This window comes from Homo sapiens, chromosome 10 (assembly GCF_000001405.40).
Source record: "Homo sapiens chromosome 10, GRCh38.p14 Primary Assembly".
Classification (NCBI taxonomy): Eukaryota; Metazoa; Chordata; class Mammalia; order Primates; family Hominidae; genus Homo; species Homo sapiens.
Genome location: NC_000010.11, coordinates 128518346 through 128589859, shown reverse-complemented (window position 1 = coordinate 128589859; position 71514 = coordinate 128518346). Strand labels below are relative to the sequence as shown.

Genomic DNA, 71514 nt, shown 5'->3' with positions numbered 1-71514 from the left:
AAATATATAATATTATTTAGTCAAGACATATATGTATTACCAAGACATATATTTGTTGACTCTGTTTTATATAATACAAAGATTCAAGAAATGTATTATAGAAATGCGATCATATTGTTTGGATGAGGACATATTTGAGAAAAAATCAAGTGGTAAAGAATGTCGTTTGCTCCAGTGAAGCAAAGCTCCAGTTGGCTCACCCACCATCCCTCTGTGGAAGTGGAAATAGTCACTGTGTGAAGATGCTTTCATTCCTGGTGGTTTTCCGAACCATTCTTTCTTTTCAATTCAACTGGTGGCCAACTGGCCAATAGGATGCTGTATTAATAGAAACTGGTGTTTTCAAGTTTTGGTTATGCATTTATGCTGTAGATTCAGAAAGAGCTGACTGGAATTTGCTTTGCTCCCTCGATACTCCGGGAAACGAGACAGGTTTTGTGTTCTGCACACGGTCCTCAAACACCGTGGTGAAGGAACTTTGTAGAATACAATAAAGATGAATTCTGGCCAGGCGTGGTGGCTCATGCCTGTAATTCCAGCACTTTGGGAGGCTGAGGTGGGCAGATCACCTGAAGTCAGGAGTTCGAGACCAGCCCGGCCAACATGACAAAACCCCATCTCTACTAAAAATACAAAAATTAGCCAGGCATGGTGGCTGGTGCCTGTAATCCCTGCTACTCAGGAGGCTGAGATGGAAGAATCACTTGAACCAGGAAGACGGAAGTTGCAGTGAGCCGAGATTGCACCATTGCACTCCAGCCTGGGCAACAAGAGTGAAAAGAAAAAAATTGAACAATAAAGATGAATTCACTAGAAACACTAAAAAGACATAAAATATATAAAATACGCTTTAATTTTTAAATTCCACAGATATAAAATTACTCAGTCAAATATGCATAAAGTTTCCAAAATGCTGCTTTTCAGCCTGCACTCGCCTCTCTGTGAAGCAGAGGCAGGCATTTCACAAGGGGCCCCCATGCCCCCGCCCCTGTTCTTGGACCCTGGTCTGGAGGGCTGTCCCCCCTTCAGCCAAGGTGGCACCCTATCTTTATTCTGTATTTCAGGACAACACAGAAGATGACCTTCATCCTGGCTTTTATTTGTAAGGCTAAAGCCATTAGGGGAATAACCAAAGTCAGGCAACCTTAGAGAGAAAGAAAGGATGAATAAGACAGGCCCCACCCTAAATGTCTTTTTGAGGACTGCAAAGAGGAGAAGTGTCTGGAATATTTCACAGATGTTGGAGATAAGAGATAGTCTCTTTCATCTGCCAGAGAGCCAAAAAGCCCAGAAAGAGGCAAATGAAAAGGATGGGGGATGGGGGTAGGAGAAAGAAGTGCTCTGCATATCAGAAAGACTTCACAAATACCCACTCACAGCCCAGGAGATGGGAAAAGCCCCAATTTCAAGAGTATGTGGGCACCCAAAAGGACAAGCAATGGTGAGGACATAAGACTGACCGGCTGCATGGAGGCTTCTCTTGGTGGAAGGGATGACCAAAATGTGACCAGGTGATCCGTCATAGTCCATGGGTGAGATTTAGACAGGATTGACTATTTAGATTTAGAAAATCATTAACATGATAATATTTGCCCTGCAAGTTTTAGAACATTTCTTACTCACACGTTCATATTGAACCACCAGAGAGAATCCATTTCCATTTGCTATACCCTCTCCAAGAATTTAGAGAATCCAAATGAAGATGGCTATCTACATCTCTCTTACATTCTACTGTTTAAAGAATATCTGCCTGGTGACTGAACCGATTCCATGCATTTAATGTTCAGATGTTCAAAGGAATAGAAAAATGAGAGAAAGTCTGCCCAAGATAGAAAATAGGAAGGGGTGTCATTTAAACACTACCGACTTTGATGTGGAATGTATGTGAGGTGTGGTTCAGGCACTTGGGGAGTGGGTAGAGGGTGCCACTCATCCATCCAGCCTGAGCTTCCCACTATGGTCTGGGCTAGCTCGGGGCCCAGGGCCCAGGAAACTTGAGATAAAAGAGCAGCCAGGCTGCCACACAGTTCCTGGAGGTGACCGCAGGATGGTGCAGTCCACAGAAGCAGGATCTTAGAGGCCCTAACCCCAGTGTGGAACAGGGCCTCCATGCCCCTAATCAGAGAAGCTGTGCCTGTTAACTGAATGCATTGTCATTTTCTTTATTTCTTTATTTTTTTATTTTTTCATCTTTAAAAATTTATTTCAAAGTATTTCAGGGCATCTCTGAAGAAACTTTCCTGAATAATTCTTTTTTTTTTTTATTTTTTTATTATTATACTTTAAGTTTTAAGGTACATGTGCACATTGTGCAGATTAGTTACATACATATACATGTGCCATGCTGGTGTGCTGCACCCACTAACTCGTCATCTAGCATTAGGTATATCTCCCAATGCTATCCCTCCCCCCTCCCCCCACCCCACAACAGTCCCCAGAGTGTGATGTTCCCCTTCCTGTGTCCATGTGATCTCGTTGTTCAATTCCCACCTATGAGTGAGAATATACGGTGTTTGGTTTTTTGTTCTTGCGATAGTTTACTGAGAATGATGACTTCCAATTTCATCCATGTCCCTACAAAGGACATGAACTCATCATTTTTTATGGCTGCATAGTATTCCATGGTGTATATGTGCCACATTTTCTTAATCCAGTCTATCATTGTTGGACATTTGGGTTGGTTCCAAGTCTTTGCTATTGTGAATAATGCCGCAATAAACATACGTGTGCATGTGTCTTTATAGCAGCATGATTTATAGTCCTTTGGGTACATACCCAGTAATGGGATGGCTGGGTCAAATGGTATTTCCAGTTCTAGATCCCTGAGGAATCGCCACACTGACTTCCACAATGGTTGAACTAGTTTACAGTCCCACAAACAGTGTAAAAGTGTTCCAATTTCTCCACATCCTCTCCAGCACCTGTTGTTTCCTGACTTTTTAATGATTGCCATTCTAACTGGTGTGAGACGGTATCTCATTGTGGTTTGGATTTGCATTTCTCTGATGGCCAGTGATGGTGAGCATTTTTTCATGTGTTTTTTGGCTGCATAAATGTCTTCTTTTGGGAAGTGTCTGTTCATGTCCTTCGCCCACTTTTTGATGGGGTTGTTTTTTTCTTGTAAATTTGTTTGAGTTCATTGTAGATTCTGCATATTAGCCCTTTGTCAGATGAGTAGGTTGCGAAAATTTTCTCCCATTTTGTAGGTTGCCTGTTCACTCTGATGGTAGTTTCTTTTGCTGTGCTTTCTGATAAAACAAAAGGGGGTCTTGGGAATGGAAGAGGGGAGGGGAATAATTCTGAAATGAGAGCTTTCAGTTGCTCAACGATTTGGTTCTTCAATCTGGCAAGGCTGAACCACAATAAATCAAAGAAATTCTTATTATTTATTGGAACCTAGAATATTTTCATAGGGTCCATTACTTCCAGAATAGTCCATGTCACTGGGTATATGAAAAGATTTCTTATTTCAAAAAAATAGACTAACCTGAAAAATCAGAGTAAGTGTTCACCTAGGAAACTCAAGGGATAGCAGAGAAGTTTAGGGAGTATGTTAGTTTTCTGTTGCTGTGTAACAGTACCATGAACTCAAGAGCTTCAAACAACACACGCTTCATCACTTACCTTTTCTGTGGGTCATGGTCTGAGCGTGGCTTTCCTAGGTCCTCTGCTCAGCGTCTCACAAGGCAGCAGGCAGAGCACTGTCAAGGATGTGTTTTCATCCAGAGACTCAATCAGGGGAGAATCCACTTCCAAGCTCACTCATGTGTGGGCAGAAACAATTTCTTTGTGGTTGAATCGAGGACTTCAGCTCCTTACTGGCTGCTGGTCCAAGGCCACCCTCAGGTCCCAGAGGCCACCCACACTGCCCTAGTGTGTAGCCCTCCCATAGGATGTTCACACATAGCTGTCTGCCTCTGCAGAACCAGCAATGAGAATCTCTCTAGTGCATGCTAACAAAGCCAGGATGCACACATGCATGTGTGTGCACAAACACACACACACATGCAGGATTGGAGAAATGCTGTCTCCTTACCTTTACCAAATAGTGTAACTGAATCACGGACATGACACCCCAACACCTTTGCCATACTCTATGGGATAAAAGCAAGATAGGGTTCCTGTCCTCACACAAGGGGAGGGGATTATACAGGCAGGGACAGGGGACCACTCTAGGGTCTGTCCACCACAGAGGGTGTCTGCGTTCCCCTCTCAATGCTACAAAAGACATTCATCTATGCAAAGGGAATTTAAAGGATGGCAACAGAATGTGTGTGTTGTCTTTCAATAAACAAACTAGCAAAGAGTATATTGGAAAATCCATAGACTGGAAATAGTCTATGATTTTTTTCCCCAGATTTTAAAGCTAAAGAGTAAAAAGATAAATGTGATAAAAGGAAGTGAACATGTATGGAAGTAGTTTCAGGAAATTCAACATGTGCACCACAGGAATCCCACAAGCACGCAGAGAAAGAGTATTGGCAAAAGAAGTTTTCTAAGCTAAAGAATTTGTCTTCCCCTTAAAGGTAAGTTTATATGGGGAATGAACTCCCCAGCTGCCAAATTATAATAATTATAATAATAATACATATTTCACATAGACATACTAGTGTGAAAATGTTAAATATTCCTGTCATCTAGACTGGGAGAACAAAAGTAAATTACTTATACTACTATTACTAATAATAGTAAATCAATTTGCCCTCAAATATACTAAATGCTGAGACATAATGGAGCATCATCTACAAAGTTTTGAGGGAAATTATATTGGCACCAAGCTAACATTTTTGTTATTTAAAATTATACCAACCTATATTCATTCTAAAGGAAAATCACTCAAAGATGACCTTGAATAAGCTGAAAAGGGGATTAATCATGTAAAATACGGATGGTAGGGAACTACAAAAATTCAAGAGTTAATCTCTAAGTAGTTTTAACATGATAATGGAACTGATTACAACTTCCAAAAAACCTTAAAAGTTAAAAAACAAGGCAAGACAATCTAATAATACAATAATAGAAATAATTATCTGAATGCAAAAGTTCAATACTGAAAAGTGGGTAGAAAAAAGGAAAAAAGGAAAGTGTGGTAATTTGTTTTTATTTTATGAGTTAAAAGAGAAGTATCATTATCACTGTTAACAAAGTTGTAAAATAACTGAGAGTCAATAATACATTCGTAAAACCCGTGCTAACTATGAACTTGCATGAAAGACCCAGAATACTAAAGAAGCCAGTTCTCTTCCTCCAAATTCATCTTCAAATTCAAGATAATTACAACAAAATTTCCAACATAAATTTTTATATGTGATAAAATAATCCTAGAGTTTATTTTTAAAAATAATCAAATTAGAATAAAAAGCAGGAATGATGGAGGGCTTGCCTAAACAAAATCGGGACAAATTAAACAACAGCGTTTTACTGCTACAGGGATAGGCAGATTCATAAAACAGAGTAGGACATCTTGAAACAGATCCAAGAATATCATAGTGGTTTTAATCCAGATGAAACAAATGTATTGAGGCAAATAACTACTTATTTTGAAAAAAAAAAAAGTTAGGTCCATGCCTTTAATAAGTTCCAGAGGGATCCAAATTTATCATAAAAGCATGAAATAGAAGGAAATACATTATAAAAATATCTGCAAAAATCTGAGGATGGGAGACCTATCTGAAGATGACAACAAAAGCAAAACTATAAAGGCAAAGACAGACACATTTAACTGCATAAAGACATTACACTCCTGGAGGTCAAAAATAATATAGAAAAACAAAAATGCAAATGATAAATAAGAAAATTTAGATGTTAAAATGTAAAAGCAGAGAGCTTTACAAATTGGTAAGAAACAGAAGCCTCAATGGAGACATGGGGAAGGAATACAAACAGGGCATTCACCAAGATGAACCACAGATCGTTAATACACCCGTAATATTCAAACATGCAAATTTAAACAGATTACAACACTCATCACTGTCATCTATTAGACTGACAAATGTTCAAGATTGTTGGTTGGGTGGTTGGACGGATGGTTAGTTGTTAGGTAGATAGGCAGACAATAGAGTAGTAGATAGGTAGATTGAGAGATATATAGAAGATAAGTAGATAGATGATGGATACATAGATGAGTGAATTGTAAATAGGTAGGTAGGTAGAAGATAGATAGATAGATAGATAGATAGAAGATACATGCATAAACAGATTGTGGATTGTAGATAGGTAGATAGAAGGTAGACAGATGATAGATAGATAGATAGACAGACAGACAGACAGAGACAGACAGACAGACAGACAGACAGACAGATAGATAGATAGATAGATAGATAGATAGATAGATAGATATAGATAGGTAATAGATGGATAGATAGATAGTGGAGGTAGATGTTAGATAGATAGATAGATAGATAGATAGATAGATAGATAGATAGATAGATAATACACAGATGAATGGTCTGTAGACAAGTATATAGAAGACAGACCGATAGACAGATAGATAGATAGATGATAGATAGATAGATAGATAGATAGATAGATAGATAGATAGATAGATATAGATAGATAGATAGATAGATAGATAAATGATAGACAGACATGTAGTTCCTGGTAAGGCTAAGAGCACAGGGAAGGAACATTCTTACGTACTGCATTGGCAGGGTAAGTTGACATGACTATCTAGAAGGCATTTTGGCAAGAAAGATCAAATGCAATTTCACTTCTGGCAATGTACCTCAAGCAAATAATCACAGTCATACACACAGGTTCATTTAAAGTGATGTTCCTCAAAGGAATGTGTAAGAACAAAGTGCACTGGTTAAGAAAAAGCCTAGATGATCAACAACATAGGTATTGCTTAAATAATCTTGGCATTTAAAGAGATTCACAATATATTATGAGACAAATGTTACAAGGCAGCTATGGAATAGATCTCATATTTGTAAAATCAAAAAGTATTTTTCATAGAAAAATGCAGTATAAGTTTATTTTGTTTCAGTGAGCACCAAATATTTTCTTCTTAAAATGGTTACAAGTGTCCAAGCCTTACAATATGTTAAAGAAAATAGCTTTGGGATGTAAAGAAAACATCACTCGGTTTTTCTTTATAACTCAGAGGTGGATTTAAGAAGTTCTTGTCTTCTGTGAATATTGCCTACTTTTGGACTCAACATTCTGAACATTTGGGTGAATTTGCAACTAGCAGGAAGATGGATGTGCTTGGAGAATCCTACCAGAGTGACCTATCCCTGTAATTTATGGGAGCGCTACCTGGACAGGAGTCCAACTCCACTCTGACTTTTCAGCATAAGGCCCAACTATTACAAAGACATTGTGACCAAGAAAATGTACAGTTTGTGAATGTTGCACGAAGGGGTCATGCTTGGCTGATAACACCAACTGGCAGAATGAGTGCAATTTTTAAAATATGAAATACAAATTTTTACCAAAGGAGAAGTAAAACATTATAGCTTGAGGTTCATTAAACCCGGCTCACATTCAGGGATTCCAAAAATACAGCACTGGCTATTTAATATTGCAGCTTGACGAAATTGCTCTGGTTCCAGCCCTGGAGACTGGGGGAGCTGTGCCTGCAGGGTTGTTCCCTTCCCTCCGCTGTGCTTGGGTGGGCTGGGAATGGCTCCTTCCTTCTCTCCCACCTTCAGGAAACAGATGTCAGCAGCCAAGCCTGCACAGGTCCATCCCAGGGAGCACGGGCCGGCTTCCCCTACCTTCTCAGGGAGCTCCAAGCCCACCCACAGGATGGTGCCTGGTGTCCCATCGATGAATGAGTAATTGGGGTGTCCTTGGGCACAGCCTTTGTGACCTTCGGTGTTGGTGTGCCACTTGCTATAGCCCACACTCCCTCTTGGAGACAGGCAGTTAGGGCTGCTCGGCCTAAGGAGTGGGCCTGAACACCGGTCAGGGGCCTGCAGGGGCCTGTGGTACTGTCCGAGCCTTCCCATCCTCAGTAGTAAGCAGCCATCCAGACAGTCCACACCTCACAGGGCGGCTCTGAGGATTCTGTCACAGGGCACACGCACTTGGCCAGGGACAAGGGAATCACAAATGTGGGCCATGATTGTTACAAGCTTCTTTAGGTCCTGAAAGTGGAAGGCTGTGGGGCATAAACGCCCAGTATTCAGGGAGATATCCCTATTTCATTCTTTCTCCCTCAATGTCTTAGAATTTTTTTTTTTGTTGTTTTTTCTTTTTTTTTTTTTTTTGGACAGAGTCTCGCTCTGTCGCCCAGGCTGGGGTGTATGGAGTGTAGTGGTGTGATCTCAGCTCACTGCAACCTCTGCCTCCTAGGTTCAAGTGATTCTCCTGCCTTAACCCCCCGGGCAGTTGGGATTATAGGTATGCACCACCACACCTAGCTAATTTTTGTATTTTTAATAGAGATGGGGGTTTTGCCATGTTGGCCAGGCTGGTCTTGAACTCCTGACCTCAGGTGATCCACCTGCCTCAGCCTCCCAAAGTGCTGGGATTACAGGCGTGAGCCACTGCCCCCGGCCATGTCTTAGAATCTTTTTTGAAGAGGCATGTCTTCCCTTGCTCCATCAGCTGCCAGTTTCTTCTCCTTTCTCTTCCTATAAACCCTTCAGGTCTCTTCCAGCCTCTTTCCCATGGGCCACTTTTCCATGGCCCAAGTGAACCTTAGGCTATTATCCTGGCTCCTGACTTTCCTTCACCTCCACTCTCCTTGACCAGGGCCTCTTGCCCCCAGCTTTCTACAACCCCTCCTCTAGATGCCCCCAAATTACCCATGGGCACTGCTCTCTGAAGTCTCCACCAAGTGCTTTTTGAATGTTTGTCTTTTCTGCTGAATGAATACAGGAAAATAAAGTCCATTTTCAGATTCACTTTTTAAAAAAGACATGTTTTTTCCTCAAGTATGGAGTTTAGCTATAGATATCAATCAAATGCATTGGTCAAATGAACATTATAGTTTTCCTACTCACAACAACATATTCATTATTTTTTATTGATCAACAGAATTCAGGTTTCTATGAGATAGAAAATTATATCACCAATAAAATCAGAATAGCAGCACTTAAAATTAGCCTTGTGAAAAAATAGAAACATGCTGCCAAATAATGAAAATGATTATTACTATTCGGCTCTCCTTTGGGGTGGACGCTGGTAGCCATGAATGGCATCAGCCTTCTTTTCCACTTGCCAGGCTGCAAATGCTTGTATCTCGCTTTGTTTAAAATCAGGCAACTGGCTATGTTTATACCAAGTTTCTTCTATTTTTGAGGGGGGAGTGGAGGAGGTGATGGCAGTTATAATGAAATAAAATTAGCTGTGATGGTACAAGGCAAGGTTTGCAATGAAAGCTTTCTCCACTGATAACAAGTTCCTATTCACCAGAACTGATCTTATAATTCAAACACAGCCTGCTTGTGAAATTTCTACAACGAAGTCCTTAGGAGCTATATCATGTTAAATGCAGGCAGTGAAAACTGGGGAGATGTTGCTAATAACAGTGCCACATTAATTAATTGCTATAAAATTTGCAAAATAAGAAGAACATTGGGAACAAAGCAATATAATATTTACCAGTGCTGAAAATTAGAAATAAATATTCAACATGCCCTTTTTGAGTCATACAAGCAAGCAGTTTTGAATAATAAGGCAGGACAAAGTCTTTTACACAGGAAGAGCTAATGATTTCTGCATTTTGCTGCTGGTGAGGAATTGAAGGATGGCTGATTTGAATCTTCCTTCAATCTCCCATCAATAAAACAGAGACAAGGCAGAGGCGAAAGCTGATCTGGGAGAGTCATGTTTTTATAATTGCTTTTTACCCGCAGGCATTTGAAATCCAGAGGGTCAGAAGTACTTGTGAGAAAGGAGGGAGCCGAGAGGCCCAGTCAAAACCCTGAGACATAAATTAATTTGTTTGTGGGGCTCAGGTCTAATTTGTGGGAAGGGAGTGCTGCTTGGCACTTTCTAATATTATAACCTAATTAAAGATGGATCCATGTAAAATATTTATGCAAACTTTACCAAACCCAAAGATTTTAATCTCATTTGAGAGGTTAGCTGACTTATGGGACTAAAAACAATTCCTAAAACAAGCTTCTGCACCAGGAATCCGGAAGGCAAACTATTTTTAAAAAAATTTTTTTAAGGTGTCACAAAATTTTAAGTGATTTTGGTACCTATTAATCATTTTAATTAGGGAGATCTAATCTCAGGCCAGTGGTTACTGGTTAAGTCCAAATTTCTTTGTTCAAATATACTGTAACTTCCTCTTTTTTTCTTTCCTACTTTACTCTAAGATGGGAAATAGAAGTAAAAATTTGCATTTCTTAGGATTTTGCAATCTGCCACTGATAAGCCTACCTGGGACAGACTCAGCCCCGAGCCTGACTGTGACAGCCTTTAATAAGTTCACAGCAGGGTACGCTGGAAGGAAGCCACACGGCCCGAAGAAAGGAATGAACAAAGCGTAGACGGCCAGAGCCCTCTTGATGTGGGACTGCTCCTAACCTCTGTGTTGCCCGTCATATTGCAAAGGAACATTTCCCTCCAACTCCAGATCAGGCTATTCAGATAAAGCCTTTCCAGGGCCACATTAATTCTCATTATTTTGTCTATTAGGAATAATGAGATCAAACTTAAAGTAAACATCATGACAACACAAATGGGCTTTTCCGTTCCTGTTATTTGCTGAACTCATCCTCACAAAGGCATCATGCTCCTGATTCAGGGCAAGGACTGACTCATCTGATCTTCTTTTTGAGGATGGCACCCACTAACACCTTCATGAGCCAGATCCACAGCAGCCCAGGGCCCACCCTCCCTGCCAGACCAGCTCATAGAGAAGACCCCACGGTGTCTTCCAAAGCTGGCTTCAGAGACCCCTGCGGGACTGCCCTGCCTGCCTGGCCTAGGGGCTGGACAAAGAACTCAGGGTGGGTTGACTGGTTGACAGAGGCCCTGGGATCTTGAGTGGAGTGGCTGGAATCCCAGCAGGTACTTCCCCTAGGACAAAAGGCCCTACAGGCCTGACGCATTTTCACAAAATCAGGGACTTCGTGGGCCAGGACCGCAGCATTCACTCTGGGCACCCTTTTTGTTTTATTTTTAATTTGGTAAAATATACATAATAGATGACATAGATTTTCGTTTTTTAAGTGTACAATCCAGTTTCATTAATTAGAGTCATAATGTTGCGCAGCCATTCCCCTATTTCCAAAAGTTTCTCATTGCCCAAAAGAAAAACTGAAACCTCCTCCGCTCCCCCAGTCCTGAGTGCTCTCCAGTCAAAGATCTGTGTCTGTGAATTCCAGGCACACTCTCCATGCCTCACATTTCTCTTGCAGAATTAGATTGTCAGAGAGAGGGAGGGAGGCAATTGAGAGGGTGCCTTTACCTTGTGAAGGGAGAGGAGGAAAAGAAGGGTGAAGTGTGAGGGATGTCCAAGGCCCAGAAGCTCTTGAGGCTGCTGGACGAAGGGGCTACCCAGGGCCAACATGGGGCAAAGAGATGGAGGAAGCTTTGCAGCCTGAAAACCAAGTTGGGAAGGGTGTGACTAAGAGCCTAAGGCGCTGGAGGAAGAGTCAATGCTAAGATAGTTCCATCTTGCCAGGTCCCTAGAAGTAGAAACTTCCAGGAATGCATGATCCAAGCATCCAGCCTAAGCCAACAAAGCGCAGTCACCTGGCCGGCGAGATGGCAAAGTCTGGACTTGGTGATTTGGTAAGAGGCCATCCCCAACAAGGTCTTTCCGAAGCCAGACTTCCAGCTCGTGGCTGAAGAATGTTTTTGCTGGCTACGTGGCAACAGGTCTGTGCACTGAGTCTTCCCGTCAGTGTCATGGAGATTCAATTTACCTCTGCTTAGGAGACTACAGGTTCTGAAAGCAAATGAGGAACGTCTCCAAATAAAGATGGAATAAATGAATTAATTTCCATTAAGTTCACATTTAGAATCTCTGCAGGCAAGTACCAAAGGCCACTGGGTCTGTGTCCAGCCCAGCACCTGCGTGACCTCTTTCAGTTTTAGAAACACCTGACCCCTTCCTGCTTGGGAAGTGCCACCCACGTAATTAGGTGACAAGTTCCAAGCAAAGTAGACTTCTCTGTTGACCCGGTATCCTAAGGCTGATGTGTGAGAAAACGGCTACAATATGTCTTGTTTTAGAGCTACATCTGACCCATTCTAAGGGTCCCCAATGTTCCATAAAATGCTCGCCTCCTAAGGAAGAACTTAATGAAATTCAGTCGTAAATCACCATATTTAACATTGACATTTGTTTACTCTGCACCTGACTTGAAACTGTTGGTTGACCTTGTCTGACACGTGTTGAGATGGCCTTGGCCCAGGCCACCAGCCAATTGCCCCACCTCTGAAGACCCTACCCCAGGCACCCCAGTCTGATTTGGGAGGCAGGAATGGAGCCTCCTGGTGAACATCTCACCAGATATTATGTCTGACTCTCCCCCAGGACAAATGGGGTGAAACCCAAGGAGCCCGAGCCATATCACTGCTTTCTTGCGCTACTTTATTTTCTCTAAGAGCAACCCAAAGCCAGAAACCTGAGAGAGGCAAATGAGAATACACACTCTAGGCTTTCCCACATATGCTTCTGAAAAGAAAAAAAATGAAACACCCTGTGAGTTTTCACTCTCCTGGGTGGTTTTTCTGAAGACGATCCTTGCATGTAAAAACACAGGGAGATTGCATCAGAAAAGAAGGAATGCTGGAGGCAGTGACGAAGCCATTGGATTTGTTCCTAATTTCGCTCTGGCAGGAGAGCTCCACCTAGCATCTCCTAGGGCTGGATCATGGGGACCGGCAGTCTCCCTGCCAATGGAGGGAAAATCCACCAATCAGCACCCATACATTTCCCTTGTGTCTTGGATAATGCAGTCCTTGAATGACAAAACAAAAACGAACGTCCTGGTTCTAAAAGGAGATATTTTTATTCATCTTTTCAGGCCTACATTTCATTCATATCATAAAGATTATGTTCTGAATCCTGTTGTGAAGGGTTAAAAAAAAAAAAAAAAACAAACAAAAAAAAAAACAGGATGTCCTATAGCCGAGAGGTATTGTGGAAGGAAGAAGGCAGGGTCCGTCTTCCAGAGGAGGGTCCACAGATCACAGTGGCAGATTACAGAGTTGACATCCTCTCAGGTAAAGATGAGGCCATTTGGGGGAGAATTTTTATTTTTCATAATTACAGCAGGCCTTTCATTGAAAATGATCATTGACTCTCTACACTGACAACAGCTGTGTGAATAGACGGAGAAATGTTCGGAGCCTCCCTGAGCTGTAGTTTTCCTCTTTGAGCAGCGGAGATCAACGCCCTCCCCTTTCCAAAACTGCCAAAGTAGCAGCTGATCTGTGAAGGAAAAGGCCCGTTGGCTAATGAATTCGGAAAATGCAGGATTAAAGAAAAGTGTCCAGTCCCTTCCTAGGTCTTTACAGGGCTTTCCCAGGTTCCACGGGCCCCGTGGGTGGCTGAGAGCGAGCAGGGGTAGACGACTGCCACGCAGACTTCCTCAGACCACACCCTGAACTGGATGGAGCCTAGGTGAGAAGACTGCTTCTATGTGTCTAAAATTGGGGTGTCCGCTTGGAAAGATGTCAGAGGGCACTTCTCTGACCAGTGAAGTGGCGCCATTTTTATTGCCAGAAAGTGTTAAACAACCATCTCTCTACTGAGCCCTCTAGTAAATTTGCACTTGGTTTCTATCTGCTCCGAGCCTTCTGCTTCTCACGCTTCCCAGCTATGAAAGATGTGCTTTGGGGCAGAAGCTAAGATGTGATATGGATACTCAAAAATGTAACATCAGCAGCTGATAAAGCTTTCTGTGTTCTTCAGTGTGGCTGGTTAAGAAGAGATTCTGTTGGAAAGGAAGGAGTATTCATGATTCTGGAATAAATTATTCCAAAGCTGTGCTTATACTCAACTTAGTGACTCACCCTTATGCTAACTATGTGAGCAGAGGAGAAGGCATAGTCAAAATGCAGAGAAGAAGCCAAAGGGTGGGGGGAGAAATCAATGGAAAAAATACATAAACAAGAGAGTGGGGTGCCCCAGGAAAAGAACTCTAAGCTGTCTTGAAGAAAAGCTTTTTAAGTTACAAGTCATGTTATTTATACAAACATCATTTCCAAATGAGGAGTCCAATGTAGGTATCAAGGATTTTTTTATTTTTTTTGGTGGCTGTGTCCACTTGGGAGAATATTATCAAGAGCACCATGTCTAAGGTTCTATTTTAAAAATATAAATGTGCAATCCAAATGACACCCTGCTGTTCATTACAAAATAAATCACAGCCAGCTGCTGATTGGTACCCATATCAGGTCTGGCAAAACTTTACTCGAGACCTCGGGAAAAAAAAAAAAAGTTACTTATGCATTGATACAATTCTGTAGATAACGGTCACTTAAAGCCATTTCACGCCAACCTGAAAATTTCACTCTCTAGGAAAGGAGTTAATGAATGCTGGCATGAACATTCGAATTGGATGTAGGATGTATAGATTAATCCTCTAAAAATATAATCAAAACTAAACAGAAACTCCTAGAAGAGAGATGCATATTTCCTGACTATTCTTGACACAAAGAGATTTTGGAAAAATAGAACCTTTCACAAAGCAATTATTAGGCCAGGGCCATAACATTTTACTAACACGAATCCACAAGGTGACCCTGGAGATCGACAATAAAACAAAATTTTATAATGGGCTTAAATAGCCAGAAAGGTTTGGCATCCACGTTGCCTGGCCAAATAGATTGCTTTTTGTTGCTATGTCATCGTTTCAGGGAACTTGCCCTGCAGCATCTCAGCCCAAAACCTCCTTAAAGACCAAGCGGGTCTGAGTCTCCTCATCTAGAATTACATTCTTGATGGAGGAGATAACATGTGTATCTTTTCACGACTTTCTTGGTTTTCTCCTGGCTCCCTCAGGCCCCCTCCCGGTCTGTAAAATGGAGGTAAATTAAATAAATTATGAACTACCCAGGAACTGAAACGCTTTGCCAAATTGCTGTGCCAGCGTTCGGAGCCTGTGCCGTCCCGCCTCCCCGAGGTGGGCTGCCAGCCGCCTCTGTCTCTTACAGTTGCCCTTGCCACTTCAAAATGTGTCTGGAAACGGCTTTGCAGATGGCCTCGTATGTTTTACAGGAAATATTACTTAAACATTGAAAAGGATCATATTTCTCCTGTTAGGAATTACAAATCTGGATTTCATTTTCTTTCTTGCTTTTTTTTTTTCCTCCTCCAAACCCTGGGAAAAAAATGTAACTGTTATATATGACATGCAGGAAGCATTTGGGAATTTTTTTAATACACCCTAGCACTTGCTCATTGGCATGCTTTTCATGTATATTTACACACATGCATGTAAAATATATTTACATTTCATATATAAATACACACATACCCACAATCATGTTATTTCGTTTATAAGTAAACATAATTGCACAGGGGGAAGAAACTCATTTCGAAAATTTAGAGGACTGTTGCTTCTTTTTTTCTTCTTTTTTTTAAATCTTCTATAGCATAAGAAAAAAAATTATCATTCAGCTCACTTGGATAACTAAAACATGAACTGCTTCTCGTTCACTGACTTCCCTTTCTGCGTTTTATGTAGATTCATGAAGACCAGGGGCATTCCTATTGTTGGGAAAATGATTAGCATCAATAAACAAAATAGTAGTGATGATGTAAGTCTGACAGAAGCGGTCCTGCTCCCGGGCTCTTTCCACACTCTTGTGATCTTCAGATGGGAAGATGGTGAAATGAGCATTCCGCACAGAAGATCAGCCCCGCAGTCTTTCTTAAACGCCCACTTCCCAACATTTTAGAAAACACTCCTCCAGAAAGGAGGCCCGCTGAGTTCCAGTTCCGGCAACCGAGCCGCAGGAGCAAGGGAAGGCTGTGTGGCCTCCTGGAGGTGACAGAGGGGCCTCCAGAGGTCCCCAGCACCACCAGCTACTGCGGTAGACTCAGAGGGACCCAGACCAGGCTCCAGTTTGCATTTTAATATTTCTCACATGAACCCAGACTGGAAGAAAATGACCCAGCCAGACAGGGACATTGTCCCCCTTGTCACAGGGTCTGGAGGCTTCTCTAAATGCTGCTACACTCAATACGGCTGGGTCCTCTATGCCCAGCTGTAAATACTGTGCTACAGGAAGCCAGGGTCAATGTCAGATTTTTATTAGACTTGCAGCCATTCCCTGAAACTTCAAGTGCACAGGCTCCAACAATGCAGGCACCACACCGGGCTGAAGTCTGCAGTGTGTTCGCACCGCCTGGCTGCAGGGTTTTTTCCCTCCAGGTGGAAACACAGTAAACACGGCCCCATGCAGCAAGCCAGGGACGTTCTGGGCGTCCTAAGCTCCAGCCTCTTCTCCTGAGGGAGTCGGAAGCTCTTCTCTGGCCATAGCAGAGCCCTGCCTGGCCACTGTCCGCACCGCTGCCAGGCTCCACCGCTGCTCACCTCCAAGGCGCAGACGCCTCTCCAGCCATCTGGAACCGCCTCCCTATGTCTCCACCTCATTAATTCCCCATCTCATTTCATACTTCCTCGGAAAATGTCTCTTTTCTCCTCAGTCTCTCGTGCACCCTGGCCTGAAGTATCTGCTTCCCTTAGCAAGACCACCATCCTGGGAGGCCCCAGGGGATCCAAGGCCCCAGATACATGGGAGGCCAGAGCCTAGGAGCTGGCTTCCTAGGAGGGGAGAGCCTGGGCACCCCCGGTGCTGCTGCCCTGCCTGTCCCCTGCTCCCCTGGGCTTATTCGTGCCGAGAAGGGCAGGTAGTAGGAAGTGCGGGCCCCAGCACAGTATGGGCAGGGGCTGCAGCTCAGACCAGGGACTGTACGGGGAGGTAAGCAGCCCTGGGGCATGGGCTCAGCACTGGGGCAGCCCCTCGGAGCCCCTGACTCCATGCCCTGGTGAGAGACAGATGGCAATCCCAGTGACATTGCAGGGAAAGCTCCCCGAGGGCTGAGGCCACTCCAGTGCCAGCCCAGCTCTTTGTCTAGATGCCCTGACAACCGTCAGAAGGACCTGGGGGGCCAGGAAGGATGGGGTGCTGGGGGCAGGTGCAGTCATGGAGGGCCGGGGAAACTCCAGGAACTCAGCCCACTGGCAGGGTCCTTGCCTTGTCCTCCCCTGGCCAGTGGGCCACCTCTGTGGATGCCCATTTCATACCCCTCCCAGAGGGAAGCAGCACAGACGCTGAACTGGAAAGATGCTGTGGGGCCTGGGATATTCACTAGGGTTCTGCACGGGACAGACCAGCACTGTACTCAAACTGCAACGAGCTTTGCAACATCTAGAAGTGAGTCATTATCAGGGTTGAGATATTTGGGACTTCTTAAAATGAATCTAAAAGTATGGCAATGAACCCAAACCCTCAAGCACTCAATACTTTCAACATGCTGTTCGCACACAATAATGATAGATTTAAGGAAATGAGCCACGTCTGCAAAGTAACATGACCTATGCTAATTCAACCAACTCCTGGATAGGCAGCAATTGCAATTACATATATTTGTATATATCGATACATATATTTGGCACGTGCTGGACCCTAAATAGCTATTTCTTGAATGAATGAATAAAAGGACGGATGAATCCGTACCTGTGGCACTGCCAGGCTGGATTTCATGAGATGGTTTCACTGCTATATGTTACTTTTCTTCTTTGCATGACAAAGGCAAAGAGTCATTTGCTCCTTTTTCTTCTTCTGTTTTCTTGAACTTCTCTTTGAAACTTGCTTAGATGCTTTATTATAAGCTCATGACATTTTCATGAGATGAAAGTGGGGCCAGGCCAGGTTTATCCCAGAGTGATGCTCCGTTGGTTTGGGGGTATGGAGGAGTCTGGAAGTGAGGAAGTGCTCCGCTTGGTGGCCAGTGGCAGCCTGCACTTTATCAGCGGCCTCCTTGCTTGAGTGTGAAATTCCCCTCTAAGTGTTTATCTTGGGAAGAGAGAGCTGCAGCCCAGGGCAAGCTGGCCAGGAATGAGCCTTGCCCCAACTTCAGATCCCCTTGCTTTTTTCTGTACCATGACCTAAACTAATGCTGCTTCTGGAACTTAATTGTAAATCCAGAAAAGGGCAGCTGAGAAGGCAGGATGAGAATTACAGCCCAATCAGCAGTCAGGAGGCAGGGAGGGGTGTGGGCATCCTTTTAGGAAAGAGGCTTCTGATCTCAGAGAACCACACCCCTGTCATTAACTGTCCAGCCCCTAAGGGCCATTGCCATACAAATTTAGCGTCAACGCAGAGGATCTTCATAGCTGGAGTAGAATATTTCTATCCTTACAGCAGAATTTCCCCCAAATGGTGAAAACATCCCTGAGTGTTATTAAAAGTGAATACTTCCCAAGATCAGGAGAAAGAATCACCCGCAGCAACACTGACTCCACTAAACTGAACCCCACAGCATTCTCCCCAGAGAAGAGGAGCTTCCTGAGGCCTCTGAGTCTTTTCCTGGTAGTGCCCAGACTGTCATGTTAGTCTCTCATTATGTGAAGGGCACAAATTTTACACAAACCCGTAAAACTACCTTAGTCCTGTGTGGACATGGCCAGCAGGTGAGGTGGAGACAGAGATCAGAATAAGTGGAAACTCAGAATCAGAACCATCTAGAGGAAATGCAGCATGTGTTGCTGAGTGCCCGTGAAAGACCCGAGCCGAGTGCCAACCTTCAGGACCATTCCATGTGGCTCATTCTAGCAGGCACAACATCCTAGCTCCAAGGCCTGTGTCTGTAAGCACATGCTACCTCTACAGTTTCTAGCTGCAATTCTTCTTCATGGATCATGTCAGTGCATGCTGTGCCTCGTTCCAGGAATGGCAGGTGCCAGATATGGCAGGAGGACTTGTCTTTCCAGCATCCCTGAAATGTGCCCCATCTCCCAACCCCCCATGCCATCTTCACGAAGCATGACATAGCAAGCTCTTTGTTCAGTGGAGGCTCGGAGAGAAACCTGGCTGGGCCCCTCCCATGCTCCCGCATTTGGCAATAGGTGTTCCCCTGAGCAGGACTGCTCTGAGGAAGCTGGCTTTTCTCCCTGGGGCTCTCGTGTGTCCTCCCAATGGCACCGGCTTCGAGATTGCAGCTCTGTTCGGCTTTGGGCCCTTCGCCTCCAGTAGGTCTGAAGCTGTAAGCTATGAAGAAGAAATTCCTCCATCAGGACCGAAAACACATTGAGAGCATGGGCCAGTTCTGGGTCTTTTGCAAGTGACACATTCATGGGGTTTATCTAGACTCCTGGCTAACAGCACCCAAACTGGCAGTAGGGAAACTGTCAGCTGCCTGAAGACATTTCTGGCGGGTGCTGGCATGGGCATGTGCAGCTCTGGCCCAGCCCCCCAAAAGTCCAGGGAAAATGGCCCGTGGCAGCCAAAGCCACAGGATTATTTCCAGGAAAAACTCAGCGGGCTCCCAAGGCAGCATCAGGTTAGAATGTAGATAAAATTGGTCTGGGATGTTCACATTAAATGAAAACAGAACTTAAAAAAAAAATTAAAAATGGTATCATTCCATTTTACAAAAGCTTCCCTCCCCCAAAATGAACACAATTCATGGGCAATTTGGTCAACAACAGTGTTTCTCTGCCGTTGTTTGGATGGGAAAATTCCAAGATATAAGATAATTTATTGAAAAGAATGCAAACACTATCATTCACTGTAGAATGTTTATCTTTTGGAGAAAATCTATTTAAGCTTTATCATTTTTAGATCCTTCCCAAGCTCCCCAAATTCTTTTACATATGAAAAAATGCTCATCTTCCTCATTAATAATAACAGGATACAACTGCAGAATATTCTCTAATAATGATCATTAACTCCTCTGTGGTTTTTATCACTCTGATATTAATGTGACATTGGAATTAGCAGGGTTTTCAATTTTTAAATAAGCCAAACAAATTTGGGGAAATTTTTTTAAATCTAAGCAAGCATATTCAACATTGCAGGGGCAGAGGGGATGGGCAGGAGGGGAGGTGGCAGTCAGGTCAGGCAGGCGTCTTTGTCAGGCTTGTCTTTGTGCCTGCAACATGCTCCTGGCACCGGCTCCAGCAGGCCCGGCTGACTGCCTTGTGCCATGCCTACCTGAGGGACAGCGAGATGGCACAACCGTGGACATCTCACAAAAGGGGCACTGCCCCCCGCTCCTCCCCGACAGCCTGCCTCCTCTGTGCCCTGAAATTTTATTGTTCCTCCACAGAGCCCCCTCCTCCGGGCGTCCTGTGGAAGAATGCAGCCTGCACGGCCCCTCCCGCACTCAGCTATCTGCTTGGCACAGGCCACACTCAGCTGGGACTTCGCTAAGGATCTCGCTTTCCTGGGCAAACACAGCTTCACCTGCCCTCCAAATCCCTCTCTCCTCCTCCTTCCCCAGCCCTCCCAGCTGAGCTATGTTAATCAGGTGGGGGACACAAGGTAACATTGAAGTAATTCAGCCAATTAGGCCCTGAATTGTTTGCATCCAACAGCATTTTGTATTTCTGCAAATGTGTGAAATGCAAAATGTGCCCTCCAGCAAAAACGACAGCAGCCATGTACTGGCGGCGTGTCAACAGATCCTGGGAGCGGGCGGCCCTGACGGCTAATAGCGACGCATGCATATGCTTGGGAAGGCCAGCCTTCTTTATGTGTGCGCCTTTCTGCGAGGGAGGCAGAGCTGGGGGTCTTGGTGGCAGATGGGCAAGGGTAACAGGGATTGGCTAATCCCAGATCTGCATTCTCTTCTTCACGTAGCAACTGGGGAAAGATGGGGCCAGCTGTCAAATGGAAGACTTTCATGGTCCCCTGCACACAACAGCTGCACAGGCCCTGCCTGCTTGGTTCTAAATTATTAAACATCTTTTTAGTTTGTTCCAGCTGCAGGCATCAGTGTGTTTATGCAGCCTTTGTGCATTTTACATATGATTCCTTCTCCCCTCCTCTCATCAAAATGCTGTTTGTAAAAGTCATTATCCCATCTGTGCCCCAGTTTGGCCAAACAGCCTAAGACAAATCCGATGCCACTCTCCTTCCAGGACAATTTGGGAGTTGAAGATGATTGCTGTGACTTGAGACTTCAGGGGTTTGCCGCATTCTCTCTGCCACCTGTAAGAGGTGGTGTCATCTCAGCAGCTTCAGGGGACCGATGCATAATGGGGATCTCTGCAAGTAAGATTTCATTGTTGCGCACTTATGGCTTTAGAGAAAACACACACACAGAGAAAACCAAACACGGCCTCCACATCCGCGGAGATTTTCCAGCGCATTGTCATGGAGGAAGGGCAGCGGGCGAGTCTTCTTTCAATCGTGGCTCCCCGGCAGCTCCTGTCCCCGAACAGTTCAACCACAATCACACTGTTATGATTTGCCATTGACATGAATATTCACGAACAGGTATCAAGTGCGCTGCTCAAAGGGCTACCTTGGCAAGGAAGTCACTGTCGCCGGTCTCCTGGATGGGCCTAAGCTGTCTGGGAAGCGATAATGTCATAAACACGCCCCTGGCAGGACGGAGCCTGACCTGATGTGTTAATTATATTCCCGAACCCAAAAATGATTTGTTGGACCTGGTTGCTTCCTGCAGGATATTGCGGTGGCAGCCAGATTCCAGCACAAAATGAAAGTCACCAGCAACAGTTGCTTTGTTTGTAGCCAACATTAACTCTTTCATCCAAAGCACACGGTGCTCTCAGGGTAGAGGCAGGAAGCTCCGGGCAGACCTGCCCGCTCTGTCCCACCTCTCCCGAGCTGTCCAGGAGCCCAGAGCTACAGACACCAGTGTGCAGGTCTCCTAGCCCCTGGCCAAGGGCCACTCCTCCTTCTCTGGCTGGGTCTGGGTCCTCCCTGGCCCCTACCACGGCCGCCCTGTGGCTCCCTGGCACTGCTAGGTTGCCACTGGTTTATTTTTAATGTAACGGCACACGCTTCGAATGGGTTTTGTAATGGCATCTGAATAGTGTATTTCCCAGGGAGTTTCTATCAGTGATCACCCATCGCCCTTCCTCTCCTGCTAGATCCGGGTACAATTAGACAAGGGCTAAGTGTGGCTCTTCTGCCGGGCCAGTAGGTGGCTGTCCCAGAGCCTCGGAATTGCTGTCAGACACACTTCCAAACTGAGGAGAAGAGAGAGACCAGCCAGGCCCTGGAACCCTCCCAAATCCAGGCGATGCTTGCTTAAAAGGTGCCAGGAATGCTAGAGAAAGGCCAGATCGAAGGCCCTGTCTGCTCAGGGCCTGGAGGCAGCATGGTGGGGGCAAGGCTGACCACCAGCAAGGCAGGTGTTAAAGGCTACGTGATACCCACGGACATCAAACCAGAAGAATCTCAATTGCCAAGAGTCCCTTGCAATGCCATCTCTCCCTGTCTCCAGAAAACAACCAAACGGCCAAGGCCAATCAGACAAGACTGTGCTCATAGTCCCTTGGCAAAATCACTCTTTCCCTGGAAGAGAAGAAATGAATGCTTCATCAGGACACAACCTTTTAAAGTTTTCAGCTTTGTTTTTCTTATCCCAAAAGGCAGGGCTGCCCCTTTGGCCATTTTGAGGGACAGGGCTGTGCTTTCAAAGCAGTACCATGCAACCTTCACCAGTGGCTGTAAAATATCACTTAATGGGAATGAGTTTGCTCACAAATGTCTTAATGAAGTACTAAGCATTTATCGAACTTCGCTTACTTTAACTGCAGCCAGTAAAAGTCTCCAAGGACAATGAGGAAACCAAAATTTCCAGGGAATGTAAATTCCAGCTTCGGCTAATTTTGAGGACAATGATTTCTCTCCTTTATGAGGTGCATAATGAGGTAGCCCATAGCTTCAGCAGAGCAGGCTCTGAGCAGGCAGGGGCAGGGAGGGAGGCAGAGAGCAGGGGTGCTCCATCCCCAGGGCTGAGGAGCGCAGGAAGAGCCAGCTTCCCACCAGACAAATGACTCTTTTGTTTCACTCATTTTTAATTAGCCTCCTTTTTAATGACCTAAGTTAATAAGTGTCAAAAGGTGCAAAACACAGCTTGTCTTTATTTTTAAAGTAGGAATTTGTCTTTAATCTTGAAGGAAAGCCCTGCCCTGGGTGAGTCTCGCCTGCGGAGGAGGCAGTGACCGCTCTGGCCAGCGGTCCCCGGGCACCACACCTGCCGGGCACAGTGGGTCCCGAGGAGCTACTGGGATGGACCCGGGATCCCACCTCTTCCGGAAGCCACAAGGCACCCCAGCACAATCTCAGACAAGCTCCCACTGGGCCCAACCTCCCAGGAGCTCACTCTGCATTCCTCCTACTGCTCTGAATAGCATCCCTTGAAGCTGCCTGTCTTGTAATGGACAGCAGGTGAGGGCCAAGCGGGTGACAGGCTGTTTCACCCCAGGGGTCTGGGGAAGATGACACATGTGATTCACAGGTCACCAGGCAATAGGCAAGGTCCCACCCACAGGGCCAGCATCCAAGGCAGCTTTTCTTCCCTCTGCCGTTACCATCACTGCAGGCTCAGTGCTCGGTGCCTGCCGCTCATCTTCCTCTTCTTCCTCTGCTAGCCCCAACATGCAGGAGGAACCCAGAACCACGCAGAGTGAGGGAAGGGAAGGCAGAGGCTCTTCAGGCTTGGAGACTTTTCCTAGGGTGTGCTCCTGGAGGGAACTGTGGAGTGTGTGTGTGTCCACCTGTGTGTGAGTGCACACACAGGCATGTCCAGCTCTGGTTTCTGGTGGGCTCCTAAAGACACATGCTACTTGGCATACATTTAAACCCCACTCCACTGGGCTTCCGTGGCAGAAAGCTACAGAGAGGATGAGAAACCTCTCCTGTGAGTGACGGAGCCAGGATTCACTTTGCGGTTTCCTGGACTCGGATGCCACAGGTGTGGGAGAGGCAGGAGCTATTTCAGGCCGCCCAGAGCATCTTGGGCCAGATGGCTCACTGGGGAGGCAGCAGTATTACTTTTGTGGCATTTTATGGTGTAGATAAATATTCCCGCCAGGCCAGGCTCCAACCACAGCGCTCACATTTGTTTAGGATCAAACAGGGTGAATGAACAGGAGGTGAAGTGCTGATTCAAGGGTCTGTACCACCAAAGCCTTTGACTGAAAATGTAGCTCCCATCGACAAGCCCATATCCAGCACTGTGTCCCTTAATAAGATGAGCCAAACACTCATGGTGGACATGAGTCTCCGCAGCAGTTGTCCATCCCTCAGAGAGGTTCATGTGGAAACCTCCCGCTCACCAAGGCACCTGTCTGCGGAGCCCGGACAGAGTGGGTGAGCTGGCTCTGGGGATTGTTTGCAAAGACAGAACACAGGAGCAAGATTCTACCTCGCAAGACTCTCATAGAAACTCCCAAATTTTAAGATGTGTTGGACTCCACTCTATTTTACACTTGAAGGGTAAAAATGGGCAGAAGTTTTGAACGGCCCATGGGAACCCATTGTGATGGGTGTGTGGGTAGATATATTACCATACATTTATAAATACATTTACATAAATAAAACCAGGTTTGTGGCTTAGGTTTGTTGGTACAAGTAATTTCCATAAAAATTAATATTCCTAACTTTACTGGAACTAAATAATTAAGGAAGAAAGTATGTTACAATAATAAAATTATCAACAGACTTTTGACAAGCAGTCATGTGCTTGTAAATGAAATTTATTTAGGTGCCACTCAAAACATTGTAATTAAGAGGTACAGAATGCATTACCAGATGGTTCCTGTTTAGTGGCTATTTCCTTTAGAGAACACGGAGATTAGAATGAGCACTAACTAGCACCTAAAATACTCATCACCCCAAGCCCTTAAAACAGCACCCTGATCATGATGCTTCTGTGTATAGCATAACTGTCATGAAAAATTGGTTGCTAAACATGTGTATAATATAAATTTAAGTGACCACTAGTTAAAAATAAAAATGGGGAGCAAGAACCGTTGTGAGACTACCAGGGTTTTAGAGCTAGGATGTAGGAAATACATTAGGAAAATGAATTCTTTTATAGTAGTTGCTAAATTCTTTGACTACACCATGGTGTCACTGGACAGTTCAACTTAGTAAATCAGAGAGCAGGTGGCTAGTCAAGGCACTCTGTCAAGTCTTGGTGCCTTCATCCTAAGGACAGTTACTGTCTTATTTTCCAGGGATTACTCTTATAAAAGTGGTTATGTGCTCTTTGGGGTAGATCCTCAGAGGCATAAGATATTGGAGCTAGAAGGATCCAAACTCCTCATTGTACAGATAATGTCTCCAAGGCTCAGAGATGTTGAGTTAGCCAAGATCACACGGGGGTTGGGTGGTGTATGAGTCCGCTCCAACGTCACAGCAAAGCACCACAATCTGGGAGGCTTAAGCAACAGAATGTAAGTCTGTAGAGTCCTAGAGGCTAGAAAGCCAAGAGCAAGGTATTGGCAGTGTTGTTGGTTTCTTCTGAGGCCTCTCTCTTTGGCTTGTAGACAGCCATCTTGTCCCTGTGTCTTCACCTGGTGTCTCCTGTGTGGGTGTCCTAATCCCTCTTCTTATAAGGACACCAGTCAGATTGGATTAGTGTCCACCCTAATGACCTCCTTCAACCTCCATTACCTCTTTAAAGGCCCTATGTCTCCAAATACAGACAGTCCCCAACTTACAATGGTTTGCCTTTATGCTGGTGCAAAAGCGACATGCGTTCAGTAGCAACTATACCTCCGGTTTTGAATTTTGATCCTTTTCTGGGCTAGGGGTATGCAGTGAGATACTCTATCTCAATGCTGGGCAGCACCAGTGAGTCTCAGCTCCAGGGCAGCCATGCTGTCAGGAGCAGATGCAGCTGAAACTCTACAGTGGACTCTGTTGCCAGACAACCTGGCTCAACTGTAGCTGATGTACGTGTTCTATCACGTTGAAGGTGGCCCAGGCCAAGCTGTGATGCTCCATAGATTGGGTGGATTAATGCATTTTCCATTTATGATGTGTTTACTGGGATATGACCCTATCATAAGTTGAGGGGCATCTGCGCAGTCACATTCTGAGGTATTGAAGGTTTGAGCTTCAATGTATAAATTTTGGGGGAGAAACAGTTCGGCCCGTAATAGGTGACAATATTAGGCTCTTTGGGGCCACCTGATCTTTTGCTTTGTCTCCTACATCCTATAATTTAAGGACATCCAGAAGGCCCCCACCTCGAAAGATCTCTGTCAAACATTAGTTGCTCTTCCCTTGCAGCCAGGTCTTTGTAAACACACGTGTCTTTCGGAACAGAGCCCCAGGAGCCACTCATGACTAAATGAAGGCTTTCCCTGCACTGTGGTGAATGGGGTGGGATTTGGAGGCAGTAATCCAGAGGGAGTTTAGTGCTGCTGGGGGAGGGCACCAGCCTTACTGTCTGAGCAGTTGGAGGGCAGCCTGCTGAGTCCTGGAACAGCAGGTGTTAAGGGCTGGTGGTTGGGAGAGCAGCTCCCCTGGCGAGGCAGGAGGTGGCATCATATGCAGAGGAAGCCAACCTTTCCTACCCGCAACCACACTGCCCTTGAGCCCTTGTCTAGACTAAGCCTGGTTTGCTGTTGACTGGGAGTGATAATTCATGCATCTTCAATATCACCAAGAATAATCACCTAAAGCTAACATGTATTGAGTGCTTACTACATGCTAGATGTTATTCTAAGTCTTCATCTGTAGTAACTAATTTCATATTCACAATAACTTAGTGGGATAGGTAGGATTATTATTCCCATCTGACAGATGAAGAAATGGTGGCACAGAGAGATGAAGTGACTTGCCCAGATTCACGCAGCTTGGAAGCAGCAGTTCAGGAGTTTGAAACTAGATGACTGGCTTTCAAGACACACACTGTCCACCACCATGCTTGCCACTTTTCTGCAGCAGTAAAGATAGGAGGTGAATAAATTTTCAGCCACATGCTCTTAAAGATAGATTTATCTTGGTATCAAATGTCTTTGACACTCCTAATGATATGCTTGCAAAGCACATATGTGAAGACCTTGAAGCAGCTTACAGAGCAAAAAGCAACCTAACATTTGAGTCAAGAGCAGCAATGCAGGCACCTGGTTGGCACATTTAAAACTCACTACATTCTGCCTTCCTCTCTTCCCTCCCTCTTTCTTTCCTTTGCTCTTTCCTTCCTTCCTCTCTTCCTCCTCCTCTCTCTTTCCTCCCTCCCTCCTTCCCTCCCTTCCTTCCTTCCTTCTTTCCTTCCTTTCTTCTTTCCACCCTTCTCTCCTAGTTGTAAGGCAGCCAATACCAGCTGGGACCAATCTAGGAAGGAGTCCAAGTGGGGCAGCAGTCTTGCAAGGTCACGAAATTAACTGCAAAAAACCAGAATGGATCAAATAAGAAAATATACTAAGAATGATGGGAGCTAGGTTTTTTTTTTAAAAGAGACAATTATAAAAAGGAGGAAGTTAGAGTAAACCTTGAAGCTGGTTAAAACTGGAGGTATTTGATCTCGTAGATAGGTACAGCCATAAATACATTACCTGTGTGTGCTCATGTGCACACACTCATGTTTTCTAGTTCTGTTCACTGAGAGGGCTGGGAGCACCAACACTCCAGGAGCACTGAGCACACCTAGAACCAGATCTTGGTTTCTAAACACCATCCTCTGCTAAAAGGAACCTGGCCTTCTTGGGAAAATGGAGGATTGTGTTGAGAAAACAACAGGTTATTCTGGACCATCTATTAATGCCAGAAAATAAAAAACTTGCAGAATGAAGAAGGGTTAGGGGGTTACCAGATGGTTAGGGTTAGGTCAAAGGGGTAACTTTAAGTGCTCCTAAGGGCTAAATTTGAGACAATTTGAGCAGCAAAATAATTGTAATGGATTATAACCTATGGTATAGAATAGATACATAGAATTATAACTTATGGAATAAAAGAAGGACTCACTTACATAAATAAATAACTAAGAAGAAAAAAACTGCTCCTTACAGTTGAATACCAACAGATAAATATAGAAGAGATTATGGAAGTAGAAAATCACCATTTGGCAAACATCATAGTAATAATTCATGTAGGCAAGGGACATCAATGGATGCCAAAGCTAGTGGGTAAGAGGGCTAAGGAATCCTGTCTTACGTAGTGCCAAAATGTCAAAATGTCACCTCTCACCGTGCTCCTCCATGAGAAAGGCAGGGAGCGTAACTTTAGAAAGGAGAAACCAAGCAGGCACAACCTCAATCAAGTCACCCAAGGGGCCACCTTCGGAAACAGCACAAATTAATATCATGCACTACAGTGACAAGAACATAGCACCACTCCTGTGATATTCTGGCAGAATTATAAACTGCGGCTCTGTAAAACACTGATGAAACACACATTGAAGAAGACAGAATGACTGGACTGTAATCTCTGGAACTGTCAAGGTCACAGAGGACAAAGACCAAGCAACTGTTCAAGATTGACGGAGCCTAGGCAGGCATGAGCCTTGATCCTTTGGCACTAAAGAGTTCACTCAAGGAGAAACCTGAATGGGGTCTCTGGAAGGTGAATATGGGGAGTTCTTTGGGCTATTCTTGTAAACTTACTGTGTTTGAATTTATTTTTAACTAAAAGTTAAAAAAAAATCCTCCAAAATGTAGTTCTCTGGCATCTAGATCAGAGGTCCCCAGCCCCTGGGTACCAGTCAGTGGCCTGTTAGGAGCCAGGCCACACCACAGGAGGTGAGTGGCAGGTAAGCCAACAAAGCTTCCTCTGTATTTACCGCTGCTCCCTATTGCTCACATTACCACCTGAGCCCCACCTCCTGTGAGATCAGCAGCATGGTTCAATTCTCATAGGAGCAGGAGCCCTATTGTGAACTGCGCACGCAAGGGAGCTAGGCTGCCCACTCCTTATGAGAATCTAATGCCTGATGATCTGCCACTGTCTCCCATCATCCCCAGATGGGACTGTCTATTTGCAGGAAAACAAGCTCAGGGCTCCCTCTGATTCTACATGATGGTGAGTTGTATAATTATTTCATTGTATATTACAATGTAATAATAATAGAAAGAAAGCGCACAATAAATGCAATGCGCTGGAATCCTCCTGAAACCATCCCCTCCCTCCGCCATCTGGGGAAAAATTTGTCTTCCACGAAACTGGTCCCTGGTTCCAAAAAGGTTGGGGACCACTGATCTAGATGATGGAAATAAAGCATTAGCTAACCTCTCAAGAAGGGGTGGAAATGAGAAAGAAACATGTCTAATCACAAGGACCCAGGGGCTTAGGGAAAATAAACTTTTCAGATACAAAAGGAAGTGAAGTCATATTCTTTCTTACAGGGCTAATGGGAATACATATATCCTTTTTCAAAAGCATTTTGGTTGGATGTATTTTTAGACTTGGATTATTTTTCCCTTTGGCCCTACAGTTCCATTTCTGGGACACAGTCCTATGGAAATAATCTGAAATTTGGAAAACGGTGTATGTCCAAATAGATTCATTGCAAAGTTATTAATAAAAACAAAAGTTTGAAATCAGTCCAACTGTTCAACCTAGGAGAACAGACTCATAAACTTGGTATATCTACCCAGTAGATATACCGCAAACACAATGGCTATCTTTGCACTACCGCCGCAAACACAATGATGTTTCCTAGAATGATGCCTGGCCACTATAAACAATGTTTATAAAGAGTTTATGATGTGACAAAATTCTAGTATTTGTTTAAAAAGAAAAGTAACATAATCTTTTATTTAAATGATTCAATGCATACTGTGTATAAAAACGTGTCTTCTTTTTTAAAAATTCTAACCTTTACAAATTAATAAAAATGTAACGAGGAGCTCACCTATGAGTAAAACTATTAGTGACTTTTTTCTTTTCTGCCTATTTTTTGTACTTAAAAAAATGATAACATACATGTTTTACCTTTATAATGGGAAAACAAGATAAATTTTATTTTTGTAAAGCAATTGAGCTGTTAAATTGTTTAAATGCTATGAAGCACAGAAAACAAAAAGTCAAATTGAGGCAGCTTCAGAGAGGGATGGCAGCCCTCTCTGCCCCACTCCAAAAAAACCCATACATCCCTAAACTGATTTCTGTCCACAGCCCCCCAGGAGGCTTCTACAGCAAACACAGTTCCTTATCACAAGACTGTATGGCTAAAACATGCATATTTGTGAATCATCTATTTCTTTAGTAATGTGTAAAGCAAGAGGTTCACTCTGAAAAGTAGAGTTCACCTTACTTGCCATAAAATGAGAGTTTCAAACTTTTGGGTTAAGCCTGAGAACAACTGGGGAGGACGGGAGCAAGTGTGACGCGGATGAAAGAATAGTGCATTTCACAGAGCCATGGTGGACATTGGGATGGAGGTCTGTCAGTACCGCAAAGAAGGCAGGTTAGGCTGAGGAGAGGACAGAGAAACATCCTTACCCTGCCTTGAGGTCTCCAGCAGTCTGGCCCTTCCCAAAAGTCTTTGCAAAAGCTTGCAGAAGCTCCCACTTGCCTGGCACATGAAATGAAATTAAAGAAATTATTGGGGGTGATTAATCTGACCGTCACTCTGAGAATGGGTGGTAGGGAGAGACAGGGATGTAGGCCTGGGGCACTGATGGACACCGATGGAGAAGGAGCCCAGAGGCTACAGAAGTGAAGAAACCAGCAGGGGATGGGGGAGAGGATACCAGGGAGAGATCCTCGGGGAACCAGCACGCTCAGGCACAGGAGGAGCCAGGCAGGCCAGAGAAAGAGATCCTGGGACAGGAGAACTGAGGACAGCACCCCAAAATTCAGGAGGAACTGAACTCTAAGAACTTAGGAGCAACATCAAACCTGAGAGAGGATAAGGGACCCATGGATTTGACATTTTTCTAAGGTATTGAGTCTTCTTTAAGGGAATTATTTCAGATGTCAAATTTCAGGGTTTATTTTAGCATAAATTAACAAAATTATGTGATGGGAATGTAAGCCTCACCTACTGCAATGAGGAAACAGACATAGCTCTTAATCAAATACTGTACCTTTTATCTCACTCTTAAAAGTGGGTTCTTAAATGACAATCATCTGATGTACTATAGGGTAAAACATCAGTCATGTCTATGAAATGTTCTAGTAGAAACAGGTAACTGAAAATAAAGAACTGGAAACTACTAATCATGCCAGAGCAGTGGACATTCATACGAAATGTGATTTTAATGTTATGCATTCAGCATACCTACAGTGACTTTTTTGCAGATATTTCCTGTCATCAAGCATAGCAACCATTGTTACATAGGAAATAAGGCCAGCACAAAGTGTGGTGTTTATCGTAGAAACTACTTCCTGTATATCTGATTGTCAACTACATTTTCTGTTCTTAAAGAAAGTGCAATGATTTGGGAATCAGGGATGGGAAAATGACAATGAGGCTCTTTGAAGCCATTTTTCTGGGAAAAATCTATGCTGATTGGGCTACATGGTGTTTCAGTAATTCTAGAGATAGGAAGGATGTGGTCTTATTTCATGTCTAGGCAGCTTTTGAAAAACTTCCAAGCTCTTTAAGGTTAATTTACAAATAAGTTGTCTCTCCATTCTTCCAGCTTTAAGTGCAAGAAATTTACTTCTTGTCACACATTTACAAAATGATTCTTAGCGTTCACTGCTAGCGTATTCTAAAGCCTTAAATGACACAGGTGCTTATGTCAAAATGTGATCCCAGGCCGGGCATGGTGGCTCATGTGTGTAATCCCAGGACTTTGGGAGGCAGAGGAGGGCGGATCATGAGGTCAGGAGTTCAAGACCAGCCTGGCCAATGTAGTGAAACTCTGTCTCTACTAAAAACACAAAAAATTAGCTGGGCGTGGTAGCAGGCACCTGTAATCCCAGCTGCTTGGGAGGCTGAGGCAGGAGAATTGCTTGAACCCAGGAGGTGGAGGTTGCAGTGAGCAGAGATCGCACCATTGCACTTCAGCTTGGGCGACAGTGTGAGACTCCGTCTAAAAAAAAAAAAACCATGATCCTAGAACTAGCAAATTAACTTCATGTTCCATTTCCAGATCCTGTGCCATTAACTCTGATGCTCTTTGTGTGTATGTGGTAAGTCCTTGCCTTCATTACTCTGCTCATAGAACGTCTTACATGGGTGCCTTTGTGTTCTGCATTGTAGGTAGCAATGCAGCTGCAATCCCTCAGCATCCACAGCCCAGCCCATGTTTATCCCCAGGCCCATCAAGACCAGCAGCATCTCATCCCCTTTGCCAGCCCGTCCACTGTGCATGTCTGAAGCTCGGCGTGTTTTTAGAACCACTTCTCTGTCCCTGTTTAAGTTTCAGCAAATTCTAATTTGTTGTCCTCATTCCATCAAATTATATCCAGTACAAGCGTGTCAGCAGGATGTCATAACTTTCTCCTCTCCACACTTAACATAATTTACTCACAGCTTCATTTGAGACCAATTATTCACATATTAATTTTTCGCCACAAAGAATGCAGCAGTACCAGGCAGCCAGGGGCCTCCTGCGACGAGTCTTTGCAAATGGTGTCCTGGCGCACACACCCAGGGTGACCACAGGCTGGGATCTGCCTTTCTGAAGACATTGCCTGTGTTGCGGGGGTGGGGTGGGAGGAAGGAGCATCCTGAGGGGTGCATGTTTGAAGCCGTAGCTGCCGCAGGAAAGTAGAGATCCCCTAGAGGGGGCAAAAACCCGAAGGTACCAAGTGATCTGATGGGCAGAAGGCCACTCCCTGAAACTGACTGAGTCCACCGCATTACCGAGGGCCCCCTGTATTTCAAGCACCTGCCATCCCCAACGTGTTTTAATGGCAATTGTTCTGTAATTGTCAATCTACAATCCTATGTGTCCACATCCCCTCCCCAGTCGGCACCTCCAGCTTGTATTAATTAAACAGCCCAGCCCATGCGGCTTCATCTTGGTAAACAAGCGAAGAAAGATTTTTCTAGAAGCTACAGTGTGAACTCCTTTCTGGAGATCGGTTATTAGCTGCAGGCTTCTGTTTCATTTGCCCGCCTTTCACTTTAAAGCCAGCCACCACCACCGCCACAAACACAATGATGAGAGAGGTCATAGAACAGCAGTTGTGCATGAAAGATGTGAAAATTTACTGCAAATGAGACAAGAGCAGTAAATTCATTTTTATTCAAATTACTGTCATCATACATTACCACGTCTCCTGTAAACATTGTGCTTCAGACAGGGTGACAGCATATTATTATTGGTGAGATTATACTATTATTAAGCTGTTAACATGTCACCCCTGCTTGAAACACTGACTCAGCTTGGTTCTGCAAAACAGGACAAGGGAGGAGACACGCAGAGGTGACAGAAAGGTTAGTTTTAAGACGGCAGGTGGGTGGAGAATGACAGCTGGCACTTAGGGACCCGCATCACGAGGGGCCTGTGCATTTTTATTTGGGAACCTTCATCATATCCTTGCACCAAAGACTGTGTTTGGTCTCCTTCACAAAACACTTTGCTCAAACATTACTAAGTAGTAAAAATGCTTCCTTCAAAACCAAAAGCAAAAGGAAGTCGGGCTGAAAGAGGTCCATCCTTGCCTTAGGTCATCCTGTGACTGAGGAGGCTGCCTTCTCCAGGGACGCTTCCCTCACTGTGAGCATCCAATTGTGTGTGCCAAGCAGGTGTGTATAAAGCAGAGGGAGGCACCCGGTGCTGAGCTCTGACAATGCAATTGCACAAAATGCCAGACAGAAGCCTCTCTGACAACCCAATGCTGCCTCTAATTCCTCCTGCAGGACAGCGGTCTTCTAGTTCTGGGCTCCCGGTCTCCAGGGGTTGAGAAGAATGAGCGTGTTCGACTCCACAGGCTTCAGAGACCTCTGGTGTGGTGTTGCTGCCCACCATTACTGAGACGTACAGATCACAATGCATCCAGACATCCCTTTCTATCTGCAGAAGGTCACATTTCCCGTGGCCAGAACCAACATATTAGCATTCTTAAGAATGTTTGTTTTGCTTATGGGACTGTTCCTGTCGCCACTGCAGCCACTTCAGAGTCAGTGGACTCAGAGCAATCCCACCTGATCACCCACAGTCGCTCTGGCTGGATACCTTTTCTTGTGGTTCCAGGATGTCACCATTTTCTCCAGCTGAGGGTCTGTCTACACTGAGGATGAGGACGGGAAGAAGCCCCTAGCAGCCTCACTGGGGGACAGGGCAGCTCCTCCTGACTTAAGACAGCCCCATTCCCATAGCTCCATTGGCCGTTCTAGGGTCTTGGACTCAACCACTACTCCACCAGCCCTGCTCTGGGCGGTAGCTGTTTATCAAGTCTGAAGATATTTGTGTAAATAGAGTTTGTTTCAGTGTTTTGTGGGCTCCTTTGGACAAAAATGACATTTGTGAACCCAAGTACAGAGCAAATGTCGAACAAGTTTTGTTCTAAATTAGTTGGGAAGGAGCCTTGTGAAGTAGAACAAATTTAGGGATACATCAGTGTCTTACTAATGATCACATTTTAGGCTCGACGAAAAAAAAAATTAAAATGACGGCGCAGCTCAGAAGGTGTTCCAGCCTCAAAAGCTGTGTCTGTGTGTGGAACTCGCTGCATGCCCCCATGCTGGCTCAGCCTTCTCAGGCTGTTAGAAGTTCCTTTTTAAAGATGGTATCTTAGGCAGTAAGAATATAACTGATATCTTGAAAGCTCTGAGTTGCACGTAATATTTTGTAAAGTTGTCCTTACACAATCAAGAAGCTGAGAAATTGGCAAATGTAAACCACCCACAGGTTCTGAGCTTGATCTTTTACCACTTGTATAACCATTTTGTTCTCCCTAAACTTCTCTTAGAAATCTGAATAGCAAGGCATCCCTTACTCTTCCATTGATAATGGACATTTCTCTCTCCTCTCTAACATCCTCCCGCTCATCTCTTCTTTAAGAAAGTGGGTCTCACCTCTCATGGCCAAGGATCACCTCGGCTCAGGGTCCCACTCCCCCAAGTGGTCTTCTCTCCTGGTTGATGCAATGCTTCCAAAATAAAAATCCATCAGTCTGGGGTTTCTGGATAGCAGGTGCAGGTGTGTGCCCCCACCCCACCAGCCACACATACAATGGCTTCCCTCTTTTGTCAAAATGAGCAACTTAACCCTTGGTCATGAACCTCCCCCATCTCTCCCAGGCACGAATCCACAATGCCCCAAATTCTTTTCCTCAGGATTAGCTCTCAGCTTTCTCTGGCATCAGTGGAGCTCTGTACAAGGGACTGACCATGACGTTTTTCTTCCATGCCTGTTTTGTGTCACAAGGATAACCATAATTTTGAAAGTGAGGTAGGAGACCACCAGGACTTATTTCCCAGTCCAGACAGGATAAAGTAAAAAAACTAGCAGGAACCAGCAGATGGCCAGGAAAGTGATCCCTGGCTACCCTCATTGCTCATTAGCATAAGACACTCCCACCAGCATCATGACAGTCCACAGGTGCCATGGCAACAACCCAGAAGCTACTGTCCCAATGACCCAAAAGTTACCACCCCTTTCCTAGAAAGTTCTCAATAACCTGCCCCTCAGTTTACATTAACCCACCCCTTAACTTGCATGTAACTGAAAGTAGGTATAAGTACAGTTGCCAATAGCCCAGAAGTGTGGGTCTGGGTGCACCACCTATGAGTTAGCTCTGCTCTGCAAGGAGCAGCTCCCATTTAATAAAAGATTGCTGTCTAACACCGCTGGTTTGCCCTTGAATCTCTTTCTGGGTGAAGCTAAGAACCCTCCAGGGCTAAGCCCTTGTTCTGGGGTTCACCTGCCCTGCAACAAAAGGAGAAAGTTGAAAGAATTCACTAGATGTAATTAAGGGAGGGTCTGGCAAGATGTCATCCATGCATCTTTTTGGAGAATCACATGCCAGAGAAAGTTTTCCAAGGATCTTCTAGTCCAGTTCCTGGCCCTCACACAGTGAGAATTTTCTAGGGCTTGGGAGATATGACCAAGGCCCAGAGAGAGGAAATGTGATAAATTTATTGTTTAGTAATTCACCACGCCCAAGTTTGCTTGGCTGGTTAATGGCAGAGAATAAACGGAACCAGGTCTGATGCAAGCCTCACACCCTCCCCTCTGCCACCTTGAGAAGAGCCAGCTCAGCTCCAGTTCCAAGCACCACCTCAAGCCAACACACTTTTTATTTTCTGTTTTTTTTTTAAGGAAACAAACCACTTTTATTGACCATATTATGCTACAGAAAAAAAACCTAATAATAATAGATGTGTAGACAAGGAACAAATAAATAGTAACCAGGAGCATCACAGAGATCATTTAAATTTAAAAATATTTTCCATGATTAGGAAGAGAACCATTTCAAAGTCTGTATGTCTGGTAGAGGAAGTTCGGAGAAAGTATTATTATTCCTAGCCAAAACCTGTTTTACTTGCTCTTGACAAAAGGCTAAGATCTACAAGAAAAGGAACATAGCCCTCATGCTCCAGAGCTCAACTGTGCTCCACCAATGTGTCCACAAACGTGTTGACTACCGATCTGTCCACAACGAAGCTTTTAGGTGGTTGTTCCAGGTGGGTTCTGCAGTAAAGGAGGGGAGGGGTGGATAAAATGGGTGCCGTGATGCAGCTGCTGGCTCTGGCCACACCACCTGAATCTTTCCCCGGTAATATAACCATGGCCAGTTCTGAATGGAGAACCTCCAATCCACCAACTCTGTACCACTTCTGGCCTGGGTAGAAAGTCAGAGCGCTGGGATCTTTCCAGGGGTGGCTCTCACACTCCTGAGTGTGGAAGTCTGGCCACAGCTCCAAAACACGCTATGCTCAACCTATTGGAAAGACGCTTTTGAGAAAAGTTTTGTCTTCCCATAAGCGAAGGTAGTACTGTGAGCAAAGTCAGTAACATCCCCATGGTGCTCCTGCAAACATTCAGTGCAGCAGTTACGAGGGTAAGTTCTGAAGTAAGGAACTGGGGTCAGCCACATGTGACTTGGGGCAAGGGATGTGACCTTCTTTTGCCTCAGTTCCCATTTCTGAAAACGGGAGATAACACGAGCATCAGCTGCATGAAGTCAGGCCTGGTTGTGAGCCTCAGACAACCACACACACCAAGCAACAATTGACCCATCAAGAGCAATAACTAAGTCCCTGTACCAGGGCCTCTCCATAACAAGGCCTTCAGCAAATGCAGGCTTCTTGTGGTCAGCTTCCCAAGGCAGGCACCTCATTCGTCAGATGCCATGCCAAATGCCCATTTTCTGGCACAAGGGGATGTCCAGTGAATGCTGGCTGAATAGATGGTGTGTTAGTCCGTGTTCATGCTGCTGATAAAGACATACCTGAGACTGGGCAATTTACAAAAGAGAGAAGTTTAATGGACTCACAGTTCCACGTGTCTGGGGAGGCCTCACAATCATGGCAGGAGGTGAAAGGCATGTTTCACATGGTGGCAGACAAGAGAAGAGAGCCTGTGCAAGGGAACTCTCCCTTATAAAACCATCAGATCTCATGAGACTTATTCGCTATCACAAGAACAGCACAGGCAGCACAGGAAACACCTGCCCCCATGATTCAATCACCTCCCACCAGGTCCCTCCCACGACATGTGGGAATTCAAGATGAGATTTGGGTGGGGACACAGCCATGTCTCACCTGCCCTCCTGGGAGTCTGCCAGGCACAGCAGGTGCAAAGATGGAGTTTATCCCAGCAGAGATGGTAAACCCATGACACCTGGGCAGCGGCAAAGCCATCCTCAGCCACAAAGACACTTCCAATGACCTAGGATACTCATGCCAGCAAAAGGGGAATGCAGACCCCCATCCCTCACACATGAGATCCATCAGCCTGAGCCCACACAGGGAAGACACTTTCTATCTTTGACCAAGTGATGCATTGTCACACTCTCTGCAGGAGGAGGGAAGACAGGGTGTTGCCTGGAGCACAGCAGACACTGCATCCTCATTTGCCAAACGAGTGCCCCTTAAGGATATAAAAGCCTTGGCCGAGGGGGAGGAGGGAACTACCAGAATCTCAGGGCAAACCAGAGCCCCGGGCTTCAGTGCCCTTAATTCAGGGTAATGTTGGTCCTTCTGACTGTGGTCTTTCTACAAAGGGAACTGAGAGAAACCAAGTGAATTCCACCAGAGTTCCAGGGCCTTAGGGAGACTGGCTGCATGGGGACAGGCCTGGGCCACACTAGAAAGAAGTGTCGACAGGAGTTGAGGAGAGGGTGCCTGCATTGCGTTTCCCGAGACACCCCTCCAGCATGAAACCTTCAGCAAATGTCTTAATATACTAGGATGGGTAAGAGAAGAAAGGAAGAGGGAGAGGTGGCTAAATTCCAGTGAGGCAGGAGAAACAGGTTCTACTGCGCCACAGCACTGCAGGGTGACCTCAGTTAACATGGCATTGTATATTTTCAAATAGCCACAAGAGAGGACTTCTGAATGTTTCCAACACAAACAAGTGATAAATGTTTGGGTGACGGATATACTCATTACCCTATTTGATTATTACCCATTATATACGTGTACTGAAAAATCACACTGTGCCCCCGAATATGTGCAATTATTCTATGTCAATTAAAAATAATAGTAATAAAGTCTACATACACAAGGGCCTCCTGTGAGGGGCACTTTGGGAAAGTAAAGGACTCTCCAGAGCCCAGAGCAATGGGCTGCAAGCACAGTCAGTGACCAAGGCCAACCCCAGAGCCCAGCATGATGGGCCAGAGTGGAGGCCCCACACTCTGCCAAAACCACAGGGACACGAGCCCCCAGACCCCAGCCCAGAGAGCAGGGGCCTCCCAGCTCTATGAGGGATGGAGGCCTGAGCTGTCTTTAATCAAAGAGTGGAGCCCAGAGTCTGCAGGTGTCAGAACAGGGAGTGCATGGATCCCTGCAGAGGATGGGCCCTTCCACTAGCAGACAAGAGCTGGGAGGGCAGGAATCACACTTGCGATTCACAGCTGGATTCCCAGTGCCCACCAAGCCCCTGGCCCATAATAGGTGCTCCATAAAAATTTGTTGACTAAATAAGTCACCGAACATTTCTTTCCCACTAGACTGTGAACCCCTTGAGGCCAGGGTCCATATTCCAATTCTGTATCTTCCAGGAGGAGCACATGCCCAGCTCATAACAATTGACTTAATAAATGATTATTGAATGATTGAATGAGGGTAGCCCCGTGGAGATCAGAAAGACACGTGCAGGTGTCAGGCGCCATCATGGGAGCATGCTGGTTTCCTAGGCTGCCCTCTAGCTCCCTTCTTCCCAGAGCACTGGCTCGGTCCAGCCACTCAGCTGTGGCCAGGTCCCCTTGCCCTGCCATCCACCATTCTAGCCTGGACAGCCATCACTCCCAATAGAAAGCTCAGTTCCATTGCTGTCACATTTATCTCAGTCTGTCCTGCCCCGCACTGCCCCTGTACATTGCGTCCTCCATACTTGTGATTTTCTGCACACACCATAATGCAACAATTTTCCATTGCTCTGCGGAAGCCATTTCTTCAACCCTGTGCTCATCATCCCTTCTGGAAAGAATCACACCAGGGAAACTGTTTCCCCTTATCCAGACTCTTTCTCTGTGTAAAGACGCTGAAAGGGGCACTGCAGGGGGCAGGACTAGGGCACCCCGGTGTTCCCCAATCTCCATCAGCCCCTCTGTCACCACGGCCACTCCAGAAAACAAGTGGGGCTGAAGAAAGCCGTGCGTGTCTCCTATGCAGATCTCCATCAAGAGTCCACTCCTCTTCCAATCGGATTGCTCCCTCTGGGGTCCCTCCCTAGGACCCTGGAGCTCCCCATATGGCCGCCCTGTCTTACTGCATGGTCCTTCCCTGAGGACATTTGATCCTGTTTCACACTCAGTGCCTCAATGACTTACTGTTGACCTGAACACAGGTATTGACCATCTCACATCCATTCACCATCCGGCGCTAGGGCTGGGACATGTTGTTGTGTTTCCTTAAAAATAAAGCAACCGCAAGTTAGCTCACTGAAAAACTCATGAGAAAATATCTATACAATGACGCTTCAATTTAATTGAAGAACCAAGATTCGCTTAGTGCCTATCAATTCGATTTTTGAAGGAACACAGATTACTACAGTAAGAGTATTTTTAAAAAACAAAATATCTGATAGTTCTGTTAGACAGATCATATTCCTAGAATGACCTGAAAATTGTCTGCTATTTCAATTCTTCCTCCAATCATGACTTTTTCCTTCATTGTGCTCATGACAAGCAAAGGTTCAAAAAGGACTGAAATGAGACACAGGTGAAGAGCCCGGACTAGCTCTGTGAATGGCAGCAACATTACTGTATCACGAACAATATCATGAATAGTGACAAAGCTTTTTCCTTTCACAATGGTGCATGTAAAACTGAATTGAGTTAGATACAAAATGGAATGTCTTCAGATTAATGGGACCTTGATCTCTGCGAACAGTTAAAATGCCCCAGGCAGCAGGATTTATGCTGACCAAGACTAGCCCAGGGCCCCTGGCAAAACAGTTTCCAAACTGGTATCTAGGAGGTGGGGGTGGTACTAGTAGGAATAACGTACTAAATCAGGAGTTAGCAAATGACAGTGTGCACATCGAATCTGGCCCTCTGTCTTTGTAAATAAAGTTTTATTGGCACACAGCCACACCCAGTCATTTGCATATTATTTATGGCTGCTTTCACACCACAATGGCATAGTTGAGTAGTTGCAACAGAGACCATATGGCCTGCAAAGCTGAAGATATTTACCATCTGGTCCTTTTCAGAAAAAGTTTGCCGACCCTGGTGCTAAATGAATAAACTGAGAATTATATTTATAGCGCACTGCCAATGCACAGGATGTGCACTGAGTCCTTTCCATTCCTCAGCTCAACTCATCTTTTCAATAACCCCGATGGTAGGAGCTACTATTGTCCACATCTCACACATGAGGAAACTGAGGTTCTGAGGAAGTGACTGGCCTAGGTTCCAATGGCAAATGGGCAGGAGAGCTGGGATGGGGTCCAAGCTAAGTGCAACTTCAGCCCTGTGCACGCTTTTGGTCCAGGTCCATTGTGGACACAGATCCTCCCTCCTGGAACAGCCTCCATCATCTCAGCTGCATTTGCAGAGTGGCAACTCCTCTGCTATGTTCAGCCCTCCTCCACCAAGCCACCCTTCAGAATTCAACGTGATTCCTCGGCACTACAGTCAAATCACCGCATGGTACCCTCTCAGGGTTTCCGTGAGAGCAAAGCAAGACTGAAAGTATCCTTCCTGATGCCCTGAACATCTAGGAGCTTCTGCTGACTTACGCATCATTCACTTAACACATATTTGCTGAGTGCCTTGGTCCCTGCCCTGAATGTGCTCACAGTGAAATGGGGAAGGTGTTTGTCACGTGTCTAATAGAAGAGTGTGCAGGAAGGGGAGTCAGGAGGAGAGACCAAGTCTAAAAGGCTTCACAAGGTGGTCAAGATGGCAGGGCATGAGCTGGCCTTGGGCTGGCCCTTCTCTCTGAAGGACAGGCATTTCTAGATGTGCAGTCTTCACACCATTGCAGATGCTGTCACAAGCTCAGTGATCTTAATTAGCAAGGGAGATAATAGGAAGGGAGGGAACGTACCAGGGGTAGATAACCTTCTAGTCCTAGCACTCTCAGATTTTTCAAGTCTACATGCAGCTCATAGGATGTTTCTGCCTGAAGAAATATGTTGAGTTCAAATAAGGTATTTCCTGCCTTTGCCTACTAAAAGAAAATGCAGAACTTTTCTTTTTAATTAAACACTTGATTTCTACTCTGTATTGCAAACTCTCGTTAAGAAAATAATAGTCTGGAACAGAGCTGTCATTTCCACAACACAGAAATAATTGCAGACAATCTGCGAAAATAAAACTTCAGTATGGAGTTATGTTGTTGAAACACCTAATGCAATTTAGCTTATATGCTGTTCCTTCCCTCTCCCCTTCCCTCCGTCCCTCCCTCCTCCCTTCTTCCCTTTTTTCCTTCTTTCCTTCTATGGAGAAGTTAGCAGTCAGGAAGTCTACATGCTCTGCATAGGAACAGAGGCAGTCTGTTGGCCTGAGAGCAGCGCGGGCCCCAGGTAAAAGAAGAACAAGGAATAATAAAAGGGTACGTATGGTAGACACGGACATTGAACACGGGATTCATGTCAGCACGGACACCTTCCTAGTTATACCAGGCTCAGACTGTTTCTCAGATCTGCTCTCTCCCCTAGTACAGAGGCCAGGGCTGAATATGAAAGGGGAACCAGAGAGGGAATGAATGCTGTTTCTGTGAATAATCTACAAAGTGTCCAAGTCATGCCTCAGTGGTCCTTATGCTGACCACGGAGAAGATGATCAACACAGCAGACACACAGGCCCGGGAATCATGCCCATTCTCAAAACCCCCTCCAGAACCCCTGGGCTGTGACCTCACAGCCAGGCCAGCAAGGCTGACAGAGGAGCAACACTCCAGCCCCACCGAGGTGGGGCCACACGGGCCGTGAGCTGGCCCTGCCCTGACTGCCTGCTGGTCCCTGTTGGGAGGTGAGAGGGAGAGGCCTCCCTCGGAGAGCTCTTCCGGCCCCCTGAGCCTCTCCTCTGCTTTCCCTACTGGCCTGGTGTCTGCTATTAAGTCTGGAGAGGGGCTGGGAAAGGCTGCCTCTGAGTGTAGCCTGCTGGGGGGCTCCTGCCTCCAGTCCTATCGTAGGCCAGTGTGTCCACACTGAAGCCTGCCCAGGGGACGCCTATCCTGGTGGAGCCTGGCTGTGATTGTTTTCTCCTCTGTAACCACAAAAAAAGTCTCTCTGTTGCAGGCATTGCGCTCCTCAGGCTGGGGGTGGCTGCTGAGGCCTAGGTGCTCTGGGCAGAGCCGGGGGACAAGCCTTGGCCCAGCACAGGTGTGGCCCAGGTGACTACCGCAGCTGAAGAAGGGGAGCTGGGACCAACAGGCTCCAAATGCACTTCTTGGTAAGTGGGTACGTCTCAGGGCCAGACGCCCCCGTGTCAACACTGGGTGGCCCTGTACTTAGGCATGGTGGTGCTTGTCAGCCAGCTTCCATCCAGGTGGGTGGCCAGATGTGGCAACGGACACTGAAGCCCCCAGGCTGACACATTGTCCCTGAGGACAGGCACTGAGCCAGGAGGTAGTAGACGGCATGAGCCGGGGCTCCGCCCGGTGAGGTGCTGAGTGGACAGGTGATGTCGGGCTGCCAGCACTGGGAAGAATTGGCCTGCATCTGCTCCTCTAAATTCTGTCAAGCCCCTCAGGTGGCTTGGGCAGTGCCATCCAGGCCGCCTCAGACACAATTCCATTCCTGTGCAGAGCTAACAGCCGCCGCTTGAAGTCACCATCATCACTGGCGATGGCATAACCTGCACCAGAATGCGACCCACAGCGCCTCGTGTTGTTCAGACTTGCCCAGGAAATGTAACTTCCCACAAACATCCGAATAAGGAAGGAGCCCCTCCCACCATGGCCCGAGAGGGTTTCAGAGCGAGTGGGGCATCCAGTCCCTCATGGGGACCTTGTGTCCTCAGGTCTCGCCTCCTGCCACCCTAGTGCCTGTGTGTTCCCGGGCTTCTGGAACTTGTGAAAATGCTGAACGGCAACTCCACCAAATTCTCTCCAGCCCGTTATGAATGTGGGATCTCAAGTGCTTGCCACTGATTAGGCAACATTATTTCTATTATCCTACTGGGCTTCACATGAGGAGTGGAGGCTCTCGCCTTGATTGGAAACTAGCAGACACCAGGAGAATCTGCTGATTGCTAATGAGAAGCTGAGATTTTGTTGATACCATCTGGGACCCTCTTGCTGTGGGTTGAGATTAGGATGAGGAGCTCTACATAACACACCATATTAAGCAGGCAGTGACTCTGTTACGGGCTCAGTATAACTTTTCATGTCTGCTGTACGCCAAGAGCTTAGCCCGAAACACCTTTTTCCAGAATATGAAACATAATATCTCCGTGCTCATTGCATTATTTAAAAAGGGGCAATGTGGTTCATAACTTTACATTTATTGCATACTTTTAAGCCACTTGACCCATATAAATATTGCTATAGAGTTGCCCTCAGTTATTAAATTCTTATTGCTTATAAAAGGGGCAACAGGAAGTATATCACCTACAGTGTAAGGAGTGGGGAGGGCTGTGGAGGCCTGGGGAGGCCAGGCAGGGGTGTGTCTGCGGTGTGTGGAGAGCAAATGGGCTTCAACTCTGCTCTCTGCTTTCAAGCATGGGTTTTTTTTTTTAATTATTATTATATTTTATTTTTCTTCCTAGTTGTAGGCAGCAGCCTGTTTTACTTTAGCTCAAAGAAAATTATGCGTTGACATGGCAAGGGACATTTTGCCTTTCTACTAATTAAAATGGAACCCCACTCTTAGAAGACATTGGTTGAAAGAATTTTTTTTTTTATTTCAGCAGCACAGCTGAGACCAGATAAAAGCAGGGCATCAACATTTATCAGGGTTCAAAGTCGAGTCTCCTCACTGTGAAAGGGAAGCAAACTGTGTCTTCACTGTCAGTCTTGTATTCTCATTAGCGCTGCCTCCCTTGTTCTCCTGATCCTCCCAGGACACTCGGGGGCTCAGGCCACGCCGGGCACACCTGCCCCAGTCCGGAGGCGTGCACCGCTCACAGGTGCCTTTGGAGCTTCTCTCCTGCTGTGCACTTTTGGGAAATGACAGAATGACCATAAGCACTTTAAGACACCTCAAAGCCTCTCTACAGCACTTTCCAAAAAGCAAGTTCCCTTGAATGCCAGTGTGTGGCCCTTTTGGGCTAGCTCCCCATCTGGAGGACATGGCGTAGCGAGAGTGCATTTGATCATCTCCAGCACACAGAGTAGAGGTGGAGAGACATGGGGTCCGAAGCTGTTATGAAACAGGAATTTTTTTTTATCCGTAGTAAGAATCCCTTCTGCCCTGATCTACAGTAGAACTCCCAGGGGCAGGGGGAGGAGGATGCTTTGCACACTAACGTTAGCCCTTCCCATACACAGGACAGCCCTGGCAATGCATTCACATGGGCAATTTTACTTACCTTGCTTAGGGCAGAGTCTTTAAACCTAGAGGTTACTGCTGTCAACATAGGACCTTTTTCCTCCTGTCACTGTTTTCCAAGATGAAGGGGAAGATTTCCCTTAGCCTACAGCATTCAGCGTGCAAACCCCTCCACCTCCACATTGTGAAACCACAGAAATCATGAAGCCAGTCTGCGACCTTCCAGTTCAGTGACAGGACAGCAATCCCTTGAGCGGTGGACGCCTCCTCTGATATTTGGAAAAGTGTCATGTTTTCTTTACAGAGAAAACTGTCAGGTTGTTGTTGGCATAAAATACAACACTTCCTGGGTTGTGATGTCCTTGTTTGCTACAAAATGTCACCTGGGCACATGACATGTTTTCATTTTGCTCACAGCAACTCTCTACTTAAGATATTCAAATGTTGCAAAGAGAAAGGCTGGCTCTACACTTGGGTCGGCCCTCTTCACAGTTACAGGCATTTGACTTCCTGGACAAGGAGCACTGTTTGCCGGCCAAGAGGGCTCGTGTGATGGTGCAGCCCACTTGTTTTGAGTGGATGAAAAACACTCTGCAAATACATGCTTACCCTATTGATGAGCTCTTTAGAAAGCCCCTAGAACAAAGACACGCAATTACTGGCCACAGCTGGCCGTGCTGTTTTAAAAGAAAAAAGGGATGTAATGTGAATAGCATGAAAAAGGCCACCACCAGCCACACCTAGCATTGGCTGTGGTTCTTGAAAGCGGACAGACTGCTCAAGTTCGCTGGTTACCTGTGCGTGCTACCTACAACACATCCATGTATCCAGCCGCTGCACTGCGGTCAACCTTAAGCTCCCATCCTGGATAACACTTATTTGTAAATTCCTCTCTGTTTTTTTTGTTGTTGTTGTTCCATTTCTGGGTACTCTTCTTGGAAGCACACTGCAGGATTTATACTTAATAAATGGTGAGTGATTTAAGAGACATTAGAAGAAAGCTTGAAGAAATACAGTATCCATGTTATTTTTTTCTTTTTGCTCCTTTGAAGACCTAAAATAGGAAAAATCTGTCCCCCTTTAAGTCTTATGTCCTGACAGAAGTGCAGACATCTAAATAATGTCTTTTTTTCTGTTGTAAATTTGGCACATAAAATAAAAGCAAAATATAAGCAGTCTCAAGAAGGGATCTGCAAAATTCCGTTGAATACCTAAACGTGGTGCTGATCAGTAGAATCCCCTGCGAGGAGATCCTGTCCAGCCCTGCTGTGGCTCTCAAGCGTTTGGTTAAAGGAGCAGGTAGGAATCCTATCCTCAGGATGACAAATGCAAGAAAAATCGAGCTCCAGTGACCCTCTGGTTGCTCTGGTACTTTTGCACTAGGGGTTGGAGTCAAGTGAAAAATAGAAATAAAACAATTGCCCAACCATCAGGGAGTGTTTTCAGTCACGGTGAAAAATACAATCTCATCTTGAGCTGACAATGCCGGTCACCGAGCTCCTAGCGTGCAGACGGACGGATAGAGGCCAGAACCGAACGACAAACGACGCTGGCTCAGAAAGGTGTTCTGCTTCCTTTTTAACAGTTTGGATGCTTTGAAAACTATGTCATGCAAACCAAAGAGCAGATTCCTTAACTGCCTTCAAGTATGCCCCTGTGTGCTGGGAACGCAGCTGGAAGACCGTGGCTCTGTGGTTAGGGCAGAATTTGAGACATTGTCTCCTTTTCTTGAATTCTTTGTGCCAAAGAATGAAAAAATACAGAACCTGTTATCACTGCTTTCCTAGGAATCGGAAATTAATTTCTCGCATTTATATGCATACAGTTGTAACTCTGGACACCAGCCCTTTAAGACCCTGACTCTGGATTCTGATAACTAGACACTTCTGGCATATTTCCATCAAACAGAAATTAGGGAGCACACAGAAATACGGCCTGTTTATCAGGACTTGAGTTAAGTTTTTGTTTGTTGGTTGTTCTTTTTGTTTTGTGTTGCCTTTTCTCCTTTGGTGCCCAAATAAAACTACTTCACCTGCAACCACACAGCCAGTCAGGCCAGATGCTGGCTGCCTCCTTACAAGACCACGCTCCAGAAATGGTACAGAGAATTGTACCTCTGACCTGCAGAGTGGCTGCGGCGACACTGCATATTTCAATGTCATTACAACAGTGATAAGACAGCAGAGAGCACTGCTCAGCTCCGGGCCCAGTCAGAGGTAATTCCGGGCATTTGCTGATGGCCTACACAATTTAAGGAGCGCTTTTTACTGTGATTGCCAGGAAGGTGCCGAGGATTACAAAATCCACTGCAGACACCTGACATAGCACAGGGCATTTGCCACTGCACACAGATACCATTTCCAGAGTGGATTCCACATTTAATCTATTTTTTAAAGTCAGAGGTGATTTGAATAGGAAAACTCAAAAGGAACTGTATGAATACACACCTCTCAAAAAATGGAGAAATTTTTCTGGGGGAAAAAAATCCTCCCCTTTCCATCTCACTTGGAATTGAACTTTGGACAGCCTTTGGCAGCCTTGCATAAAAAGATTCATGTTCTGTCCTGGTGGACATTATCAATGGTCAATAATGCTTATAGCAAAAAATACACCTGGCTCTGAATCTTGCCCAGAAGATATTCTTCAGAAGGACAACAATGCACATTATCCAAAGTAGGTGTTTTCACTTAAAACTATGAGCGATCTTCCCCTATTGCATTACAGCAATCTGACAATTTCTAACGCAGAGCAAGGACAGATGCTTCCCAGCTATGTTGATATTACACTTAGCTGGCTGTTCTACCCATGTAACTCACTCCATACTTAAGAAAAAGATTGCAGGGAAAAATTAACATCTTTTTTCCTTGAACATTTAAGGCAAGCCCTTCTAATGGTAGAACTTTATTTTCTTCCTCATAGTAATATATAGTACTGAAATTCCAAAGGTTTCTGGTGCATTTCAACTGTCACCTCAAGTCAAAACCATACAGTTCAGCTATAAAAGAATATAATAAATTTAACCTGACCTAACTGGGGATTTTTAAGCAGCCAATTTTTGTTTAATTGTGTATCTATGAGCTCCCTATTCCCACATATAAGTGTGTGTGTGTGTGTGTGTGTGTGTGTGTGTTTCTGTGTCTTGCCTGGTTCTTTCTTGTGTTCAAACTTGTGTACATACATGAAATTATCTCTGCCTAAGTACTTTCAAAGATGTTAACGTGACATGCCACTATGGAAGAAAACGCAATTCCAGGGAAACTTTATTTTAACCTAGCCTCTTATCTCCTGAATTTTCGCTGCCATCCTGTCTTGGGTGACTACTGTAGGAGCCGGCCACAGGGAATCTTCCTCTCCAGGAAATGTCTATGGAATGCGCCTGGGCACTCTGGCCCCAGCCCAGCCCTCTCGCTATTTAGCGCTTAAGGGGCTGATATTTTATACCCCCGAAGCAAACTTCCGCACTCCAATTCAGATGTAATCAATGTTTTTGTTTTGCAGCCTTTGTAGATTGAGTCTTTGTTAGGCGAGCACGTCTTGTTTCCCCAACACCCGAGGAAATCCCCGGCATCAGAGTGCCCCCAAAAGGCAGCCCGGGAAATGAGCAGGGGCGCGCTGACCTTTAGCGAGACAGCGAAGGTTATGCACATAACATTTGCTTGTTTACTTTGCAAAATAAGCAACGAGTTGGAAACTCCGAGTTTCGCCTGCGCCTCCGCGCACTTAAAAAACAACAACAGGAACCAGAGGCTGCCGGTCTTTCCAGCTCCCGCGCGCGGAGCCTGTTATCTGCTTTGCTCTGTATCTATCCTGATGCAACTTTAATAACGTTAGCCAAGACTGCTCAGAAAATCACAGCTGTAGCTGGAGGCAAAAGAAAAAAAAAAAAAGGAAAAAATCCGCTAAAACGAGGTCCTTCTCTCCAGCCTCACCTAGGAGCCGGGTCACGCCGGCCTGCACGGGGGCAGGGGCCACCCGATCGATGGCCGCAGCGGGCTGATGGCCACTGGTCGTTTTGATGGATATGACTGTAAAAAAAAGTCCAGATTGGTTCACAGTGGACCTCAAACCATGTCAGCTAAAACCAAAGAGACAAAAAAGTGACAGCTGTGGAGAGCGCACTGCAGGCAGTCAACGGCGCCTGTGATTTATTGTTCCATCTGCCTCGCCGCTGTGAGGACAAGTTCCCCCTGATTTGGTTAAAATGAAAAGGACCTTAGAGAGCGCAACGTGGGTTTTGAAAATGTGCAGAAACTATTTTTTTTTAATTTCCTGATTTATGTCCCTTTCCCCTTTCAGAAAGTCTGTCCCGCTCGGGAGCTCGGCAGGAGTGAGGGTTTCCGCGCCTCCAGCCCTAGGCCTGCCGGATTTGGGGGGGTTCAGGGGTGCAGCGTCCCCATCCCACCAGGGCGCACTGCGCAGCGCTGCGGGGGGAGGCAGCCTTGGGGCGCCCCGGCGCCGGCTCCTAGCGGGCATCGTGAGCTGGGGGCCCAGGGAGCCGACCCCCAAAGTTACGGCAGGGCGCAGGCTCCACGGATGGGGGCCGGCTGGGGGACCGAGCGCCCCGGTCTGGGTCCTGGCTGCGCCCTCCCCAGCCCGCCCAGACCCGTCATTCCCTGGAAGTTCAGCCTCCTGCTCTCGGATTCTAATAAAAGTTTTATGCCGGTCAGCACATTTTCAGCCAATTTCCCATGAAGAGGCCTGTTGGTTGCGGTGGCGCGTGGAAAGTTCTGCGCTCTCCTGCCTTGGCCGGGGCCTCTGGAGCCCTGACCAGGGGCAAGCACTTCCTGGCTGGACGTTTTAGGCCTCGCAGCTCCAACCTGGTGTCAAAAGCTGGCCTGTCTTCTGTCTCAGGATGTTGGTTTTACCTCTCAAGTGTTTCCTGAATTTGTGAAAATTCTTTTTCTAGCCGCTTGTCCATAGTGGCTTAATGCTCAAAAAAAATATTTACTTTTTTTTTTTTTGAGACAGATAAAAGGGGGGAGAATGGAGGTGGGGGGTACTGAGAAAGGCAGAGAGGCGGAGAAAGAGCAGGGCTTGGCGCTACTGTGGAGCTGGGGCGGTCCCTGGGGACCAGTTCTGCTTTTGAGCGTGTTCCTGTCAGGCAGGGGTCAACATCTTTTACCTCTTTTTTCCATTATTCAAAATAAGTATTGATGTTATGTTTTAGCTATTTAAAAGCCAGCTGCCTTGCTCATTTCAGATACTTTTCCTGGTATGATTGTATGTGGTAATAGCTGGTCTGTGTATCGTCTTTCACAAAATCTAGCCTTTCAGAGCCTCAGTCTTCAAATGATATCAATCAAAATTTATGCAATTCAAAATCCATATGTATAGAGTCCCAGTTCACCTCATTTAATGATAATAGTAAACCACATGTTGTGTACATGTCTAAAACACTTTTCTCGCTCTTGACTGTGGTAACCCTAGGGGCACCCTCCTCTGCACAGCTTGCCCAAGTGAACCGCATAATACATTGATTAATACCTGGCAACAGCGGAAATCTCGAATAATAAAATGGTGAACGATGTAAATGCAAACTAATAAAACATGGGGAGCGTCGATAATATTTGAAGATGTGTGTTAATATAAACGACCCAGGAAAACCTGAGAGGTGGTGGAGGCCAGTTAATCTGGATATACGGAATTGGCTCTTATTAACCGTCTTAACGTCTATTTTCGCTCAAAATAGGCATAATGAAGTGGGGAAAAGAAGCGATTTGGCCGAGCCTGGCTGCTCTTTTCAGGAGGAGTTAAGGGGAGGAGACCTCTGCCCCTCACCCCAGCCAGGCCAGCTTCAGAGGCAGGGTTGTTGCATCTGCCCTTGTTCTTGAGCAGAGGGTTGGGGTAGGGGGAGGGGGAAGGAAGAAGAGGACCACCATGGAATCAGTTCATCATTGTAATACCTTAATCCTAGGTGGGAAAAATTAAAGTGGGATTTTAGAGAGTTCATTTGCATTAGCTTTGAGACCTGGTCAACATAATGCTCGGGGTTTTTTCAAGAAATGGCTGATAAGTAGGTGGTTCAATAAGACATGAATGAGTTCACTGGGCTTGGGGTTACCTTCTGATAGGCGTGTTAGACTCATGCGCAGACTTTATCACCAGGCAGATGAGGGTGCTCTTAGAATGATGAAATCCTTCCTATGATCTGTTTTTATCAAAAGCAAAATTGGTAGCCGTTCCTCCTTGCACAATAGCATTTGCCTCTGACAGGATGCATTATTTACTTCGGGTTTAATATACATTACAAGTAAGATTTGCTTTCATAGAAAAGCATTAAACATTTGGCAAAGGGAGAGCTGAACATTTTCCTTAATTTGTTTTGGCAAATCTGAAAAATAGAGGTCATTACACACATTTCTCCATTCCAGAAGCATAACTAGAAACAAAATATTTTAAGAACATCAAGATTATAATTAAAATTACCACAACAGTTTTAGGACCAAGAAGGCATGAGGCAGTGAGTGTCACTCTCTGCTGCAGCTCCCATGGAGTGGCTTCTAGAAGAAGCAGAAAATTAGAGGTGCAGGCTCTGCAAGCATTTTTTTTTTGAAATTCTTAAAAACACAAACTAACACCAATTATTCAACATCAGACTAAATTAGTTTATTTTTTTCCCCCAAAAACAAGCCTTTGTGAAGCACCTATGTGTATGTTCACATTTCTGTCATATGATATTTCGCGTTTACATGAACATTCATACTGAAAAATTAAGCATGCTTTTGTTTTGATTAACTGCAATCGGTTCCTAAAACCACAAGGTGAAAATGCAGCTTGCGCCAGCCACATCTGTGTCTTCCTCTTCTGCCCTCCAAATGAGCCACGCCGAGGCAGGGAAGCTGTTGACAAATTAATACTTTAAGAAAATAAACTATGGTCATGTTCAACATAGAGCAACTTTATCCTGATTAATTTGTGTTGGAGGCTCTCCAGCCCCCATTGACAAAGCCCCGCAGTTTGTACAAATGTAATTTCCTAATATTTACATGAGGAAAGCCTCAGCAGTTAAGCTTTGCCTCCAGTGTGAGTTTGTGGTTTGTAAAAAGACAATAAAAATACAGAGAGGTAATTGTAAGCACATTTGAAAAAGAAAGGAAAAAAGAAAGGATTTTTTTTTTCTATCCTGCTCTTTGCATAGCCCTGTAAAAATGGGCTGTGTGTGCACACTCAGGAAGGGAAGCCAGCGTTCAGCTGGCGAAGTTTTAAGTAATGTAACACCTAATACTTAATAATGTATCCCTGCAACTGAATACAGCTAACGAGCCCGCAGAACACCCACGGTTGCTCCTAACATGTATCTTTTGCATCCTGGCATAATTCATCTTTGTCCATCTACATGGTCTTGTCATTTTATGCCTTTATTTATATCGAATGTGAGGCACTTGTATGACTATCTGATTGAATAAATATGAAAAAAGAAAAATGCAGTTGGAATGTGTTGCTTTGTTCTGAGAATATTAAAAAAAATAACCTTTAGTTTTAATGAGATTTTCTCCATCAGTTTACACAATTTTCCAGATGCAAAATGAGCTTTTGGCTGTAAAATATTTTATCACATTGTCTTACACAATAAAGATTAGATGTTTTCTCTCTCTCAACTGCGCTGCAATTATTTTTTAGTGTTTGCAAATCATAATATCATTTAAAAACCATATTTTATACCTCATCTAAAATACTTTTATAGCAGTATGGTGAAAAAAATAACATCTATTTAACTACTCTTTTTAAGTGGCTGTTATGTGCTTTAGTATAATTTCCCAGGAAAAGGCATAGCTAAAAAGCTTAGCCTTCCTTGAAAACAAATCTCCCAAGCAACATCTTTGCAAAAATCCCCAGAATTTAATTCCCCGGACTAGAAAGCCCAGAGTGCCAGAATGTAAAAATAGTAGCCCTGTCATTTCACATTCATTAAGTGTGAAACTCAGAAATTAATAATGTAAAAATATGCTTTTTAATTAGTCTTACATTCTGCCCAATGTACTTAAATGGGATCAGAGGCTCCCTAATGATTTTTTTCTTAATAAAGTATTAGCCAGTGATGCACTGAGGTTGACAGGTATGATAAACTGGAAAGTACTTTTGGAGGCGTATGAATGATACCAAAATAGTACTCGCCCATTTAAATGTAATTAACATCAGGGAGCAATATTGCAAGAGAAGCCTGCAAGATTTTTATTTCAGGGTTTTTTTTTTCATTTCTTATTTTATGAGTAGTTTGATGATTGCAGCAGTGATTTTATAATTTAATTACCTTTGCTGAAAGCTAAGCTTCGACTAATAGCAGGTCAACAGGATCATAAAGCAGCCTTCAAAAATATTAAAAAGAAAGTAAATCCCTTTCAGTGGGCTCTGCAAGAATTCTGTGTGTGTTTACATATAGAGAGATACAGATCTGCAGAGAGAGGGATACAGTAGTTCCCCTGTATCCAGGGTTTCACTTTGCACAATTTCAGTTACCTAAGGTCAACCGCAGTCTAAAAATGCAAATGGAAAATTCCAGAAATAAACAATTCGTAAGTTTAAATTGTGCCCCATCCTGAGTAGCGTGATAAAGTCTCTTGCCATCCTGCTCCGTCCCTCTCTGGACATGAATCATTCTTTGGTCCAGCGTACTAAGCTTATTTATGCTCCCTGCCCACTTGTCACTTAGTAGCTGTCTGGGTTATCAGATTGAAAAAAAACATAGCATGTATGGAGTTCGGTACTGTCCACAGTTTTAGGCACCCACTGGGGGTCTTGGAAGCAAACCCTCCAGATAAGGGGGAAGACTCCTGTGTGTAGATCTAGATAGACGAGGATGTGTAGATGCATAGACGCAGCCTTCCTGAGCATGTGTTATTTCACGAAAGGTTCCACGTGGGGTGAAGGACCATCGGGAAGGAAGCCTGGTCACTTGTCCTCTGGAAAGACTTGATGGCAGGAAATCTTAAACATTCAAATTTGGGAAAAGGCAAAAGAAGCCCTGAAAAGGGCATTTGATCAGGGCATAAATATGAAAAATCATTGCTGAGTAAGAGACTCGAGTCAACTGTCATCTGATTACCCTCTAATGCAGTCTCCTGAAGACAGCAGCAACTTCAAATGGCTTTACTATTCTAAGTCACCAATAATAAATGGAAAATAGATTTCTTAACACGTTAGCATGCTGACTGTCAGCATTGTTTATTCAAGGACTTCCCCTCGGATCTCTGAGTAGCAGAGTCCCAAATGACGGTCCCTTTCAACTCAGTCAACAAGAAAAGAGTGACAGGACATATAATATATGACAAAACCCTAGGGAGTCTTGAGTTTGTCCCTTACCAAGAGGGTGGGCTACATGGCCAGGTTCTGTAGCCCTTTTGGGAGAACTCCTGGAAGCCAGCAGGAGGCTGGAAGCTCATGAGGCACCTGTCTGATAGACATTCCTGGGTGGCCATAGACTCATCCCAGCAGCTGAAGGACCAGCCTGAAGACCACCCCACTCATGCTCCTGATGCCTGGTCCATCTGCCCATGGAGCTAATACAGCCCCAGGACTTTCTTTTTTAACTAGCCTCAAGAACAAAGAGGTAGCAGAGCCATGACTTATTATTTATTGGGAATGTTAACAGCCTTTGTTGAGATCTCATAATACCTGTGTGTTCATGTGGTCAGGAAGCAACTTGGAACCTGAGGTCCATCAGTTGTCCACCTCTGTGTAGAGTTCAGCTCCTGTCCCTACCTGCTAACAAGGTAGCAAGCCTGATTTATTCTGAATTTGCAACTCCCCTCATTTAACTGTTTCTTCCCGTGCACTGATATATTTTCACCAGTTTGCAACACTGACGGAAATCCCTTAAAGAGAAGATGCACGACCTACGTTAGGAAAATGTTTGATTGCTTGATCATGAGATGTGCTTTCTGTATTTTACACAATGTTTACCTATTATCAATCATTTCTTTATTAGAAAGAAAAAGGGAAAGATTGTATCCAGAATACAAATTTTCATACTTTCTTAAAATTCAGCTGAACAAAATCCCAACTAGAAGCTCCCTAAGAGAAGGGTGGTGTTTTCCTTGCTCGGGGGGGCATCCCCAGCTGCTAGAATCCTGCCCAGGGCACATGCGCAAAATGAATGTGAATGAGTGAAAGAATGTCAGATATGACGTTTCCTCTGCGTGCCAGAGCCTCAGTGTCAGCTCAGATCCAGTCAAAACCTTGAGAGCTGCGTTTTTCTTAGTTCTTTTCTGACATAAAATGGAAATGCATTCTTCAGCTTTTCAGCCTATTGCACAAAATACCTGAAAAGTCATTACCACAATAAAGCTGCAAAAAAGCCAAGCACTGGAGGCATCATGGGAGTGGAACCAGTCTTTATCACCTTTAACCACACAAGACATCTTCTGTTCCTCAACCCATGGGTGGAAACCCAGCCTTCGCCTCTGATGCTGCCAGGCTGGGTGTTTCATTGTTGGCTTGTTTCTGATGATTGGCAATCCATTTACCTAAAAGCATAGCTAATAACCATAGATTTGTCTACTGCAGAACAGATTATTTTTCTGTTACTATGTTACAGAATTTATCCTTGCTGGCGATTCATTCTACTTTTGTTGGAGAGACATACCAAAATGTTAACTAACTTCTTGACCAGTGATAATTTTAATTACATTCATTTTTACGAAGAATTATGCCAAAATAAACATATACACTTGTTTATATGTTCTTAAATAAAATAGATTTAAAAAAACTGATTTTTTTTTTTTGAGACAGAGTCTCACTCTGTCGCCCAGGCTGGGGTGCAGTGGAGCAATCTCAGCTCACTGCAAGCTCCGCTTCCCAGGTTCATGCCATTCTCCCGCCTCAGCCTCCCAAGTAGCTAGGACTACAGGCGCCCACCACCACGCCCGGCTAATTTTTTTGTATTTTTAGTAGAGACGGGGTTTCACCGTGTTAGCCAGGATGGTCTCGATCTCCTGACCTCATGATCCGCCCACCTCAGCCTCCCAAAGTGTTGGGGGATTACAGGCGTGAGCCACCGTGCCTGGCCTAAAAGTGATTTTAATAACCTGGGACTTTAATAAAATCTCACTGAACTCGAACATTTTTTGAGATTTCTAGGGGTGCTACACAATTAAAATAGACTTCTTGTATGAAATTGCATTCTACACAAAAACAAAACCAATTAAAACTAAGTGAAAACCGCTTCTGAACAAGCTAGCATAATATTCAAGAGCCAGTCTTCAAGATATGATCACGCCCAGCCCGATAGATTCTATTTATTGAATGCTGTTCATGACATCATTTGCAAATGAGGAAGATGAGGCCCAGAGAGTCCCAGGTGGGGACTTACCCGAAGCTATGCCCCATCTAAAGAATGCTCAGGGAGGCAACACTTGACACAGACCAGGGAGTTTTCAGAGGTCATGGGGCTTCACTCCACTGCCCTGAATCCTCCCTGAGGATGATGGTGTGGCCTACTGACATCACACCTGTGGTGTTCCTACCTCTCTGGGTCCCGACATGCAGATACCTTTGAATGTTATGGTTTGGGAAACACATGTAGTCACCCCCACCTGTCAAGCATATTTGGGGATCATCACATGTCACATGAGGACTGTATGGGCCATCATTCAGACAATGAAAGTTATAAACTATGTCAAGGTCAACCCAGGTTGTTTCTATTGACTTAATTGCACATTTGATTAAGACATGCTTACAAATAAATAGTAGCTATTACCAAAAAGTTTCACATAAAAATAATATAAGATTGTATCTCAGTTCCAACGAGTCCCCTTAGTTTCTTTGCCCTCCCTCATTTTCTTCCTTCTTTCCTTTACTCATTCCTTTCTCTCTTTACTGTCTTCCTTCCTTTTTTTCTTCCTTTCCTCCTTTCTTCTTGTCCTTTCTTTCTAAGTCCCAAACCCAGATGTGAAATCAAGTTGTCTTTCTGTCTGTCTTACTTCATTCTTCCTCTTGGAAAATATGACTTAGGCCATTCCCTTCAGGGGAGTTTAATTTATTTCCTGAATGAAGGGAACTTACAGGTGGAGTGTCACCTATGGAGAGACAACCAGCGTCTCTCATACCACCAGGAAGATCCTGGCAGCCAGCCTACCGTTTTCTGGAAACTTTAGGTTCAAACTGTGGTCAACCCAGGTCCTTGCAGGGCTGAACAGTCCATGAGTCACAGAGGGCTGTTGACATGCCCATCTCCTCCCATGACAGACCTAGTGGGCTTTGGGGTGCCCTGATCCCAGACCCACCAAGAGAGCAGCTCCAGGCAGACAGGAGGTCCCCACTGCTAGCCTGGCCTCCCCTCCAAGGCCACTCCACTTACCAAGGGGTGACAGTCCCAGAGCACCCCTCCTCTGTTTGTGGATCCACAAAGGGTTCCAGTTTGCTTAAGTGTGAAATGAAATCAGAGACATTAATGGAGAGTTACAGACAAATCACTGAACACTAAAGGAAGCAGCAGTAGCACACACCAGGAAAGTCAAAAGACCTGGTTCTAAGGGACACGCGAGTCCCAACCCTGGGACAAGGGAGCAGAGGACATCATACTGGGGATGTGCTTCCTTCCCGGAAGGACGGGCAACAGCTCCCACAACAGGCTTTCTTAATGGCCAATCCATGCACTGGCATTTGTGCAGGAGCCGGAGGGACTACTTGTTTACCGATTGGATGAAAGAACACGCTGCAGGGTTAGGAACACAGGACCAAGAGAGACCTGGGAAATCCAAGGGACATGAGTGAAATACAAACTGTGGCAAATGGGCCAGGTGCAGGAATTCCAAGGATCCAATTACTCCGAAGTTTTCTGCAGTCCCAAGAAAACTGGAGAGCACAGGACAAAGACACGGCCTGGCGATGGAGGATCCTTGTCCAGAGCCTCCCTTGGCTCCAGCCAAAGTGAGTGCCCGCAGCCCTACTGCCGGCCCTGGAACCTGCCTCGTCCCGTTCCAGTCTACCCTCAACAAGGAAAGGAGAAGCTCTCCCTGGCACCATATTTAGGAACAGATCTGAATTTCCAATGGAAACACAATTTGGATATGCATGATGACATTCAATTGAGGAAAGAACAAACTTGTCCATCATTAGGTTTTGTAAACGTCCAAACAGTGAAGTGATGGGTGGAAGATGTGCAATTGGTTCATTTAGGAATTTAGGAAGCCTTAATGTTTATCATAGATTAATACACAGATCATGTGTGTGTGTGTGTGTTTGTGTGTGTGGTGTGTAGACTATGTTTACTCTCTTTAGTAATCAGCTGAAACTGCTATGAAAAAAATTTCCTCCCACAGCTATGTTTCGGCAGTGAACATTCTTAGTCCTGAATCTCACCCCCTCCACATTGTTTCCAAAGTATATTCCTCCATCTAGCATGAAGAGTATAGTTTCAAGAACCCCTCTTCAAACATGAGACTCAGGGGAGGCAGGGTTTGAGCTAAGGTCTTCTCTGAGCTGTCATTAGGACTGCGATAATGGTATATAGTGAAGAGAAAAATAACAAAATGAGTGCTGGCTATTTCCTTCATTAGGCAGACCAAATATTTATGTATATATTGTAGGATAGATCCACTGTGTTTCAGCTCAGAAATTGCTACTGGGCTGCCAGCTGATTTAAAAAAGGAGTATCACAGCTCTGTAGTAAGAATAAAACATTAGCAAGGTCTATCATGTGCAGGGAACATTGTCTGCTTGGTGGAGCTCAACTCTATCCTGAGAGCAAGATGAGATGTGCTGGGACACGAGGGCCAGGAGGAGGCTGTCCAAGGGATGTCAATCAAAACTGAAGTCCATTTAAATATTGCCAGAGAAAGAGACACTTGGCAATTCAGGATGAATAATCCTGACTCAGTTGTTGGCCAAATTGGGATGCCATATTCTTTGATCAGAGGCATGATGGGCCTGGCAATTCATCACACTCTTGGAAAAACTCCTGAATGACAACAGCAGGTGGTGATGAAGGGTGCCAAAGGATGGGGTTTGGGAAGCTTCGTGGGGTTCACCTCTGGAGAACTCCCCACTCTGGGGAGGGGTCCAAAGACTGAACCTAAAGCCTGATTCCTTCTTGTGGGGGCCACTAAGTCAAGCTTGCCAAAGTCTGTCTTTGCATGGAGGAGGCAAGAATTGATTTCTACCCAAATGACCTCTAAGTTTAACCTGGAATAAGGACATCTTTGTAGGCTCAGAATTCAATCTGCTGTTGTAGCCTCAGAGTTAAAGAACTGTCTGCTACAGAAGCCAGAGCCTGAAACTGAGAAGGGTTCAAATTCTTGTTGAGTGATACCACGTATTTGGCAGACTTGGGTGACCTCTAAGTTCATTCTTTTAAAAAGCCATTCTCCTATCATATTTGATTTTTTAAAACTAGTAGTGTAAATTTGATAGTTTGTACTAGATAGTCTAAATTTGATGGTTTGGTCATCAGAAAGCGTGATGACTCATTTCTCTAGGTGCCTCTTAGCAGTTAAAATCCAAAATGCTACTAGGAGTAAGAAAAAACAAAAAACATTTCAGACCTTTCATAATCCTTAACTAGGCACTTCCACTAATGAACAGCAGATGGGGCTACAAAAATCACCAGATTAAAAACATGGGGTGGAAAAGAACCTTTTAACATAAAAACCAGTTCATTCGGAACCATTTCAAAACATAAACAGGGCTCTTGTTTGTGGTTTAAGATGTTGGTGTGTCTGTTTCCCGCCAGAGCTTTTGCATCATATTCCTGACGTGCTCATGAGTCCAAACTGACTTAATTTCTTAACACGGCAGATTTTTAAATAGTTTTCATCCTGCGTTCCTCTAATAATGTTACAATACAATTTCCTAAAAGACAAAATAATTATCTATGGTTAATTTAATCACAGAGACCCCACCCACCAATGTCTCAGAATCAGGATAAAACATGCTATGTATAGCCCTGTTACTATGTTCATGCACGTCTCATGCACACACACAGGTATTCGTGCACTCAAATTCTTTAAGTAATTATTTTTCGTTAGATTTAATAGCCTGCACCAACCACAGTCAGGAGAAATTCATGTATCAAGCTGCAGGCTTGCTTGTACGCTGCAAGCGTACAAACTTGTGTGAAAATGAGGCACAAATACAAGGGACAGAGCACGTCGGTCAAGAAGTGTCGAGTTGAAAAAGTGCACAAATCAAACCAGGAAATCAATTTCTCCCACTAGACTTTCAAGTCAAGAAAACAGTCCCTGTGATTTCCTTGAGAAAATAGGAGTGAGCCAGCCCAGAGTGGCCACTGCACTGGGCAAGCGCCTTCCGAGGCTCACCTGCTTCCAAGGCGTTTTCTTAGCCGCCAGCGAGGTCCATCTGGGGAGAGAGCTGAGCAAGTGGCAGATGGACAGATGCCACTTCTGGACAAATCCAGTCCACAAATGTATCAGTAACTTGAAAGCCACCAGATCTGGCTGTGCATTTGGGTCCACTGTTAACCAGATAAAGAAGGAGAAAGCTCCTGCCTCTGGCGAGGAGATGGGCTGCCCAAGGAGAGCTGTGATTTTCTGCCTGTGATATAGACTGGAGCAATTAACAAGTATAAATTGTTTCAAAATAAGCTTAAATCTGCATTTTATGTGTGCAGGTTTCCAGCTGTAATGGGATTATGATGTCAGCAAAGGGAGAGAAGTCCGCAGCTGCGGAGGGCCATGAGGGTAGCAGGCAGCTGTTAAAATAGAGAACTAATGGCGATTAATTCTTATTATGTGTTTGAAGATTTCACAAGGAGTTCAAGACCCAACGCTTCCCACGAGGCATGAAGGAGGCAAGTGCCTGGACTGTCACATTCCCCAACCCAGCCTTTTTGTCATTCAGGTTTCAATTGGATTCAGCGTTTTTACCAGCCCAGACACTCTGAGTATCTGCTGGGTCACACTTACGGAAAATAGCCAAGAGTGATGGCTTGCACTGGTGCCCAGCATCATCACGACCAGATGTTCATTGGCTTCCCCCTCCAGGAAACTTTGCTCTCAGGCCAGGGCAGGTGGCACACATTTCCAGGGACTTGGTGTCCCCAGGCAGGGCTCACCGGCAGCCTGGAGCTCCATGGCCCTCTGAGGTGGCCGCGCATCCTGGACGGGTCCTGCTATGTATGCAGAAACCATGAGCTCAGACCAGCCCTCGGAAACGTCACAAACAAATCGTTTTATCTTTTTTCTCCAACCATGTGCATACACGGGGCCAGGTACCAACTTTGGTAAGAAGCTGATTCATTTCTGAGGTTTTACGTCACTTGGATCTCTGTAAAATGTGGGTGTTTCCTTGTATAGATTTGTGTATAAAATTGGGTATTGTGTTCTGGAAAGGGAAAATTAAAGTAAAAACTATCATGTCACACAATATGAAAATTACATAAAATGTAGCTAAAATAATGTATAAATAGGATAATTTTACAATAAAAACAATCAAAATAAGAGGAAAAAAAATCTTGCAAACCTTTATGCAAAATACCTCTGGTAAAAGCATTCCAAGATATAAACTGAAGTTCAGAAGTAAGTAGCCCCAAAGTCAGAACACTTGAACTTCTAGGTCTGCAGTTACCAGCAAGAGAGCACTGGAAAAGTCAGCTTCATTATTTGTAAACTCTCTATCACAGAGGATACATCCAGCATGAAAGTCCAGTGACCTTAAAGGGAGAATAATAATCTGGCAATGATCTCACTAAATACTGGACTCAGAGCTCCAGGATCCAACCAAAAGGCTCTTCATCTTAAACAGCAGGATTTTGTATTCTTGCGTTAGCTTTTCAGGCCCCATTTCCTGCACTTGGGAGAAGTTCGCATTTTTTGAATGTGTATGTTGACCTAATTTAAGAAACTAGGAAGAGACTGAATTAGGAAAAGAAAGAAACACAACAAAGGCAGTGACTCAAATTGCAAGAGACCATGAGCAGAGGCTCAGAATTTGCTTGAATGGAGCCCGAAATCATGACCATTCCATTAAAGGAGTGATCAGGCATCACACATTGCATCTGTTCTCCAATAGCATGTCTTTTTTCTATTTTTCTGCATGTGCATTTTCCACATAAGGATGCATTCCTCTGCACAAGTCAGAAGGCAGGCGGGCTGAAATGTAAATGAGGCAGAATCGGGCCTGCATCGTTTTCAGAGTGGCCTTCTGGCTTTGACATCAGTCCTGGGGCTTCAGGGATGGAAACAAAGAGCCTCGTATTCCTGCTTCCTATCTCTGGGAAGATCATATTGCTCACTCCTCGCTCCCCCTTTTCTTTATTTTAGAAAAAATTGAAGGAGAAGAATTACAGAGTTCAAACCAGGGGGAAAAAAAAAATTTGAAGCGCCGTAAGAACACTTATGGTCTGCAGGGGAGGGAGCGGGAGCTGGGGCCCCGGACTGAATTTCAGGGCAGTTGATGCAGCTGATCCTGAATCCATCAGATGCTACACAGGATTCACAAGGTTCTGTGACCTTGGGTCCACGCCTTCCTAGCTACCCTGTAAAAATGTTTTGAGCTCACCTAATTTTCCATACAGCCCTACCTTGATAACTTGATTCTTATATCGGTCGTGGTTTGCTTTCGGTTCTTTTATTTTTAAATGAAACTGGAGCAACAATTATTGTTCTATGTTTTCCATTTTCCTTCCCTCAATAAGGAGTTTAAAGATGATGAAAAGTGCATCTGAACTGCGTCTGAACGCGTCCATCCCACCGTGAGTCTGTTGGTGTGCCTTGTACTTGAAGGTTACAACTTGGCAAAAGTTGATCAGAGGCAAAAATAACAAACCAAGATACATTTAACCCGCAGCTTAACATGTGCGGGAACTTGGTCTTTGGAGAAGGTTGGGCCTTGGCGGGTGGCACCGAGGCTGCCTCCGAGGATGTCCTCTTCAGGACAGCTTCCCAGGGGCTGCCCGAGGGCCCCGGAGCCCTTGCACAGGCCGGAAAGCTCCTGCAGGCTGCATGTGAAGGCTTTCCCGTGCATTGCAAAGTGGAGTCTAGGAGGGTTCCATTTCGCCCAGTGTCAGGGCCCAGCTGAGCAGCGGTCACAGCTGCTGTGCTCCGCAACTCTAACAGCCAAAGGTAGGGGGTCTTGGAGGTGTGCCAGGAACTGCCTGAGAGGTCAGAGGAAGGGGGAGGCTGTGGAGCTGGAGAGGGGGAGTGCGGAAGAAGGCTGTAATGGGATGGCAGGATGCCCAGGATTCATGGGGCATAAAGACGGGGAGGCGGGGTAGGGGCAGTGAAGGATTGTGGGGAGGCAGCAACCAGGCTGCAGAAACGAGGAGAAAACTGGGATTCGTCACAGAGAGTGGCCCAGAAAGACAGGTCAAATGGAATGGATTCAGCACAGAAATGTACTTTCTAATCTGGGTGTAGAGTGTCAACAAACATCTAGCAACACATCCTAAATAACAAACTGCCAAGCGCTGATCGGATCCCAAGAAAATGGACATTTCTTTGCACAAAGGCAAGTGTTTCCATAATTTTCACACTTAGTCTATGACAATCTACACAGGGAGGCAAGACTCTATTGACTAAAATGAAGATATTCACAACATGATATGCAAGAGGTTTTCACAAAAACTGTTCAAATTAGAACCAGTGATTTCTGATTTTTCCCAATGTTTTATTCCATTCTCCATTCCCCTGCTTCTGTGAAAATAAACTTTCCTCACCCTAAAGGTAAAGCAGTACAGTGCCGTTGGGCTGGTTCAGAAGATGGCTGAAATGCATTCTGCTTGATGGACAAAGGAGAGACTAAAATTCCAGAGTCCACACTAGCAAAGGACAGTCACCGAAGGAAGCTCAGTGGGCATCTGTAGGCCAGAGAACAAAAGAGAACAGAGCCAGGCAGAGCCATGGCAGTAAGGGGAAAGGGGAAAGTGCTCAGAGGGAGAGAAAAAGCAGTGAGCGCAGCCCCGCTGAAGACACAGGAGAGGGTGGCTTAGGACGGGTGTCACACAGAGGGGTGCCCGGGTACTGGTGCTCTTTGCCAAGGCTAAGTGACAGCTCGTGAAGACTTGCAGTCCCACTTCAGAAAACCGGCAAGGCACCCATCCAAAGGCCACTATCTTCTCCTATTCTTGTTTCCACCCATGCTTACCACCTTCCAACAAGCCCTATGCATCACTTATTGGTCATGTGTATCCTGCTTTGTCTGCCCCGTTCCACCAGAGTATGCCCGTGAGAGCAGGAACCGCTGTCTATCTTGTCCATTGATGGAGACCATGTGCCTAGAACAGTGCCTGACCAATGGGAGTACTCCTTGAATACAAACAATGAAAAACCCAAGTAATGCATGAAAGAGGTAAAACACATGGTCCTCTTAACTTTCTAAAGCACCAGTGTTTTTGTTTTACAAGAAAAACAGCACACGTAAACTTGAGGGAGTTCAGAAATGGTTATATCCACCAAGAAACACTGAGTGACAATGCAAGATCACTTATGAAATTTGAGCCCGTCAAGTTTATTGCATGTCACCAGCAAGTACCTTTGGGGAGTGAGGGAATTAGCAAACAAATTCCACAAACCACTGGCAGTTATTTTTAGCGAGGTACTGGGAAATGAGAGCCTAGAGGAGAAATGGCAAGAATGGATGTGAGAGTGATTTTTAACTCGAAAAAAGATTGATCCTGATTTTTACCATCTGGGAGCTAACCTAAATCCCTAGGAAAATAAGGCTCCCTCAAGCCAAGGTAAAATTAAAGAGACATAGCAATCCATACTCATTCATCGTTCCATGAAGCATCAGGAAGGGCTCCCTCTTATCCCGCTTTCTTGGCTGGTTGTGGAGCTTGTCTTGTGAAGAATGTAGTAAATATATTTACATTGTTTATGAACATGTCTTGATTGCAGTTAAACAATTGATGGAAGTTAATCCCATTTGGTTTATATAAAAAATGGTTGTTCAGAGCCTGAAAATGTATCTGAGTGATGACAAATTGGATTTACTAATTTGGGGGAGATAGCCTGTAGGGATGGGGATGGATGGAAAATAACGTGGGTGGTTGGGATATTGAAGCAGGTAAATGATTTAAAGCAGCTTTGGAAGTAGTTTGTTAAAAGTGAGTTGCCACGAAAAGTTCCCACCTCTAGTTTTGGGAGCTTCCCCCCACTTCAGTCCTTAGCCAGGCCACAGCAGGTGCATCACCTCCCTCTTCCCATGGTATCTCCACCTCTATCCCCATCTCTGCCCCTGACAGTCATTTCTGGTCCTAGACCTGGGGATTGTATGCTACCAAGTTGCAAATGACTGTGTCTTTGGCTCTGCCACCAGGTGCCTGGAGGACCACTGTGGCTAAACAGCTGTACCACGAGAGCCTCCCGATTGCTGGCCTTTAAATGCAGGGAAGCTTGGCACTTTGGAGAGAGGAGCGCTCTTGGCATTCAGATCGTGGGCCAACCCTCTCCAATGACAGGCAAGAATAAAGTCCCGCCCTACGTGCCCTGACTCCTGACCCATGGAGCCAAACCCAAAACCTGGTTTCCCTGACAACAGCTGCTTCTCTCTCCACTCAACATGTCTCTTTCCTTCAAAGAGAAGGAAACGTTTTTGACCCAATCCAGTTCTCACCGACATGTGAAGAGAAAGGTCTCACCCATCACTTATTTTTAGCCCCACCTTGGAAAGCGTCCAGTTGTCAAAGGCACAGAGGTGACCTGTTACTTTGTTTCTACTGTTGTAGAACATTCTGGGAAAAGAGCAAAAAAAGCCTTCTTCATACCTGTAGGTGGACCCTAAGAACAATACAGCTTTTCAACCATTTCAAGTATTTAAGAGAGATATATGTATATATATATATATATTTCTAACTCCATGTCATGACCAGAATGGTCTGAAGATATATAGGCCAAGTCCCACTGCTGCTTGTTGATGACAATCCTGGTTGACCAGTTGGACCCTGAAACGCATGGTATGGGGAAGAGGAGGGGGTCCTGGGATCTGTCACTGAGACTCTCTGACTCTCCAGCCTGAGCAAGTGCTCTACCTCCTCAAGTCTCTTTCCCTACTTATAAACCAGGGTTTAATAAGTTTAATAAGGCTGAGCACAGGGGATAATGAAAATAATGATGCTGACCATCATGCTAATGATAGCCACAATGGTCTTTTAAATCACATGTTGAGTCTCCATGATGCCCTCTTCTCAGTTGTACCAAGGATCCCTGTGGGATTTCATCACATCTGTCCTATCGGGGGTGTAAAGCCCGTACTGCACATTAACCACTGGCCATCAGATCAGGGAGCAGGGCTCAGAGTGCTGGGTCCTCAAGAGGCAAACGAATTCCTACACGTCCTCAAATAACTTTAACTTGGGAAGAGGGCCACAATTTGGCCGTGATTGGAGTACCGTTAAGGGCCACCTTCAGCACTGTCCAGACCCATCTGGATTCTCAAATCTACTTAGCCTTTAACATTGAGCTCCAAAAGTCAACCTTTCTTTGAGGTTAGGAATCACGACACGCAATGGAGGACTTCATGCTTGCCTGTCATTGAAGCAAGTGGGCCCACAGTCTGAATGCTTTCTCTAGAATAAGTACTTTTTCAGTTTCTTCCTTTGTGTCCAGTACCAGGCCCTGTGTTTATTTTCATTATCACATTTTATTCTTTCACTGACTCTGCACAACTTTTCCTTTTATCTTTTACTTTGCTTTTTTTTTAAAAAACAGAGCAACAGTGAAGTCTGGGACTCACCAAGTGCCCTACAGCCAATACAGTACTTGACACCGTGTGGATAAGATTTGTGAAATGGTTGAAGGAAAGACCTGGGGTTTGAGCCCAGAGCCCAGTGCAAGTCAATGACAGCAGGGACAAGCTTGAGGAGGAAGGTGAATCTGAAACAGGGTGACATCAGCAATGGCAGGGCCTGGTGACTGGAGTCCCTTTGCCTGGAGGGGATGGAAGAGGCTTCCAGGCTTGCTGGTTGCTACAAATGGAAATGATATGTCGGGGAAGCAGTGCGGTTTCTCAACGTTGTAAGCTCTGCCTGTGTGGGGGCGGGGGTGGCGCTTGAAAACAGTGCACATTTTCCCAGTCTTTATGGTTTTTTTTCACACTTCCCTTTTTGAGCTTTGTCTGCCTTCATTTTGTCTCTCCTCCACTTTCAAAGCTAGTTGTTTCACTGATTGAAAGCCACCTTTCAGTGACCCTCCTCCTCTGGGACTGTAACACAGGAAAGCTCTAGAATCCTAAGACTTGCATCTGGAGAAACATTCCTGCATACTCTGGATTGTGTGGACTTTATGTGATAAATGCTTGTTCTGGGAACCCCCACTTCCCATCCACGGCCTCTCTGGATTCTTCAAGAACCCAAGAGCCATGTCTACCTGGCTGGGCCGTGCTGCAGCTAAGAAGGAGGAGCAGCTGGACTGCGCTCTTAGCCACGGGGAGGATCTGGTGCTCTGGCTGTGGCCCCAGAGAATAAGGAAGACCCAGTTTCCTTGGAGAGGGGTCTAGGGTCAAGGCCTGGGATATTTACTTCTTCCTGCTCAGAGCCCATAATTAAAGGAGTCCTGGGATGAGTAGAAGGTAATTACTTCTTTTTCATACTCTGAGAGCCCTGCCTTGCTTCTTGTTCACCTCCCCGTCCCCCAGAAGTGGCCTTTGCAGCTGCAGACGCAACTTGGCCTTAAAGGAAGACAGTGCCTGTAGAGTAATAGGAGGCAGGGTGGGTGCAGGCACCAAGCTCAGGAAGCCTCGAGCACACAAGAAAAGACCTGGTCTGTGCTCCCTCCACTGAGCCAGGGGCCTCCAGGCAGTTACCTCCAGGCTGCTTCAAGCCAGACTTTTTATAAACTCTTGGTCCCTAAATAACAAAGTCAAACACAAAACTCAAATAGGAGACAAAAATTGCAAACAGCTATATTTTGACATTAGATAAAAAGAGAAAACGTATTGGTTGTGCTGAGAATTTCATGACAAATCCCACTTCACGCCATGGAAACTGTCTCAAGCTGGCATTGCAAATCTCACCCTGAGTTTGCAGGTGACCTGGACAGAGAAGGGTGAACACCTGGATGGAGAGGGTCGAACAAAGCACATCTGAGCACTTGGATCGAGCAGAAAAACAGAAGAACAAATGGACCCAAAGAAAACAAACAAAAACTAGACTCTGCTTGGGGCAGGGGACAATTAAAATAATCATTTAAAATTTTGAGGTAAGATGCAAGTTTCATTTCTATTGTGTAGAAATAAAAAGGAACCTGAGTTGAAGAATTGGCTAGAGTTTGCTTTCTTTGGACAATGAGGAATTCTTTCTAGAACAAGTCACAAATTTCAATGCGTGGCAAAGAGGAGGAAACAAGGAGGCATCTCCTGCACTCACAGGTGCTGTTCTCAGATGGACAAGAAGTTAGGTCATTCACCAGGTGAGGAGGAGGGCGGCTGGGCAACTGGCCCCTTCCTCACTTCACTCTCTTGCCGTCATTCATTCATGCAGCATGTATTCACTTATGATTCCAGAATCTTTCCCTTCCTCAAACTCAGCTCAAGCATCAGGTCTTGGAAGCCCACAGTTGCCTCTCCCTCCCATCCTCATATTTCCTGGCACTCAGCTACAGAATAATTAACAATGCTCCTCCTCAGGCCATAGCCCCTTAAGGGCAGTGATTTGCCTTAGCTTGCAGTGCCGGCTGGGCATGGTGGCTCACACCTGTAATCCTAGCGCTTTGGGAGGCCGAGGTGGGCGGATCACTTGAGGTCAGGAGTTCGAGAACAGCCTGGCCAACATGGTGAAACCCTGTCTCTACTAAAAATACAAAAATTAGCTGGGCATGGTGGCATGTGCTCGTGATTCCAGCTGCTCAGGAGGCTGAGGCAGGAGAATCACTTGAACCCAGGAGGCAGAGGTTGCAGTGAGCTGAGATCACACCACTGCACTCCAGCCTGGGCAACAAGAGTGAAACTCAAAAAAAAAAAAGAAAAAAACGAAAGAAAGAGAAAAGAAAGGAAGGAAGGAAGGAGAAAGAAAAGAAAGAAATGAAAAGAAAAGGAAAGAAAAGAAAGAGAGAGAAAGAAAGTGTGCAGCACCTTGTCTGACCCTGTCCCCAAATCAGTGCCAGGCCCTTGGAGGTTCTCGGTAACGCTTCCTGAAGCTCGTAGAAGAGTGTATAGTAGAATGCTTTGCAAGGCTTGGGTGTTAAATCCATTATTGTGACTATCAGAAGAACATGTCTGTCATTATGCATATGATGGCATCAAGACACCCTTGTGAACAGCCACATGAGGGTACAGATGAAGTAGAATGGGTTCTTGGAGGACCGGGTGAGGATGACTACCTTGGATGAGGGGAAAGGCTCCCTAGGGAAGGTTTCCATCTACCACTTCTTCCTAAAGGGATGTGTGTGGAGCTCTGTCAGCCTGCTAGGTGCCAGTGATGACCCAGCTGTGCAAGGCAGACGTGGCCCCCACCATGTATGTGAAGGTCACCATCCACGTGGGAGTGGCTGACCAGTAAACAGTCAGTGATACTGCAGAATTTTAGGGGATATGACCACAGAGAGAGACATGCCAGGGCATGCGTGTGAGAAACGCCTCAGCCAGGCCTCAGAGGCAGGGCCAGCCTCCAGGATGAACAACATGTCAGTGAGGAGCCAAAGGCTAGGGGTGGCAGACGGGCTATGGAGGGCGGAGCCCACCTATCTAGGGCTGAATGGAAGGAATTTGCAGACAAGGACAGTCCTCAAGACTTAGTGAATACAGCAACGAGGCTGAGACATGGACACGGAATGCAAGGTCAATTAAGGCCAGAGTGAACAGCAACCCATGTTGACCCGTAGACTTGTGTGAGCCGCTGTAAAGGTCTAAGCAGGTAAGCTACATATTCAGGCTGGACACACCTAAAGATGGCATGAAGGCAGGAGGGCCAGCTTCGTGCACCAGGGCCTCTGAAAGATCACATTGCCTTTTGTTGGATGGTGCCAACAGCCCCCTTCTCAGAAGGGGAAACCCCAGGAGATGCCTCAGTGACAGACATCAGGTCACAAACTAGAGACCCAGGCAACAGAGCATGGGCCTGGACTGGCACTGACCTTGGCCATCCCTGGATTCCTGACATGGGGAAAGTTACCCTTTTCTGAGCTTCCATTTCTTTGTCATCAAACTGAAAGGATGAAATGTTCTTGAAGGTCCTTCTCAGCCCCATGCACTGTGATGGAGGTTATTTCTCTGCAGGAAGCAGAGCAACTGGCACACAGAAGAGAAAGTAGAGGCTGCAGCATCTGCAGACGGTCTTGCAGTGTGAGGCACAGGAGCAGTGGGCTTGTCCATGAGAAGGGCCAGCCCCTCGGGGGAAGGCATGACTGCAGGACCTCCCTCTGTGTGGCGTCTGCCAGGGACACATTGCTCATCTCTGCAGCAGGGCTCCACGGCAGGGAGGTGGGGCGGGCTGTGCTGCTGCCATTGCTGCTGCAGAAATGCCTCTGGGTTGCTAATACTAATGATATTGGGAGTGTGCAGTGCAAAATTTAGTTTACGGAGAAAACAACTCTCTGGAGAAGGCTGAAGTCCATAGTGGGTCAGCCAGACCATGATTCCCTGGCAGAGTCTTAGCGACTTCTCAGACGAATGAGGCCCCCCCCGCCCTTAGTGGATGGGGACAACGGCTACTGCATGTGTCGATGGCTTTTCATGTGACTTAACACCATCACTGTACCAGGGATGTCACTTATATTGGCTTAGATGTGGCTCTAAGTTTCTTAGAGTAGGCAGGAAGAGTAGCTCTCCTTGGCCTCCTGAACTGACTCTCTTTGGCTGAGGTGGGTGGGGTGGTGCCCGGGGTGAAGTGGGGGCTGTAGGGGCACGGGGGTGAACTCACCTGCTCCTGTTCTGGTAGTTGACCCTCCGGTTGGCTGACAAGAAAACAAATGGAAGGAGACAGAGGACAGAGGAGAGATGTGTTCAAGTCGGAGAAAGTTCCAGAAAGAACAGTTGCCTGTGTTCTGTAGAGACCAGGGCCTCTCTGGTGTTAGAACCTCTAGACAGAGTGCTGTTCGGTTGCTTTGGTCATTTTCATGAGTATCAAAGGACATGCTTGTGCCATCACTGGGACCTGGAGTCCCTGCGGCAAGCGGCCCTCCTTCCCTGCCTCAGCAGAGGGGAGAGCCCTGCTACGGAGGACCAGCCGCCATTCGGAAAGGTCTGACTCTTCCACACCAGTCCGCAGGTAGGGAAGAAAACAACCGTGACTCACAGCCTCATCTTAAAACACTTTTCCTGATGAAAGAACTATTAACTAAGTAATGAATTTTTTATTTATCACTTAAGTGAAGCCTCACCGAAAGCAATTAGGCAGCGAAATTCCGTGAAAATAAAGCTTGAAATTTGATAGCACGCTTATTTCTTGCATTTTACATAATGGTCAATATTTTGGATTACACCCACACAGACTCTGGATGCCAGACAAAAGCCCACCCTTGCAACTGAGTGTTGCAAGAGCAGCTTGGAACACTCCTTCTCGAATTAAATCTAAACCTGAAACATGCTGGGGGCCCAACAGCAAGACACGGGTGCCCATTTAGTCTGAATCCGTATCGCCAAGGCAAAAGTAGCCTAGGCATAAGCGTTGGGAGCAAACAGCACAGGAGAAGAGTGTTGCAAAGGCTTTGAGAAAAAGACTGAACACAGAGCCTGGAAGGTGGAAATGGAGTCAGAACAGCCCCTCCAACTAGAGGGGTCCTGCCGGCTCACCCCGTCTCCATGCCCTCTGGTTTGTGTCATCTCCAAATATCAAAAGCAGTCATCAGAGGTTATGTGGAGGGGA

General features: G+C 45.4%; 6 annotated features.

Moving 5' to 3' along the window:
• Positions 20119-21256: an enhancer, noted in NCBI's record as "VISTA enhancer hs737". NCBI's record gives its function as "enhancer in: hindbrain (rhombencephalon)[9/11] | midbrain (mesencephalon)[11/11]" and the evidence as "EXISTENCE:transgenic organism evidence [ECO:0001131][PMID:17130149]".
• Positions 21283-21783: an enhancer, noted in NCBI's record as "H3K4me1 hESC enhancer chr10:130366341-130366841 (GRCh37/hg19 assembly coordinates)". NCBI's record gives its function as "activates a minimal SCP1, AML or CMV promoter by ChIP-STARR-seq in naive H9 embryonic stem cells {active_cell/tissue: H9 hESC(naive)}" and the evidence as "EXISTENCE:reporter gene assay evidence [ECO:0000049][PMID:30033119]".
• Positions 21784-22284: an enhancer, noted in NCBI's record as "H3K4me1 hESC enhancer chr10:130365840-130366340 (GRCh37/hg19 assembly coordinates)". NCBI's record gives its function as "activates a minimal SCP1, AML or CMV promoter by ChIP-STARR-seq in primed H9 embryonic stem cells {active_cell/tissue: H9 hESC(primed)}" and the evidence as "EXISTENCE:reporter gene assay evidence [ECO:0000049][PMID:30033119]".
• Positions 47924-48599: an enhancer, noted in NCBI's record as "OCT4-NANOG-H3K27ac-H3K4me1 hESC enhancer chr10:130339525-130340200 (GRCh37/hg19 assembly coordinates)". NCBI's record gives its function as "activates a minimal SCP1, AML or CMV promoter by ChIP-STARR-seq in primed H9 embryonic stem cells {active_cell/tissue: H9 hESC(primed)}" and the evidence as "EXISTENCE:reporter gene assay evidence [ECO:0000049][PMID:30033119]".
• Positions 68787-69677: an enhancer, noted in NCBI's record as "H3K27ac-H3K4me1 hESC enhancer chr10:130318447-130319337 (GRCh37/hg19 assembly coordinates)". NCBI's record gives its function as "activates a minimal SCP1, AML or CMV promoter by ChIP-STARR-seq in primed H9 embryonic stem cells {active_cell/tissue: H9 hESC(primed)}" and the evidence as "EXISTENCE:reporter gene assay evidence [ECO:0000049][PMID:30033119]".
• Positions 69678-70569: an enhancer, noted in NCBI's record as "H3K27ac-H3K4me1 hESC enhancer chr10:130317555-130318446 (GRCh37/hg19 assembly coordinates)". NCBI's record gives its function as "activates a minimal SCP1, AML or CMV promoter by ChIP-STARR-seq in primed H9 embryonic stem cells {active_cell/tissue: H9 hESC(primed)}" and the evidence as "EXISTENCE:reporter gene assay evidence [ECO:0000049][PMID:30033119]".